The 71089-nt window shown below is 41.6% G+C and overlaps 2 protein-coding genes across 5 annotated transcripts; both read left to right on the forward strand.

The window, feature by feature from the left end:
- The first annotated feature begins 11364 nt into the window (after positions 1-11364).
- On the forward strand, positions 11365-35731 carry LOC104380037 (tropomodulin-3). 2 transcript variants are annotated; one of them, XM_086620098.1, is made up of 10 exons: positions 11365-11412; positions 17486-17672; positions 19102-19258; positions 26876-26998; positions 27589-27678; positions 28207-28337; positions 29537-29644; positions 31094-31237; positions 31584-31728; positions 33970-35731. In XM_086620098.1, the coding sequence occupies exons 2-10, from the start codon at positions 17547-17549 to the stop codon at positions 33999-34001; spliced, it is 1056 nt and encodes a 351-aa protein (XP_086476224.1). In that variant the 5' UTR covers positions 11365-11412; positions 17486-17546; the 3' UTR covers positions 34002-35731. The 2 variants fall into 2 exon arrangements, with proteins under 2 accessions (XP_086476224.1, XP_086476226.1); XM_086620100.1 differs by lacking the exon at positions 29537-29644.
- Positions 35732-38050: 2319 nt separating this feature from the next.
- LEO1 (LEO1 component of Paf1/RNA polymerase II complex) lies at positions 38051-50040 on the forward strand. 3 transcript variants are annotated; one of them, XM_086620419.1, is made up of 12 exons: positions 38051-38122; positions 39271-39996; positions 40239-40346; positions 41084-41178; positions 41851-41996; positions 43408-43492; positions 43886-43980; positions 44257-44391; positions 44991-45126; positions 45433-45619; positions 45892-45989; positions 49920-50040. In XM_086620419.1, the coding sequence occupies exons 1-12, from the start codon at positions 38065-38067 to the stop codon at positions 50022-50024; spliced, it is 1974 nt and encodes a 657-aa protein (XP_086476545.1). In that variant the 5' UTR covers positions 38051-38064; the 3' UTR covers positions 50025-50040. The 3 variants fall into 3 exon arrangements, with proteins under 3 accessions (XP_086476545.1, XP_086476546.1, XP_086476547.1); XM_086620420.1 differs by having other exon boundaries at positions 40242-40346; XM_086620421.1 differs by lacking the exons at positions 43408-43492; positions 43886-43980 and having other exon boundaries at positions 40242-40346.
- The last annotated feature ends 21049 nt before the right edge of the window (positions 50041-71089 follow it).

The following is a 71089-nucleotide window of genomic DNA, read 5'->3' on the forward strand; positions in this document are numbered from 1 at the left end:
AAAGTTATTATATAACTAATTTCTGATTGTTTCTAAAATAACATTAGTGGCATTATTCATAACCTTTCAAAACATTAATGTAAGTCCTGGGAAGGAAGTAGTTTTCTTTACAATGCCTGAGGAATTTATAACCTGTTTCTGGGTATCATCATATTTTTAGATCATAACCACCGGAATTGTTTCCATACAAAAATTATGACTAATTATACAATGACTATATGAGGACTTAAGCCAGTCTTACTAAAAAAAAAGGCAACCTTTAAATCACCCAATTCCTACCTACAGGAAGAGGATGGCAAACAAACCTAAATGTTACAGATATTAGTGAGATTGCACATGATTCTCCGACACTCCAGTGATGTATCAAATATAGGAAATGGAAAAGACTCTCCTGCAGGGAGAGACTCCACCTTGCTTTTAGAGGGCTAAAGTTTAAGTTATAAAATAATGAAGCAACCATCTTCTATTTCTGCTCATTGCAACTGGTAACTTTGTGGAACTGGAAGGTAGGTTTCTTCCACCTTTAGAACTTGACTGATTATTTAAAAATCCACGCAAGGTTAATTAGCTTTTCTAAAATAAAACATAATATAGTTATTGTCTGAAATTGAAGGCAGTGTGAAGTGCTAGTCTGAAAATCCTGGCATGCAGAATATTTTTATACAGACAAAATGGACTATGAAATGGCAGCTCCACCCACAATTTGTCATGTGTAAGCTTCAGAAACACCCTGCTGCTGAGCTGTACAAGCAGGAGTTGACTCACAGTCCCTGGGATAAGACTTAGTATCACGAATGACTATCAGTAACAATGGTGATCAGTGTTATAAGTAACAGTATAAGTGCCCATCTGACAGCAACTGAAAGAACACAGCCTTACTCTTTTCTATGGGGCACAAATGATATTTTAACCTCTTTCGATAACTACCAGACTCAGCAGGTTTGACCCTGCAATAGGTAGATGCTGATTTACCTTGGAACAAGAGGTTGTACCTCTCTTGGTGAGCACCACCCCGGAGCATACATGCTCCCAGTCTTGTGACCCAGCAGCCCGTGCCTCTGTGGTCCCCAGATGAACATGGATGAATCAGTTCCTATATCATGCACGTTACAGTAATAGCTGTGACGTTTACAAGATGGTGTCTTCATCCAGTTCAGTCTCCCAGATTGTGTGCTGCGTAAAGAACTGTAGTTATTGTCAACAGCACATCTACCGTGAATGCAAAGCAAAGCATACTTTGCGATATGAATTATCTGCGGCTTCGTAAAAAGCATCCTCAGAAAGCCAAAGGCTGGGTTCTGGTATCCTCATTGATCGATCGTGTTTACATGGAACCAACTGTTGTGGTGCCTTAAACACCATCAGCCACATGAGAGCCTCTCCACTGCACTGTCCTGTGAGAGGAAAGAAATGCCTTGTTTGAGATCCAATGGAAAGTCTGTGGCAAAACAAAGAATTGAATCATCTTCCAAGTATCAAGCATTGGACAGCTTTTCCTTTGGCTATGGGTGCCTTCTTCCATGGACAGTCTCATTCATTTAAGTGGATCTTTTAAATGAACCATATTCGCCAAGCGAAAACACAGCAGAGAGAGAACCAAAGGCTGGGTTAAGAGCACGTACTACTGATTATAGAACTACAATCATTAATAATGATCACTGTTAGGTAGCTTCTAAAAACCCTCTTTTTGCATCTTTCCTAAGCTGTTTTTTCTCCTTATGAAGTAGAGAAACATCATTAACTACCTACGTTTTTTGCATTTTAGCTGTAAACCAAAGCCAGAAACCATCCATGATGTGCATATCCTGATAGCTGAAACAATAAATAAGAGAAGGAATTGCACCTGGAAATAGATTTTTTATTTTTACAACAAAATAGATCAGACCAGCCCCGGAAAAGACAATACTAGTGTTTGTTTTTCACATGATGGAAACATCAATAGGAAAAAAAGACACTGGGTAATAATAACACAAGCATTGTTCCACCTGTGCTGCCAACAGATAGCAAACAGTGTGCTACCTTTTTGTCACTGCTCTTCTCAGATTTCCCTATTTTAGAATAGCAGCTGGACCTTCAGACTCAGCTGTTCCTTGAAATAATCCTGATAAAGAAGGACTTAAAAAAAAAGTTTACAGATTTCTGTGGCACCAAATAATGATGACCAAGCTCTACTATTAAACAGACATCACTGCTACAATTGTGCGTTATGGTCAGTAAAGAGAACGTGTGCCTTCACCCTGGTATTAACCTACCAGGTGCAAATACATGTGGCTACGGGATGCTACCTGCCGCCTCTCACTGCAAAACCCTGCATAGCTACCACAGGACCTCCGTCAAAAGGATACTCAATCACAGGAAGACGTCAAACTACGAGATTCAATAACTTAGGAATGCTACAAAAACACCCTGGAGCAGATTAATAACAGCAGAAACACATAAACATTGCTTGGCAGAAGTTGCAAAATACTGAAAATAATAGTAATTTGGGGAAGGAATAAAAATTATGCAACGAGAGAGCAAAGCGCATCATTTTGAACAAAATTATTTAGATTGTCAAGATGAGAGAGCACACTGACTAAGCTCAGACAAATCCAACCAAGCAAGATGAATGGGAGAAAAGATACATATGGCATTTAGGTTAGCAAAGTCACTAAAATAACTCACATAACCTTCTTCATTCTTTATACAGTGATAAAAATTTAAATATGTGTATTGTGGAAGCCAGTTAAGAGCTGCACAGCATACAGCACCACAGCGAAGATATCTATCTGTCTATTAGATAGCAAACGGGTGCAGAATAATACAGAAAAGATCGTAGTACCACTAGGATAATTCGGTGAGACACCTGCATACCTCCCTGAGTTTGAGTTCATTTTTCTAATAATTGTATCCCTTGCAGGGAGTGAGAGGATGCAATGCCTGCAGTATTAGGCCAGTTGGTCCCAGGTGTTTCTTTCCCATTACATGTTCCTATCTCCAGAAGCGGAGGGCAGAACAGAGGAAGTTCAAGGACAATTTCTCAGAATAATCAGTTGAAGAAAAGCTTTCTTATAATAAGAAAATGAAAGGCTGCACCTATTTCCTACAAATATGCAACTCAATAACTTACTGAAAACTTCCTCTACTAAATGTCAAAAGCATAGATCTACATAGTGTATCATTCATGGTATAAAAATACTATCACATCTTCCAATTAATTTTAAATTGATCTTTGACATTGATACATTCCTGAATTTGTTTCATCATTAATGATGTTAAAAAGGTTTTTTTCATAACTTTATGTTACTCCTAAGCTCAGGGTGGTCACAGGAATCTAACCAGTTTTCATTTATGTTTTGGTGTTACAGTTCTCAGATTTCTCTACATGTTTGTCACAGATCAGCTGTGCACCTTCACTCTGGCAAAAGAAATATCCTCAAAGCTTCCATCAAAACAAAACCCCTATAATTAGCGGGGTGCCACCCTGATAAATTTGTCATCAGAAGACGACAAAATAGAGCGTGTGTGATATCTAACGCCAACGTGCAGGTTTTGAGGACGCATTTTGCTCATCAAGAGCTTGGACGTGTTACTAAATGTTACTAAATCCGCATCCTCTTCCTGAACCTGTCACTGGTACGTTTATTCTGACCTGCTCCATGGCAGCGGAGCGTAACCACCCTCCATCACTCCTGCTGGTTCTGACGTACAAAAGGCACGAGAGCTCTACGGAGAGACAGCTCACCGTCAGTTACAAAAATACCTTCTTTTCATATTTTATTAAATCGCTTCATCGATTTTTTTGTCATTTAACGCCTGACATGAAGGATGTGAGCACATCGAAATAAATACATACGCACCACCTCGTAAAACGCGCTCCTAAAGCAGAACAAGGCAGCCCGGGGGCCGGCGCTCCGCGCCGCACACCGCGGCAGCCGCGGACGTCTCGGGGCCGCCCGGGCGAGCCCCGCCGGTTCCCACACGCCGAGGACGGTTTCCAGCGGCTTTCCAGCGGCTTTCCAGCCCGGCCGCCGGGGTGGGGTCGGAGCCAGCCGGCGCCCCGCGCTCCGCGCCGAGGATGCTCGGCCGCCGCCGCCTCCCCGCCGCGCCCCGCACCGCATCCCTCCGCACCGCATCCCTCCGCACCGCAGTGCGCGGAGCCCCGCGGAGCCGCCGCCCGCCCGGGATCGGGCGGGCGATGCCCCAGCGCTCCGCCCGGCCCCGATCCCGGCCCCTTCCCCTGTCCGCCGCCTTACCCCGCCGTGGGGCCGGCCCTCGCCGCCTGCGCGCCCCTCCGCGCCCGAGCCCAGCGCTGCCCGTCGCCTGCGCGCCCCTCCGCGCCCCGAGCCCGGCGCCGCCGGCGGCAGGTGGGTGCCCGGCGCAGCGGCTGCGCACCGCGGCCCCGGCCCTGCCGGGCACGCTGGGACTCGTAGTCCGGCAGCCGTCAGCAGCCGCCGCGGGGTCCGCGGGCAGCGGCAGCACCAGCACCACCAGCACTGCCAGCCGCCGCCAGCCCCTCTTAACCCCCGCAGAATCACCATTGGCTGCACCAGCACCAGCTCCGCCAGCAGCATCCCTCTCTGGGATCCCACTCCTCCCAGCTCCACCTGGGCAGGTCAACCCCATGGCCCTCCTATCCTGCCTCACCCCTTTCCATTCCTTTCTGCCCCATGGCTGCAGGTGAAGAACATATTGTATAGAATATATAGTGCGATTTGAATGTACCCCATGTAATCAAATATGTCCATAATTTTATTTATCAGATTGTCTTCGCTGGGTACTGTGTTTTAGCTGAACTGAGGCTCTTGGTTCTGAGCACTAAGTGATGAGTCACTAGCAGTAGAAAAGCTATTCCCATGATTAAAATGTCTTGAAGTTTCACGACGTGTTGGCAAGAAAACAGGACATTGCCTTGTTAAGAAGCAGATGCTGCACCAGAGACGAATTTTCCTATGGAAAAAAAAAGTACGACTAGGAAATACAATGCCTTTGGCTTCACTCCATACCCTGCCAAACACCTCCAGCAACTGTAGCAAGACTTACAGCAGAAAACTCAGACTAATATCGGGGACTGGAGGGTTACCTTGGGCATTTTGCCAACTGCTGCTCAGGAAAACACCTGTATCCACAATAACGCGCAGAGTGCACAAAGATGCTCTGAAGCTGCAATTATCTGTTTGGAGCCTCCTTGCCTCAAACTTTTTATGAAATGGGATATTCAGCCCTAAGTTAACAAAGCTTTTGCCAAACATCCAAAATGTTATCAGGTCAAGAGAAACAGAAAAGAAACAGATCCATTTATTTCCCTGTCTTGCCCTCTCTCTCTCTGCCTGGAAGCATTCAGGGAAAACGGGGTTTGCATCCGTGGTTCTGCTCTTTCAGTACCAGCAGCGTCAAGGAAGTTGAATGGAATTGCTTTAAAATCTGCAGTGCTGTAACTTGGTGGCTCAGATGAAGATGAATCTGTTGGTTTGGTGATGGGGTTGAAGCTTCACTGCAAACAGGGCTCATTCAGATATGAGCCAGAGAAATGGCTTTAATTCTTAATATGGATTAAACCTTCTTCTGGGGTTTAATCTTGGTCTGTAGGATCAGGGGTTGAACGAGTTACTCATAATTACACAAATACTGGGAAAGTGAAATGTACGCTATCAACAGAGGGAAAGTTTACTTTGGGCTGTTTGTTTTTTGATAAACTGCTTCAAGTTTTTCACTCAGATTTTCCTGTCACACCTTAAAATATATTTGTAAAGTTGAAACTCTTTCTCAGTTGATATGAATGGGAAGAACCCCTCCCATGCTGACTTTTCCATTTGCAGTTGCCTTGTATCTGCTGACAAATTCATTTCATATTAGTTTCTGCTAGAAATGTAACAATCTAAGACCTCTGCAAGGAATGTAGAGTTTGGCTGGAGTTAAGGTTCGTCTCTTCTTTGGCTGTGGTTTCGTGTTTCTTTCTTCCTTTTACCTCATGCATAGAATTTGCAATCGAAAAATTAGAAACATGATCAGTCTTTGTCTAAGAAAAGATACAGGTCATCTGTATTCATGAGACATACAGACAAAAATATAAGCAGTAAATATATTAAATGCAGATGTACACAACAGTATACTTACATGTATAGGAATAACATTTTCCTTAAGCCCACAGCATACAAAGTAAACCTTGTCACACTTCGGTCTCGTGTACAGAGTGTGTGTTCTAAATAATTTGTCATTCTTCCCAAACCGCAAAATTAAAAGACAAAAGTATTCAATACAATTCACAAATCTGAGCTACAGCCCATGCATGGGATATGCTGTATCCCATTTATGGGCTATACTTGCTATAATACATTGACATCGAACGGCTGTGACCACCTGGACTGACGGCGACTCCAACGTGTGAGACTTCACAGCCCAGCATCCTGACAGCACATCTAAAAGCGCAGGGTAAGGCTCCAAACTAGCCCTTTTGCCCTGGTAGGAATCTTTGCATAACATTTTGCCTATCTAGACTTTTTATGCATTTATGTGTTTGACTTGTTGAAAAAGCACCATGGCAGAGTCAACACCCTGGGGATACAACATATATGGGAACAACTACTATAGAAAAAATTTTGCTCCACTCTGGGAGGCACCTTCAAGAACCAGCGGTCCTGTGGATCCTGAAACAACGTACTCCCTGGCTCTGCCTTCCCTCTGACCAGTGAGAGTTTGGTTGGGAGCTGCTGCCTGGTGAATGCAGTGTAAAGGTTGGGCGTTTTTCCAACACTGCCTAAACTGAGCTTACCGCCAGCGGGCTGCACCAGTAAATTGTTAACTGGGGCACCCAAAAGCAAGTTTTATTTCACTGAACTATTTGTAGACAAAATGTGGTCAGTTGTTTTAAATTGCTTGCTATATTTTTTAATAAAAAAGCAGAGGAGCTGTTGTGATCTTTTCATCTGTTTTCCTTATAACACAGCTTGTAAGACTTTGCTTAATTAATTCCTGCTTGAGCTGGAGCTTGTCTTTTAGACAAACATCTGGTCTTGATTACTGTGTTGTGCATGTTTTGATCTCTTCCCTTAAAGACCAGCTGTTGATCAAATTCAGTGACCTGTGTATAAAAACCCTTGGTTCAATGCCAGATCAGCAAACCTCGGACCCAGGGTAGAGGTGAAATTTGACTCTCATTCACTTGTAAAATTACTGACTTGTGGTGACACTTCTGAAATGTCTTTGAAAGAGAACCAATGTAGATAGTCAGCCCCACTTCATAAGAGTCTGGTGGCTCGGGCCTTAAAATACTGGCCTGCAGTATGTGAAGTGGTCAAACAGCAACTATATTGAAGCTGGGGTTTTTTAATTGCATTGGCTTGGCAGATAATAGCATTTTCTTTGACTGTTTTATAAGGCAGAATACAGTAATACATTACATTACACTAACTTCAAGTCATTGGCTATTTCACTCAAACTTGATTTCTATGAATCCTTCTGCATCCATAGTACACTAAATACATAGTACACCTCATCCGTACCAACTAATTTGCAGCAGTAGATCTCAAATTGAATCACCATTTCCATTTTGCAGGTGTGGAAAGTGAGACACGGAGTAGCTGGTTATTTTAAGTCTGGGGTCCCTTCGGTGGGCAATGCCACCACGTACGGGAACACGAGTCTCATGCTTTGCGACTTGAGAAAGCTGAGAGGTGGAAGGAATTGCTGCAGGACATAGGACAACCACTGCTGACCCTGGGACCAGACCCTGTAAGCTCACCATCCTCTACACCCTGCTTACAGAGCTATGCAGCACCGCTCTGCTCCAGGCAGTGGGTCCAAAAGTGTGCCTTGAGTTGGCTCACATTTCCCTGGTGCCACCCCTGAGTACAGGCAACATGGCTTCTGCTCCATCCACTGACATACAGTTGCTCCTCCACCCACCCCAGCTGTGCTGTCTGTGCTAATATCAGAAGGAGGAGGCTTTGGAGGTGCTGACCAGCTCTTCACTTCTTTTAAACTCTTCCATTTAAAGCAGTTTGCTCCTTAGAAGGGAGCAGGAGCTAATACACTGTCTTCCTCTCTTTACAGGGTCTGCTAATGGTGAAGAACTTTGTGCTCCACCTCGACCTGCAGGACAGCTTGTTCAGTGTTGGATTTCCTTCTTTACCTAAAGAGCCTGAGGCCCATGGTCAGACGACGGCCCTCTGCAGCTGAGCAAGATGCACAGGGTACACTTTTGTCAGCACATATTTCTTTTATACAGCCAGCGCACAGTAAATTGAATCATTTTGGGTATGTCTAAACTGTCTTAATGGTGCACTCGAGAAACAAAACCCCGTGCAGCATGGTCCCAGGTGCTGGGCAGAGAGCACGTTAGACAGCGTGTGGGCTCCTGCAGATAGCATTTAGGATGCTGCGAGTCTGACGGCCGGTGCTTGAGCTTGTCTCCAGACATGCCTCGGCAGGCTGGCCATGGGCTGGCCGCAAGGCAGCCATCTGCAAGAAGAGGGAAAAATTCCAAAACGCATACAGGTAGCTACACCTGTGGCCTCCCACCAAAGGCTGTGTAACCAGCCTGCTCATCGGAACCTGCCCGTCTTAACCCTTCCTGTCAGGACGTAAAACTCTCAAAGTATTAGGGTTGTGTCTCAAGAGAACCAGGACTGAACCATGTCCTTCTCTGCTGCCACTGCAAGGAATATGATTTCCTTACTCACAATTTGTTTCAACCTGAGTCTGGCCACTCTCATAAAAAAATTATATAGGATAGAGGGTCCAGGTATCACTTTTTATTACCATCTAGTTTACTGACAATATCCTTCCTGTCTATATCCTGTGTGAATTCCCCAGCCAGGAAGATATTTCTTTCTCAGGACATATACATTGAACCAATGTTCTTCACTTGTACCACATCAGTATTGTAGAAAGTAAATATATTGTGATTTAATCAGTTTAGGATTAGGTTTGAGGCTTTGAACTTTCTTTTCCTGCCATGCGCAGCTCAGCTCAGTGAACAGCAGTGAGGATGCTTCGTGCTGTATCCACTCTTGATTTGCACGTGCATCGTTTCAGCACTAGTGGAAATTCCACTGCTGTCCAGGTCTTCTGTGTCCTTTCAGGTTTCGTATTTGCAACACTTCCCTCACCCATGTACGACTGTCCTAAATTATATCACAGCCTTTGAAAAACAAATCCCTCTACTAATCCTTCTGAGAACATTATGTTTGCCCTCTGATACATGCATTGGTCTGTCAGCTTGGAAAATGCCAGCCTTCTAATGACTGAAGGATTATGAATCTATTGCTGAGGGTTAGCAGAAGTGCTCTTGTGGTTATAAAAGTGTCTCTTCATTCACTCACAGGCTCGGCGCCAGAAGGGCTCAGGGGGCTTTATGGGTCTCTTGCCTCCAGCGCCGAACAAGTGAGAATCTCACACTGGTCGAAAGCCCAGCTCCATCACCCGCTGGCTGCTCCCAGCCTCCTCCTTCACATGCACTGGGAGTTTCTTTCTTTGAAGCGAAGCACTCTAAGACGGTTCAGCGCAACACATTGAACTGCTCCATTTTAAGTTTGCACCATTTTGATTTTAATAAATTTCTCAGATGAATTTCTTCTTCTATTAGAGTTAATGAGAGCCTCACTAATGACTTCAGCACAGCCAGGACTTTGCAAAATATCTTTAATTAATGTATTAGTCATAAGTTACTAGAATTTTACAGATTTTAAATAAACTCCATATTACATAAGATGGATTATGTATGTTGCCTTACACTCTATATAGCTCACAGAAGTGAAATCTTGGCGCTACTGAAGCCGACAGCAGAACTTACACTGATGCCAGTGGGGCCAACGTTTCACCTCATTTCTTTTCCCAAATCTGCCAAGAGTTTCCAGTGACTCTGAACAAATCAGTGTCTCAGTATTACCTACTGTGTAAGCCTCGGAATAATTTTTCCCTAGATCACAGTGGTATTGTAGGGCCCTCGATATCTGGAAAATGCTTTGAGGTTCAAACTCCTATAGCTGTACTAAGGATTACTGGTCATTATTTTACTGCTACAAATGCCTTATCCTCAAAGTGGGAATGGCAATGTCTACTAGGAAGGTTACTTAACTGTTTCTAGCGTGAAACTGTACTTCCACTATTTTATGTTGCCAAAACTTAGCCATTTAAATTAAATGGCACATGCCAGACAACTGCCTTAATTTTAATTTGGGGTTTTTTTTGTATTATTTTGAGGTGTGGAAAGTCTAAGGGTTCCCAAAATCAAGATAAGAACAAAGTAAACCTATGGTAAAAAAACTCAAACTTCTGAAGACTGCTATTTTGAGCAGCTCCAGCTTTCAGGTACTCTGAAATTTGGTAAAGCACAGTCTACATCAGGCAAGATATTTTACTGTTTTCAAGACAATTTGTCCAGATTGTTTCCACATTATAAAGCTTTTTTTTAAAAAAAAAAAAAGTAGATAACTAATGCTTACTAGCACACGGTGTTCACTAGCGCATGACATTTGGTAGCTCAAGCATCCAAAGATTCATGCTAATTACACACGCACCAGCACTGAATAGGGTATGTTGGTGTTTGGACTCCTGCCTTGTGCCAACAGGAGGGAGCGTGGAGGACGCCCTTGGCCGAGAGCTTTGCAGGAGAAGCCACCATTTCCCTGTGATTGTGCCTCTGGTTGGGTCAGGGAGGGACGGGGCATTGAACCTAAGCACCAGCGACTCATCTCCCCGGCGCCCTGCCCGACAGCCGGGAGGAGGAAGCTGCATGTTTTAAATACAGATAAAACAAAACGTAGGCAGAGGTGAAGGCAAGGAGCCTGCGGAAAGAGCGGAGACGCTACCAGAGGGACCTGCAAGGACGCAGAGAGCTGCAAAAGCCCACAGGAGTTTCAGGGACACGCCGGTTCAGCAGCACCGCACTGGCAGCAGACACATCTGGGGGCAGCTGGCACACACGCAGCTCAGCGCAACTCCCTCCTTTCCTGCACCCAGCCGCCCCCCGCGGGGACCCACCCGCCTCCCCGCCCCAACTCCCCCCGCGGCTCCCGAGAGGCGGCCGGTTAATGTGCGCGAACGCCCGCTCTCCCGGGGCCAGACGCCGTTCGGGGCTGCCGGGGGCAGGACCGCCAGGCCGGGAGCGCACCGCGGAGGCCGCCCGTGGCGGGCACGCTGCAGAGCAGGGCCCGGAGGAAAGCGAAGGGGCGCGGACTTGGCGACACGCTTCGCCCCCTCCGCGGCCCGCGTTCGGGTTCGCGTTCCCCGGGGCCCGACAGCAGCATGAGACGGCGGCAGCAGCCCCCGCGCCGCCCCGCCGGCGCAGGCGCGGTGCCCGGCGCGGTGCCCGCGGCCGGACTACAGCTCCCGTCGTGCGCGGGGGCGGCGCGCAGGCGCGAGGGCGGGTGCGGCTCTGGCTCTGGCTCTGCCGGTGGCGGCGGAGGGAGCTGAGTTGTTGCTGCCGCCCGGGTGAGTGGGGAGCGGTCGCGGCCGCTCTCCGGCCGCAGCGCCTGGCCGCTGCCGGGCACTCCTCGCAGGGGTGCCGAGGAGGGTGCGGGGGGTGGGCGGTGGCGGGCGCAGCCCCCCGCCCGCTGCCACAGCGCGGCGGGAGGGGCCGTGGCGGCGGCGGGAGGAGGAAGAAGGGGCTGGGTCGGCGCCCGCCCGCCCCGGACCCCAGCGGCTCACCGGGGGGCCCCCCAAAGCTCGGCTGGTTTCCCGGAGCGGGAAGGTCAGGGCTTGGCTAGCGCGGAGCCGAAGGGCGCAGGGCGGGGTTTTCGCGTTCGCACGGGGGAAAGGGGCTCTGGAGCAGCGGCGGTTTCCTCCCGCCGGCGCCCGGAGGGGCTGTGCGGGCTCGGGGGCTGGGAGCGGCCGGGCGGGCGTCTGCGAGGCGCCTTCAGGGAGTCGGTATCGGTCGACTGCTTAGCCAGCACCCAGCCTTGCTGTGAAATCCGAAAGCTGTAGCTTTAAAAACTTTGCCTGCAGATCTGGTTAGCATAATTCTTTCAACTTTCTGTATACGTTTTCTGCAACTCGCAAAGCGCGCAGGTTAACGACGCTTAATCACGGAAGAGCGCTTTTCCGGTGCGGCCGCGGCTGGCGGAGCGTTTGCGCTCCGTCGCGCTGGCACCAGGCCTCGGCGGCTGGGAGCGCCCGGCGGGGCTGAGCCCGGCGCGGAGCCGGCCCCGAGCGCGCCGTGCGGGCGCGGGGAGCAGCCGAGGCCCGCGAGGCTGCCGCGCGTGTCTGCGCGCCCGCTGCTCGGTGTTTCCCGGGAATTTTGCACATGAGCTCCCAGTATAAGCCTCTGGAAGCTGCCTGCCGGCTTCGTCCCAGGTAGGCGCAAGTTTTGTTGAAAATAAGTGCTGTTCTAGCGAGGTTGCTGTACGCTTTAAATATGCTATAATATATTGAATGTATACTCAAGACTGGTGTTTTGTTGCTGTGTTAGGTCTAGAGAGCTTGAAAGACAGCCTGTGATTAGGGGAGAACCTGAAATGGGTTAGGACTCAGAAGTTTCCCCCGAGTAATGTAATGTGGATGAAGTGAGTTTCTGCTGCTGTCCGGTTGTAGGATTGTAAGTTACACCGCTTTTCTGCCATGGATACAAATATCTGAATGTTTCTATAAACATTCAGATAGCTTCCACCTGATGTTTCTTTCTGACTGAAACATCGGCAGGCAGTTCCTCCAGGAGGAGATACTGTGTATCAGTGTCCATCCACGGTACATCTCTGCTGAAGAAAATCCAGATATTGTCTGAAAAAAAAATGGTGTCAAAACAGCCCTTGTCCTGGCCAGTCAGCAGCTCCTGATGCAGCGCTGCTGCCTTGTGTGTTGAGAGAGGAAATGGGCAGCTGGAGTGGTGATTTCTGCCAGAGGAAATTCTCAGGGCGGGAGGTACCTGCGGTATCTGGGATTTTTAACTTATCCCAGTCTTGTATTTGTTTGGGACCATAACACTTGCCCCGCAGCTAGTTTGATGAGCACACTTGGAGGAAGTGTCATGGAGATGGGTGTGCTGAAATGCTGTCTCCCGTGCTGCCGAGGTTGCACTTCCGTGCCCCGTGCAGCTTGCCAAATGCTGGCAACCTGGCTCTGTCGCCTCTGCTATTGCCTGGGCTGGATGCGTATGTCCGTACAGCCCTGCAGCATGAGTGACTGGTTTTCAGGAACAGGCACACAGGAGTAAGTTTTTATGGGACAATGCCAACTTGGCAGCTTAGCCATCGCTCAAAGCACCCTGCCTGCAAGGTAGCGGTGTCCTACTTGTGTGTAGTTATATACAGGACATATAAAAGAGCAAAGTGGGCTTTGTCTGGTTCCAGGTGCCCTCCGATACAGAGGAGCAGGCAGGAACTGGAAATATAGGTGTCTTCTGATTTCCATCATCATGGAAGACTCTCTTCATGGTCCGTGTAGTTACTCTGCAGTAGCTGTCTGTCCCACTCTGCTCCCCAGGTCACTGTATGGACAAATGTGAAGTTGAGGAAGCTTCACTCGTCATTTATAAAACTAAGTAAATTGTTTCTTTGAACAGAATGAAGCCTTAGGCTTGAAAATAGCCAAGAATAGCTATTCCTTACTGCCTGGAAAACACAACTTACCCTGACAAAAAGGGTAGGCAAAGAGGAGCTGCCACCTGCTGGTCCGTTGAAGCTTTGGGCTGGGGAATGTCTGCTGGTTCCCTGGCAGGAGAACCTGGTTCGTGTACCCTTCCCCAGGCTGGAGATTCAGAAGGCTCAGGTGGGCTCTTGAGAGCTTTCTTGCTCAGAAAAGCAGCATTGGGCTGTTTAGCAGAGCTGCTGTAAAGCATTACAAAAACATCCCAGGGGTACCTGCTGGGATTATGGTAATGTTTATATTTGCTCATTTTTGTCCTACATTTGGTAAATAAAAATAGCTCTTTAAAGTGCAGCACAGTCTTCATAAACAGCTCTGTAAAATCTCGCACACTGGAAAATAAAGTTGTTGCCATCGTAGGAGTTCCCTGGGGAAACGCTCAGATTAGGCTTCTCCACGCAGCTGGGCTGGTCTGAGGCCCTGACTGGTGCAGGAATGCCGACAGCCCTGCGGACCCCCCTGCTCTGGGTCGGGTTCACCCAGAGGCTGGGTGGAAGGAGGCTCTGAAAGAACAAATAAGATTAAAGTGAACTCTGTGAACGTGCTGGCCAAAACCGGCTTGGTTTGTTTTTCATGATGTCACTTCTATTTTAAAATCTGAGTTACAGGAACCATTTACAGTGGACTTTAACAAGACTGTAGTCTCCTCTGGGCAAGATATTTCTGAAGACTTACTCCTTTCAAGGTTCCGATAAATTATGTTCTTAAGTATAATAGAAATTTCTGAGGGGGTGAATTTTTGGAAGAAAATTGGAAGCTAGCTACTTCTAGAATATTTTGTTTTTTAAAAGGACACTTGCAGAGAAGAGAAAGCAAAAATATTTTAACTTGTAGATAAGAGATGTATGGAAGTTGTTTGATGGTCTTTCAGGGGATGATTCAGGTAATTATAAAATGGCCCAAAGTAAAGTTACTGCTATCTTCTCATTTCTGTAGTTATTCATTAATTTCTCAGGTGAAGGAATCATGGCAAGATTTTTGTCTCTTTGATGTCCAGCAGAATATCTTCATTTCTGATTTTTCAACTTCTCTTCTGCTTAACAAACAGATAATTGAAATTTGATTGGAAGTGATGGCTTTGTTTCCATTTCCCTAAGTGCTTCTTATATGACTACAAAGTGCTAGCGTGAAGAACGAACTTTATCTTATATTTATGTCTGAAAAAAGAATAGTAGCCCTTTTGACTTTTAACATATGTAATGTTTTCATGGTAAAGCGAAGGATACTTAGAAGAAAACCAGCTCTGCTCATCAAAAAAGTGCAAAGTATTTGCAAAGCCAAAATTGATGGTTACAGTTTTGCAGTAAGATGTGCCACAAATATTCACAGCCTAAATAACTGCTCCTTCTAAAAACTTGTAATTTGTTACGCATGTAACTTTCTCTGCGCTGCACTGCTGCAGCGAGTGATGGAAAGCAAATAGAGTACCAAATGTGTTTCGTGGGAGGTGAAGGGGCTTGTTTGATTAGATTAGGGCTTCAGCTGACCTTTATGCCCTTTTTAGGCAATGAGAATTCCTGACACCATGTTTTGAAACCTGATTTTTAGAACGTTATGTAAGAATGTCGTACATGCTGTGATTTCTGTTGTAGGGAGTGTTTCTGAAAGTTGTTACCAAGCAATCTGTGTACTACAGACATCTAAGCAGTGCTACCATCATAACTTTTTAAAGATGTTTCAGGTTGAGTATGCTGTCATATTTCAAAAAATACTTTTGATTGACGAATATTTGGAAATATGTCCAAAACTCTTTAAATTTAAATGTGCCAGACCACATTTCTCTTCCTCTTGCTGAAGACTCAGTTATTGAAATACTGGTGGTTTTTTTTTCTCTGCTGCTTTATTTTTCACTTTTGTGTGTGTGCATATGAACACTATAGCTCAGGTTTTGAAATGGCTACTTTGATCATATTACAGAAACAAGTGACAATAAGGGCTATGACCCGAACATTTAATGTATTATAAAGGATGAGTAATTTTCCAATGTAAAACATACTAATGCAGGAAATGAAAGGTAATTAATTCTGGGTGACAGCACTTCACAGCGATTCATGGAGAGGAAATATAGCCTACATGAATGTAATGTGTGGTTATGCAGTCTGTCAGAGAGACTCTTCCGTAGCATGCTAACTATTCTGCTCTTTATAATTACACGTTGAAACTACATCTTTTAATATTTGAATGCAAATGGACATGCAGAAATGTGGTAAATAGCATGTTGAGGTAGGATTCAGACAGTGCAGCCTGGTCACAAACAATGCTGTGTAATCAGCTGCAGGAAATGTTTTTCTCTTGTGACAGTGTGTAATGACTTAGTAAGGAAGGGCGAAACATCAAGGCTCTAGGAATGGGAAGTTTGCATGCAGATTGTGTGGCATCTGCTGCAGCTATCAGCTAATCGTCCTGCAGCTGTTATGCACCTGGAGAAACAAATACCACGAAACTATGGAAACTGTAGGAGGTGGCACTGAGACCATAGAGACACTCCTTTAGTTACTTTTGGAACATGGCATTGAAAAATGTAGGTGTGCTACCCTCTGTGTTTTCTGCAGCCATTAAAATAAGATGGTCTCAGCTCTGTGGCCTCTTGCAAAAGGTCCAAGCTCTTCCAACATGATAGTTTTTAGTTCAGGGGAAGCCAGACACCGTTCTTTTTATGTAATTTACCATAAAATTGAGAATTCCCTCCCCCTGGGTTTTGTTATATTTGAGACAACTTTACCTAAGTGGCAGTTCAGCTTTGGAATTCTGTCCTATTGATGTAAGCTGTGGTTTACAAGTCAGCTCTAGTGTTATATCAGTAATATTTTTTAAAAGCAAACATCTTGAAAATAGCTGTAAATATATTCCTCATCCAGGTGTAGATGTTGGTATGAACTGCAGATTTACCCTTCTTGCAAAGACAATCGTTAAAAGCAAATTTGCTTTACAGGCAAACTTGACTGAGTGGTGTGGATGAACCTTTATGTGCTTTTGTCTGTTCAGTGTCTAGGAATTAAAATATCACTGTATGTAACTGTGACAGCCGGGGAGACCTTTCCTGATGTAAACAGCTGAGGAGAAAGATCCTGTAAAGAGGATTCTATAGTATAATATGTATATACGGCCCTTCTTTTCCTTCTGCTTAAGAGGCAATAACTTTGAATTGATCTGGTTTTGAAGTACAGTGTAAGTGCAGGTTTGAAGTAGTGCTGTTAGTATATGTGGTGTGAGCATCTGAAGTGGAATGTGGGCTACTGGAGAATGGATAACGTTTGCTGTATGTCTGATCCGTGTTCAGTATTCCTGTAGAGCCAAGAAAGGGGTTAGGGAGGCTAATGAGCCTGAATGTATGGATGGAACCGAATGTTAGTTCAATGGTAGTGCTATAATTAACTTGGAGGCAAACTTCCTTTGTTCCCTCTGTAGGCACTGCTCAGGCATATGAGTCAGTAATAACCAATTAGCTTGTTTGTAGTGAAGTTCTCCTTTACTGCCTTTGAAAAATAGCAGCAGCAACAATAACTGTGAAGCATCTCAACTCTTCTTTTGACTGCAGTATCTGTAAAAACTGATGGCGTTAAGCTGGACTCATAAATACTAGGTATAGTTGGTATCTCCTCCCTCTCGCCCTGCAGCCTGCCTTGCTCTGTGGGAGTTATGGCCTTGGAGTTCTCATGGAGAAAACTGGATACTGGCATTCGTCTGAAAATGTATATTGCTTAGTTACTGATGGAAAAGGGCATGGCAGGATGGGATTCTTGTCAGTGAAGCAGCAAGGTGTAGACAGCTTCCAAGCGCTCTTTGTCTGTTGTAGAAGAACATAGATATGAATACTGGATGAAAAGGCTTTCCTTTCAGAGATGTTTTTGGAGGTTGAAGATGCTTTGTAGTTGGGATATTTACCTTAACTATAGTTATTTCTTTTTAAAACTTTTTTTAATAGATCTGATTAAGAAAAAGACTTGAGTTTTAAAGTGTTTGAGCAAATTGCTACAGCCCAAGTCATGACACTCCCATTTCGAAAGGAATTGGACAAGTACAAAGATCTCGATGAGGATGAAATTCTTGGCAAACTTTCTGAAGAAGAACTGAAACAACTGGAGACTGTTTTGGATGATCTTGACCCTGAGGTAGGTATTAACCAAGAGAAGTTTTATTTTTTTCATTTGTTCAGAAACTAGTCTGAAATAAATTGAGAGTTTTTTTTTTTTACTTGAATGATATACTTTTGGACAGAGGTTTTTCCTAGTCTGCTAATGATCTTATTTACAGATATATGTGTGTATATAATGTTTCAACTGTTTATTTCCTGTTTGCAACATAAATGCAACTGCAGTGGAGGAAAACGGAAGAAAAGATTATCAGGAGGAGCTTTCTGGGATTTATTTACAAATAAAAACTGCTCTTAGTCATGTTCTTGAAAAGAAAGTTTATTTAGAAAGGCCTGTTTAACTTTCCTGTTTCCAATGTTGTCTGGTAAACAGTCCTTTTGCATTGATTTTTATTTTGTTACTTCTACCATTGGAGTAGCTTCTTCTACCTCTTCTAAAGATTCCTGGTCCTGTATCTGGTAGCCCATTCCTGTCCTCGTGCTGACTTTGCAAAGAGAAGACAAATAACTACTCAGCTCCTGAATGATTATGTCAGCATTGGATATTGAATAAGGAATATTTTAGCTTTTTGTTAGAAAGAGCTGAGTTATGTCCTCTGCTGATACTGACGCTAATGTCAGAGTCGAGACTTGTGTTTTCACCTCCTGATTCTCTGTTTTTGCTTTAGTAGTACCAGGATTAAGTTTAATCTTTATGTTCAGGGATCACTTAAGAATATTATGATCACCTATTTTGTTGCACTGCAAGATATTAACAGATATTCCAATTGGCTTTGGCTTTATAGACATTTTAACAGAGGAGAACTGGCAAAGAGATTGGTTGTCTTTTATGACAGTCCAAATTCCTGTACATTCTGTTCTTTCCATACTAACATCCTCCATTTTTTCGCTTGGTGTTTGTTGTTTTTTTTTTTCCTTAGCTGAAATATACTGACCGTAGCAAAAAAAAGACGCCACCTTGATTCAGGTCGAAAGTAGAAACTCTGTTAAGTGCCAGACAATAGTATAGACAGTTGTCTTAAAGACTTAGAAACACCTGGATGTAAGTGTTGGAGGGAGCAGTCTCTTGCTGAATGTCTAAACTGTAAATAGCTGAGTTTTATTTACTGCTACTCATTTAAACAGTGTTAATTCTAGAAAAGAAATGCAAAATAGCTAGCAAGGCTAGTGCTGGGAGCTATTATACTTAAAGAATTGCCTCAGTCCTATTGAGAGCGCAGTGTGCTCTATTTTTAATTATATTCTTGGTATCTAAATAATAGATTACCCTGTTTGCTCTCCTGCCCCCCAAAAAACGAAGTTGGGAAGGGATCAAAGATTGCCTAAAAAAAGGATGGTGTATCATGTTTGAACCTACAGGACAGGGAGAAGGAAGAGGGAAATGAAACTAAACAGGTGTTCAGTCAGACTTTCTAAGCTGTACTTGTTTGCTCCATTTTGTTTTGCAGAATGCACTTCTGCCTGCAGGCTTCCGACAGAAAGACCAGACTGCTAAAAAGGCTTCGGGTCCCTTCGACAGGGAACGGCTCCTTGCGTACTTGGAGAAGCAGGCTCTTGAGCACAAAGACAGGGAAGACTACGTGCCTTTTACAAGAGAAAAGAAAGGTAACACCACCCTTTCCGGTGTAGGTGGTTATGAAATCTCTGAAGTGGACTAGCCAGAACTACTGTGAGCCAAAGTTTATTGAAGCACTGGCGGCTCTAATGCTTTTTAACTTGTGGTGTTTCCAAATTAATGCTACTGTGCAGAGGCAGGATGCTTCCTGTTCAAACATTTTGTAGGGCTGGTGTGTGGTTTGCCTGTAGCACAGGAAGGAAATAAGACTCAAAGATTTTATCAAAGACTGTAAAGTTCTGATGGAGATGGTATCCTCAAAGTAAGAGCTACCTCTGATTTATGTCAATAATAACAAGTGTTGTCGTTGTGCCTGTGGCTTGTGCTCTGTGGTGCTGAGTACAGACAGTAACATTGGTAATACTATGTTGAGTTTGAAAAATAGCAGTAGAATGATGTTGTGGTAGATATTCAGTAATGTTCAAAGATGTTGTAGGCTGACAATGCCAGGCAAGTGATGTATGCAATCATGTTGTCTTTCTAGTATCCTTACTGGGAGGTTTAATAAGATTGCATTGTTTTTATTAAATAATTATATAGTTAAGGTCACAAGAAGCTTTGAAATCTGGCAGTGATTTGTGGTCTAAAAATCATGGAAACGTTGACCCAATGAGTGGACACATTATTAAAGCCTGGGATTTTATATCTTTTTTTTTTTTTTTTTTTTGATCTAGTCATCTTGTTGACTTGATGGGAAGCATTTTCCTTTTCAGGAGAGAATCAAAAAAGAATATGCATCTTAATTATTGTAAGAATAGAATAGAATTTTTTCCCTACAAAACAAGTGTTCTCAAATTTGTTGTGCCTTACTAAGCACTGTTGGCAGGGACAGAAGCTCCCAGTCCTGTGCTGGGCACAAATGCATAGGAGAAAGCTTTTAGCTGTCGCCACAGTGTTTAAGTACTGCTTGTGAATTCTAGCTTGTCCGAACATTCGCCAGCAGCAGGGCAGATCTGCTGCAGTAAGAGCTCAGTAACTTGTTTTATAAATTGTATTCCAACTACCCAAGACGAACAGGCTCCTTTCTTCTTTAGGGTTTGAAACCTTTCAATTCAATTTAATTCTCTGGTGGGAATCATTGCTTATTTCAGACGAGTCTTCATTCATCTACTGAGTTTGTATATATGATTATGATTGTGGTGTATATTCAGTGAAAATTTTGTTGGGGGTGTTTGCATTTTCTCTGCCTGTACCGGATAGCTGTTACTGGACAATGTTGGTCTCTCTTTTTCTTTTCCTGGAAGCAATAGAGAGATCTTGACTTTATAATGTGCTGTGCTGTATATGATGTACTGCTTCCTTAATGCACCGTGTTTTGCCTTATTTGTGTAGTTTAACACCACTTTCGTGGAGAGATGTAGCTGTGACACTCCTTTGCTGACAGAACAGGAGTTCGCTGACTGAATCTGTAGGAGTAACAGAGTTAAGGATAACGCAATGTATTGAATGTAGCAGGCACTCAAAGGCACCTATAGCAGCAGTACTAGTGCTTCATTCAGATAGGTGGTTCTTTAAAGTCAGCTTATGTATACGTGCACATGGGAAGACTATTTGAGTAGATAAAATCTGTGAGAATCGTGTAGAAAAACAGAAGGGTCCAGCTGTAACGCAGATCTTGGTTAAGAAAGGTCAAATGTCATTTCCTTTCTGTAATGAAGTATTACTAAATAGCAGTCTGTCTGGATGTTGCAATATGTCATACCAATTTAGTTAGTAAAATTTCCTGTATCTCTTAAAAGAAAAAAGTTCCTATTTAATATTTTTTTACCATTTATTTTAGTACCATAGAAGAAGAGAAAATAATATGAAAACCAAAATGTAGCTTACTTTGCTCAAAACTAAAAATGTTGACACAAATGTTCAGTATGGAAATTTATGCTCCATTAAATGAATGGGAGGAGGCAAGAAGGCTAAGTTCATTTTGTAGTAGGTGAGGGATAACCTTTTCTTTTTCCCTCATGAAAATGTTATGATTCAGCTTTGACTTGCTGCCATGTTTGTGGCCGTTTTGCACATGAAATGGCAAACCTATGTAACTTATTCTTTTAAATCAAGAAATCATGTTTTTTATCTAGGTCTAAAACTTGGAAAGAGAGTGGAGCAAAACTTAAAACTCGTGTAGGATGTTTTTTATCTAGAGAGAGCTCTTATCCTAATATGTTTTTCTTTACTATTAAAAAAAACCCAACAAACCAAAACAAACAACTAAGCTGGTTTATAATGTTTCTCTTTGGCTAGATAAAGGTATTATGGAGAAATGCTAACAAATTATGGAATAAGGGCAGGTGAAAATCTTGCTTGATTATTCTGTTAATTCAGAAGAAAACTGACAATCCTAACCTTCAGATCTAGAGGTTTTGTGGGGAGAGAGATGGATTGGAGCTGCAGCTATTTTCTTAGTGCCATTTTTGTGAGTCAGGCTTTGCTAAAATATTTCTGTTTGTCAAGCTGGACTCATTGCTCTAACTTGGTCTAATTATTCATTTCATGGAGTAAGAAGGAGAAAGTCTATCCTTCTCTTTCTCTTTTCCTGTTTTAGTAGAATTGATGTCCTGCATTGCAATTTGACCTGCAGTTTATCAAAGAAGCCTACCCTGGGGTAATTTTAAACGTCCTGACTTGATACCAATTCTGGTAACCTTGTTTCCCTGCTACAGTGTAAAGGAAAATCCTCTGTTCAAGTTGTCCTAAGTACCTCATTTTAGGGTAACATGTTATTAAAGCAATGTTGCATCTCCTTCACTGATAGATGACAGGATTTTGCCCAATCTTTGGAACCTTTTTTAACTGTGTGCTATAAAATGTGGAAGACCTGAAATCATGTAAAGTGTCCTGGTGTAGTGAGATGAACAGCACTAAAGAAATGTGAAGCTTAACAATCCCTAAATCGTGTATTATTGCATTCTTCCAATGCTTGATTCTGTTTCTAAAAGCATCCTTGAAAACATACTTTGTTTTTAAACACAATTTAATGACTTAAAGTCACATTCTGTTCCAATTAAGTGTTGAACCATACAGTAAACCATTGTTCAAGAGATTCGTGACAGCAATGTAGTAATAATTTCAACAAAACCAGCTTTGTCTCAATCTGTGTATGTAAGTATGTCGTAAGGATTTTACAAGGCATATTGGTGAAGAGAAGGATCTCTCATCGAAACAGTGAAGCAAGGCTTCCGCGCTGGAGTCTGTTGCCCTTGAGTATGTTCCACACATCTAAGTCTGACCAATGCTCCTCACTTCTCTTGGAACAGCAAAAGAGGATAATTATTGCCCCTGAGATAAAAACGTGTCTAACATCAGTAATGTTCTTTGTGCTGTATAGTGCAAGGCATTAGCAAAATATTATGTAAACTAAGCTTTGCATTTCTAGCCTTTGCAGTCTCCTAATCGTGACTTTCTCTTCCAACTCTCCTCTGCATTCCTGCTGGGGTATGTTTGTTCTGTGTAGATTTGCAATTCATGTAACTTCTGGTTTAATGTGGGTTTTGGTTGGTTTTTTTCCCTGCTCTATCACCCAGAAAATATTGTTAGGCTGAAACTGTAGTCACCTGGCTAGAGCTCTTTTGGTGCTGTCCTGCTCAGTTGTTGCTGCAGATCACCATTTGCTTCTGGTGCAGCAGGATTTGGGATGCTGTGTGCTGTTTCCCTTTCAATCACTGGTCTGTAGAGGAATTGTGTTACATGTTATAAAATCAAGCTGATATCCTGTAGGAGCTTTGGAGAAACAACTTGTCGAATTGACATTGTCCATACAAGACCACTGGAACAAAATAACGTGATATTCTAGCCTTAACGTAAAACAGTTTTCTGACTCACTGCTCTGTGCTCTGTACTCAGATAACGAATAACAGTACTGTCTCTACAGTAAGACACTGAGAAAGTCACTTGTAAGTGGAATTTTTAAAAATTAGTATTAAAGTGAATTTGTGAACCCAAGTCTGTCACATGGTAAGAATTGGTGATTGATGAATTGTGGATTATATAAACTTCTGAACTGATGAAGCTTTAAGGAACATAAGATGTATGGAATATATCAGATGTTGCTCGCTCTTCTTCATGAAGTCATTGATGAGGCAAGCTTGTATTCGGTTGTCCTCAGGTGACACCTGATTCTGTTTCTGCAAACAGAGTACTCCAAAGTGGATTTTAGACTTTCTTCTGATCTGCAAGTCATGGCCACTTGCTGCCGGCTAGCATCGGGGTAGGACTGCGAGAAGTGTGAGAATAGTACCAGCAATATGCAGTGCATGAACAGACCTGACTTCTGCAAGACTTTCAGTCCCACCTTAGATCCTGTAGGTCTGTGTATGGAATGTCTGGGGCACTTCAGCAGGCATCATCCAATGCTTCTGCCTTTTGAGCAATGCGATTGTGAGGAACTTGGAACTGAAAGTTCATTCTGTGGCAAAGAAAGCCTGTGAATTAATCCTAGCATGTGCCTCATTTAACATGTTAGCTAAAGGCATAGAAGACCTGAATATATAATTAATACAGAAATTATGTCAATGTCTCTGAAATTTCCCTCTTCATGTTGTATTGCTTAATCTTTGCAGTATCCTTGTTGGCTGAAAAGGAGGATGTCATGTTCCTTCATATGATCAAATCTCTGTTATTTGGAAACGTTCCACTTGAGGGTTGAGAAAGCTATTCATCTCATGGACTGCACAGATGTGTACTTTTTTTTTTCCTGTTTTAAAGCTTACATTAGTAAGGGGGAAGGGAATGGCCGAACTATCTTGGCAGCAGGCCTTGAGTTACATCATTGTCCCCAGGGACACAGAGGTCTTACCCTTTCTGAAGTAAGTTTGTTACTAGAAGTAGGGAGTGGGGAAGGACCTGCTTGTGTATGTGCATTGAAAACTCTGAACTCTGGGCTAGGATGAGATGAAGACAGTGAATGAGAGATTATATACACAAGGGTGTGACCTGTTTTATAACAAAAAATGCTCCTGACCCAGTTCATATGACTGGAGTTGGCTGCAATGAACATTTCTGGAGGGGAGCAGCTTTTAACATTTTTGCTTTAATAAAAACTGAATATACTTCTCTTTAGGTTATCTTGAGAGTCAGGCACGTATGGATGAACTTAGTCTTACTCTTAGAAAGAAATGTTCAGAATCAGAAGTTTCTAACCTATGAATTTAAGAATTACTAAAATTAACATTAGGAGAAGTAGTTCTTTTTTCCCTTAGTACTGTGTGATGAACCAGACAGGAGGCTGATCTAGGTTGAAATACGTTTTTACAAAGTTGCTTTTGAGATCAGTTTTCTTCTCCTGCTCACTGCCTGCTGCACCGATGCTGTAAATAGGCTGACATGAATGAAGGCTCAGGTGCCCAAATTGCACTTTCCTTCTCTTCTCCTTCCTTGTACTCCGAAATCCTCACTTACTAGTCTGTATTACTGAGAGAAAACAACACAAACATAGCTAATGAGAGGCTTTGAATCATGCATATGCTGTTCAGAGTGTTTCATGGGTTAATGAAAACCTTGTCAAACATTCTCATCTCTCTTCTGAAAATTACAATGTAAGTTGAAAATTATTCTCTCCCCAGTAGGTGATGCTGGTAAAATAAAATGAGGGTAGAAATGTACTGTATCAATTATATCAAAAGAATCTTAAACATTTACTACCTATGCCTTCAATTTATGAAGTTTTTCTTTTAATCCCAAATAACCATAGTTTATTTGTCCATCAGACAAATAGTTTTATTATTAGTTTATCTGTCCATCAGACCTGAGGTATGGGTGGCAATGCATGTCAGCTGCTTTCAGCTACTGCTTGCAGTCAGTACAGTTATGTAAGAAGATTAATTTTCTGCTTCTAAATATGGCTAATGACCATTTATACAGCTTTCCAAAGAGATAGCAACCCTGGAACAAAAATACTGTGTTGCTAGCAACAGATCTTGGTCATCAGACTGTGTCATCAGAGAAAAACCTGATACGCTTCTTGGTAATCTGTGCTAGTGGTAATGCATTAAGTTCCTTTAAAAAGAAAATGAACCACAAACTATCGTAATCTAGCACGGGAATTTGGCGAGAGAGAAAAGGTGGATGGATTTTGTTCTGCCTGTGTTTGGGATGCAGGAGCTGGCTTCAGGCATTGCTTCCCACAAGTGGCGAAACCAAAATCCTACTTTGCTAGAATTTCCCAGAAATAAAACTGAAACATCGCTGTAAAGCTTCTTGTCACTAGGAGGTACTCAAAAATGCTAAACTTAGTCTTAGTCCAAACATGTAACAAGATACACTTATTTACAGTACGAGGAAAAAAATCTTAGGCTTCTGGCTTCTGCTCAGCTGCTCCGATTCTGGTGCATTCCGGTGAGTTGTCATTGTGTAACTGGGATAAGTTAGTATGATTCATGTGTAGAAATGTTTTTTAGCTATGAATATGGAAGAGGGTGGGTTCCTGAATTAGCACTGTGTCTTCATAGGAAGATTATCGACACTGCTTCCTACCCTGGGAAATAACTAAAGGAAGTTGGAACCCCTTTCCCACCACTCTGTCTGCTGATAGCTCAGGCAACTTGGAAAGCTTGAAAAGCTTTGAGTAACTGTTAAGATTAGATTCACAGTTTTCTAGTTTTGAATTACTCCTATCGAATGCACCGGTTTTGTTCTCTTATACAGTACTAGAGCTTTTAGTTACCACGTTTATTTGTCCTGAACCTAAGCATCCCTTAACTCTCCTGGGTTCTTACCCAGTGGTAGGCTTCTTTGTTCTGAAAGGCCATTTCTAAATCATTCAAATCTGAACTATATTCAGAATAACTGTTGGAATAGCTTTCTCATATTCTGATTTCTTACCCTAACTTTTCAACTGAAGACATATGCAGGAATTGCTAACGACACAGACCTCTGTTTATAATGCATGTCTCCTAAAAGAACTTTCTCCGTTACCTGTCTGTAAAGACTAAAAAGGTGGTGCAGAATGTGATATTACTGCTACTCCTTTTCCCATTGAATCTTCTGTGACCTTTTTAGGTATTATTTTAGAAAACAGTGTAATTGGCAGAGAAAACTGAAATCTTGTTTTGTGCTGTTCACAAACCATGGTCTCTTCAAGCAGCTCCGGCATCTTTTTTATTTCAAAATTGAGTTAACATCTGAAATCAGAAATATCACGTAGGCTGTAAAATTGCAGTGAATACTCAGGTCTGTGATTTCATACAATTCTGATATTCTGTTTCTCTGACACAGATTATAGTTCTGCCCAGGCCCCTCTCTCGTTTGAGAGGACACTGGTCATTGTTCTCCAGCAATACTAAATTTTCCTTACAGACACTTCTTCAAAGCTGTTTAAAATGTATAATGGAGGGTTATATTTTACTTTCCAATCCTTAGGAGAAACAAATAAGATTAGAGTCATGATACAGACTCCTGAAAATTTGGAATAAATAATGCTATATTACTGCTTATACTCTTTCCTCATCTCTGACTTTCAAGAACAAACAGAGGAAACCTCATTCCTTTATGTTGTCCTTGGTGCGCTTCTCAGGATTTACTAAATGTGATATGTATTCTTTAAGTACAGAAAAGTTTAAAGATAAGTAGCTATACAATAAAAAATAACATCAGACTTCTTGTTTTCTTCACTCCAGGAAAAATATTTATCCCCAAGCAAAAGCCTGTACAGTCTTACACAGAAGAAAAATTCTGTCTTGATCCAGAACTGGAGGAAGCCTTGACCAGTGCCACAGACACAGAATTAGGTGACCTCGCAGGTTAGTTTTTTTGAAGTCTGAATGGGCTGGTGCGTATTTAGAAAAGAAAGATGTGTATTTGTTACCTGGAATGTGACTATAGGAAGTTGTTGTTGTGATAGGAATTAAATCATGTTATATGCCATTTTGCTTGTAGTGTATCAACTTTGTTGATTTGTGATAGTTTATAGGAAGGTAGATTATTTTGGCCTGCAAAAGATATCTGATTTTCAAACCCAAAACTTTTAAGTTTGTTCCTCAGACTGGCTGGTTTTTGTTGTGTATGCTCCTGCTTTTTCGTGTGTATTAAGAATGTGTTGCTATGTGCCTGTATTACTAAAGCTTCACTCAAGAATTTTGTGACTGAACTGCACTTTTAACTTTGATGCTTGAACCCGGCGAGGTCAAACCTTTCCAAGATGTGAAAGCCAACTAAAGAGTCTTAATTATTTTTTTTCTACTTTTCTTTAAATTATTAAGAGATTGAATGCCTTATCGTACTGAACACTGGGTGTTTTACAAACATCAGTTGTTATTATTTAAAGGAACTCTGCCTCTGAGCTGAATGAGGAACAGTAAAATTGTTCTTTTGCTTTTTCTTCCTTTTACAGCTATACTGGGAATGTCCAACCTCATAACAAATAATCAGTTCTGCGATGTAGTAGGAAGCAGTAACGGGGTTGACAAAGACAGCTTCTCAAGTAAGTGTGTATGCAAGTGCTAGATAAATGAGTTCTTCGTACTGCACACAGTTACTGTAGCGTTAACTGTTTTCTGTTGCACTAGCATTCCTTAGAAACTATTTGGTTCTGAGTTGGAAATACGCATGTCTATAACATTGCTAATTGAGTTCTGGCAAGAGTGGAATTAAAATATATTACACTAAAATTTATTCTGCAGTTAATTCACTTTTGGGGGATAAAAGTAGGCATAAAGATGCATTTGTGTGTGGTGGTTTTTAGGTTTCATGTTTGTGTTTGTAATTCAGCTCCTATGTGCTGAATTTTTTTCTGAAGAAAGCTGGTGTGCAAGAAAAGCAGAAAGGCTGTGAGGACCTTTGGAAAAAAAATTGAACTTTATGAAAATATGGTCAGAAGAGGATGGTATGCTTTTTGCGTGGGGGAGAGATGTAAAGACTCACGAAATGATCTTTAAATACACTAAATATTTACTATGTGTATCATTTATTCACAGGAAATGTAAGTGACCTGTTTGATTTTACTTTTCAGATATAGTAAAAGGTGAAAAAATGTTGCCTGTTTTCGATGAACCACCAAATCCCACAAATGTGGAGGAGACCCTGCAAAGAATTAAAGACAATGATTCTCGTCTTGCTGAAGTCAATCTAAATAACATTAAGGTGATTACCTGAAGTCTGCCGTAAATATGCTGCTTTTACTCAGTAGAAGACGCTTTAAGCTGCAAAACTCTGTAAGAGAGCATAATAGGTTTATTTTAAGGACAGCAGCCTTTCTGCTAAATGTTGCAGTGGGTGTAATCTCAGAAACCTGGAGCTAAACCAATAAGCCATCTTGGTTTCTTTTGCCAAATGTGTATTTAAAAAGTCTTAGATTTTTCTTACTGCCAGCCCAGATTTCTTTTGTTGCCAAGTTGGCAACAGTTCCAGCAGTTCACCATCATGGAGTTTACTTCTTTGGATCCTTTGTCCTTGATGAAGCAATGTGCTCTCTGTTGCTGCTATTGCAAACAAATGATGTTTGTACCTGACACCCTTCTGATTCTCGTACAAAAAAGCTGTCGACAATTAGGGCAGCTTCTGCTCGCAATGTAACAGTTGTGTTTTTAAACATGACTGAAACTTCTGTATATTTGTGTGAAAGGGAACAGAACTATAGTGGCCCTGACTCGCAGCGCAGACAGCAGTGACAGGCTGCTAGCTGCAGCCTTGCTAGCAACTCAGGCTGTTTGTTGCCCTTGCTAAAGGAAGAAAATAAAATACATGGTTTAAGAATGTTGTACCATAAAGAAATGCTAGCCAATTAAATGCCTAAAAAGGCAACAGAACAAAATTTCTGATATAAGAAACTGAGAAATTTGCTACCCTAATTAATTATCTAAAATTATTCCTTTTAAGCTTGGTTACTACTACACAGTAAAAATTATTGAACTATAAACTGGCAAATTCTGGAATTATTCTTAATACAACACAGAATTACATGCTAATGGTTTCACCAGTCTAAAGCTCTATATCTTTTTGTATTGTGAGAGGTTAATTTGATGTTGATCGTTAACAGAACGTTCAGGTCATGTAAATTTTGCTCAGTAATAGTTCCAAGTCAGCTAAATGTTTGAGGTTTTTTTAAGGCTTCTCTTGTGGCAATGGCATCAATGTAGTTAAGAGGACATGATTTTATAGAATTGGTGACTCTAAATCTCACATATAGCCTTGCTACACATGTAGACCTTTGCGTGAGACTGCTGGAGACCAGTGATAGTTAATATTATAGTACGTTTTGCTGCAAAGATAATGGAACAAGTTGGGGCGGAGGGGATAAATTTGTGTATCTCTAGAGAGTGAAATGCTATTTTTAATTCAAGAACATACCAATTCCAACGCTGAAAGAATTTGCAAAAGCCTTAGAAACCAACACACATGTGAAGAATTTTAGCCTTGCAGCCACCCGAAGCAATGATCCTGTTGCTGTCGTAAGTATTCTCGCTAACGTGCTTAACTGGGGTGCAAGGGAAGTTAGGATGGAAAGACAATGGCAAGAGACTGAATTGAATCCTGTTTAAATATTTAGGCATGAAAATGATTAAATTTCATTACACTGTAAAGAACGTTTTCTGTAACAAAGCATTGTTGTATCAAAGTTGGTAAATGATTACAGGTTGACTAATACACAGCAATGCATCAGATGCATGAGATGATTGAGAATTCTTTTTTCCAATCCTTTTCCCCTGATTTTTCATTTTACTAACCTCCTTCCTGTTTTTCTGTCTTTCCTAATTTTTTAGTTCCTAATGCTCATTCCACCAGCCAATAGTATATTCAGAATTAGCTTTAAAAGAATCACATTTGAGGACTGAAAAAGCTCATGATCTTTTTCAGCTAACTGGACTTTTAGTTGCAAGTTGTGAAATACCTGTTTCTCTGATCTCCCTGCTACCAAAGATTGGCTAAAAGCATTGGCATATAAAGCATAATATTAGTCAAGGCATCTAGTTTGACACAATCGAAACGGAAGTATTTATCATCTGGTCCTGTTTTTCCTACGTTGAATCAAAAGCCGTACCTTATTTATTTGCAAGTAAAGAGATAAGAAAACAGCACTGTTTTGTCAGGACAATCCTTCGTATTTGTTTTAATTTTGAATTAGAAGGAAAACTAGTTTGAAAGACTCCATTAAATGGACAAACGAACATTTGAAAGTTTTGTTTTGGGTCAATTAAAAAGTTCCTTTTCAGTAGAACTGAAACATTTGTAATAAAAATCTATAAAGGCTTGTTTTCTCAAGTGTGGTTTTGTTGGGTTTTTTTGCATTGTGACATGATACAAAAAAATTTAAAGGTTATGATTTTTATGACAGTAAACCTCAGCTGTTACCTATTCTTGTTTTCTTATTATCTCAGATATAAGATCAGGTATGTGCCATTTCCATAAAAGTGCTTTTAGCTACGTGCTTAGAGCTTTTAATTTTTTCTCTTCCTACCAAATGTGTGGACACAAGCATTTTGAAAGTCAGATCTCCTGTTTACAAATTAACCACATCTAATTCTCCTTTCAGTTGACTAACGCCCTTTCTTTGGCCTTTACTTAGCAGCTTGCATTACTCATTGCATGCCGCGAAGGCTTACAAAAGGGAATGGCTCCAATATGCTAATTTCAGACAATTTATATTCTGTGTAGCTTTTTAGTTTGTAACAAGAGAAAAACAGGCCTTTTCTTGACTGAGTACTATGAAAAAAGGGAATGTAGATAATGCTGAAGACTCACTTCAGTCTCGATTAATAAGTGAAAACTTGCGAAGTTGCACCATGCGTCGGTGAACTTGTTGCTCCTATTGAACTAGTTAGTGGAAATGGTTAGCACTGTGTCCTGTGATGTACTGTAGCAAAATTCAGAAGTTTAATCATGCTTTCTTGCATTCAAAGGCTCTTGCAGATATGCTGAGAGTAAACACAAAATTAAAAAGTTTAAACATAGAATCAAACTTCATCACTGGAGTTGGAATTTTGGCGCTGGTCGATGCACTGAAAGACAATGAAACGTTGACAGAAATCAAAATTGACAATCAGGTAAATGAGATGGTGGTAATATCATAATTAAAATCAATTTATCCTAGTTGACTGAATATTTTTAGAAGGCAGCTTGTCATAAACTTCCACAATATTTTACTTTTAAATACCTTAACCTCATGAATAATTGTCCTTAAGATTCTCAGAAGCATCCGGTTGAAGTTGAGTCCTGGTCACTTCTGTGCTTGCTTGTGCTTTAAAGTGCACAAACGTATTTTATGACCTTCTGCCTTTTAGATTAATCAAAACAAAGTGTTTACTGAGCAATACGATGAAAGTATTCTGATCTCTTTTAGAGTGAATACACACAAGCTCTGTTGTCTTTGTGTACCTCTTATTTTAACAGAGGCAGCAGCTGGGCACAGTTGCAGAAGTAGAAATTGCCAAGATGCTTGAAGAAAACACTCAGATCCTCAAATTTGGATACCATTTCACACAACAAGGACCTCGAGCCAGAGCAGCTGCAGCTATCACAAAAAATAATGATTTAGGTAAGACCTGTCAGTAGAGAGTGACTATTAATTGAATGTATGTGTGGCACAGGTTTTAAAGGTGTCTGGTTCTTCTGCTTTTCTGTCGACATAACAAAGATAGCAAAATATGAGTAGATGAGTTTCAGATTTCTTCTGTGCTTTACTCCTACTCTTCTGTTGCTGCTTGATGTTCTCCTTTTATTTTGCTGCATGGTGTTCAGGTGTATGAGTTGAGGATTTTTTTAGGATGGTCTGGAACAAGAACATTCAAATTCCACGAGTTGTGGCAAAGGGAGGGAAAATAAAAGTTTTGATTGTTCGGTTTTATTCAGATAAGCTTCATTGTTTATTTAAAAGCAGTACTTGGAATTAATAGTGCAGGATGCCCTCTTCAGTGCCAGTGCACCCGATCTCATTTGGATTGCTTGGGTAAGGAAACTGAACGTGCTGTCATGTGCAGAGGCTGGGACTGGGACATCTCTTCCCTTACGGTTGTGTTCATGCGCAGGTATCTTTCCTGCGTCTCTTAAAAGTAGCTGGTAGCAGTGGCTTCTTTATTTAGTAATCTTATTGCATCTTATTAGTAAGGTTTTTTTAGAGCTCATCTGTTAGAATCCTAACCAGCAGAAAATTGACTAATAATATAGCACGTGAATAGAAATCATTTGTATAATAATGTCAAGTACTTGAAGCTCTCAATTACAAAGATAATACGGTCCATCTACTTAAATATAACTACGTTTTAAAACTCTATTTAATTCATTTTTTTGGCTTTAGATGCTTTGTGGTAAGGATTACATATGTCATAGTGTGAAAACATGCCAGGCAGTTTATTAGTAGTAGTTCAGGAATACATTAGAGAGAATGACATAGGGAATTGGAATTTGGTTTAAAGATCTGCTTCCCCTCTGAGTAAAGTTTAAAGTGGAGGAGAACAGCTCTGAAAGAGACGGAGGAAGAGTAACAGAATAGAGCATAGAAAGAGAAGAAAGGCACTCAGACACTGCATAACTGTTTCTCAGAATAGATTGTAAATGAGTTATTTTTTTGTCATAATGCTTCAAGTGTCTCTCTACTTTCTTTTAAGGTTTTTCTTTTCACTAGTTCTCATTTTAGTGTTTGACTGTTGGTAATCTGTGTTTCTATTGATATCTTGCCTTTTTTTTCTTTGCTTTCCTAGTCTGGAGTATGCGAGTAAAAGTTTCTGCAAATACCTTTTCATCTCTCCAGCCCTGAAGCTACAGAGACAGGTCACTCTGAACACCCAGTTGGGTGTTGAGCGCTGAAAACTGAGATGTTGAAAGTCTCTCGTTTCTGTCTTTGTATGTTTCTTCTAAAAAAATAGTCTACATCATCTTTCTCCCTCATTTACATTGTGTTGTACTACTTCCCTTTTCTTTGTCTGAAACTGTGTACATGTTGCTTTTACTGCATGATTGGAGAAGTCTAAGGTTGGAAACTCTTCCGTCTGTTCTTGTGATGTGATGAAAGCAGGTGTGCATAACTTCTGTCACTGATGAAAACAACTTGGATTCAGATGGAGATAAGTCTATGGGTTTCTCTCAAAGTGAACAATACATTGGCTTTGTAAAGAATAAAATTCTAGTGTGAATCTATTCTGATTATTTCTTTAGACTGTTTCTGAAACGTTTCTTGAGACAGGAAGAGGGAGAGAAAACAAAACAGCTTTCCCTCTGTTATTTTGATCTGAAGGTATAGAAGATCAACTCAAATTATGTACACAAATATCTGTAAAATTACGTAACTTCCAATTAGTCGATTTGAGAACAGAATCTTCTTGTATACATGTGCTTGCTCCACTTTTTTAAACAAAGTGGAGATGCCCTATATAATCTCTAAGACCTTTAGCCTCATTTGTTGTGTCTGAATAGAAAAGGAAAACACAGTTTGATAGGGGAAAAAGAAAATATCTATTTAAAAATACTGCAAATATTGAGCAAAACTCCAGTCATTCAGTCAATCTTGCATATTCTTAAGTCTAAACAGCATGTAAGCTTCAGTGATTTTATTCACAAATGCTTGATGCTGTTCATGAGTAACACAATAAGAACTGCTAAAGCATAAGCTTAAAATCATGGATAATGCTGTGTTAATGACCTTAACCTGTACTATGAGAAACTTTATGCGGCAAAGTAAGGAACCACTAGTATGGTTCCCTTAACTGCTTGATGTACTAGACATACAAAAAATAGTTACAATGATAAAATAGTAAAACTTTTTTTTTCTCTTTTGTTACAGTTCGCAAGAGGAGAGTTGAAGGAGACAACTAGTACATCTTGTTGTCAAACTGGGTGGAGATTTCAAGGGTCGTCAAGGCATGCTCATCACCGTGGGCTTTGGCCATCTTGGACTACATTTACCTGGGTTAGAAGGGAAAAGACTGGAAACCCCATTCCTTTTAAAGCAAAGCTATAGTAATAATCTGCTGGTATGCATCACGTTTTTCAGATTGAGACACACAGTAACTGCACCAGTCTCTGTACCATAGTTTTTGATTATTTTTTTAAGAACTTTTTTTGTATTTCAAGACTCCGTCTGTGCTTTCTACTAAAAATGTAATTGCCAATCAATGGTATAATTGTCTGTAGTCAAAGAATGGGACATTCAAGGTCATTGGGCAGATGATGACCCAACTGAAATGTCAGAAAATCTAGGGGTGCTTATTTACATGGAGGGGTGTGTATATTCTTGAAAACAATTCATTAGTGATAAGGGATTCTTCACACAGCAGTTGGACTTATTGTGTAAAGCTGTTCACCCTTGTTCATATGCACTGAAGAGAAATCTTTCACAGCTATCTTATTTGTAATTCTTTTTTTGGTTTTGATTCATTCTTGATACTGTGATTAAGTTTAAAGACATCCCTTTAAACCAAAAATGAATTGGTTAAAGACTTCTCCCAAGAGATATGAGGGACTAATAAAAAAGTGGAAGCCTTGCAAAATGACAGTTTTTCTATTACACCTAAATCTTTAAAGTCTTTTTCAAAATGTCCCATAACTGTATCTCACTCTGTATCTAAACTGGATATGTTTTTAGACTGACTTCATTTGTTCATCAGAATTATTTAGTTTATATTCTTTGTTTAAAAATCCTTATCTACATTCATAAGTATCAATTTCTCTAGAAGTAGTGGACATGCATTTGATAAATTCTGCATAATTCTGTACAGGAGAAGCAGCCTTAACTGTAAAACCACTGTCCTAAGTTGCTGGCAAATGGGAAAAAATCCTTTTTTTCAAGCTGTTGCATTAAGGTCTTAATACTTCATATAAATCTATAATTTTTTAATGAAGTTAACACTTGTAAGAAAGGATTTTTTTCTGTTCTACTTGTGTATTCATGTTGAAACATTACAGAAGAGAAGCAGAAATTAACCAATATGCAGTGTCAAATCTGTATGGCGTAGTAATTATTAAAGTACTTAAAGTTCTATATCTAATAAGACAACAAGAATCACTTCAACTTCTGTACATAATCACAGTAGATTTCTTTGAAATAATATGAAAATCTAGAGGCTTTTTGATCTATGTCTCTTTGGACTCTACTGTACTAGTTTGCTCAACGTTGTCATGAGATCATAAACTCACAAAAATGTTCTAAAGGACTGCTTGGCTATATTTATAGCAACAGAGAATTCAACTGACAACTGTTTTCATCAAAGGATCATAATATCGTGAGAATTTCATGTATAGAAAACATATTGGACTGAGATTTTTGCATCAGATTGTATATACTATAAAAATTTAACAGAGCAACTCTCTGACACTGTGCCCATGTTGTAATTTGCTGCAAATCTTGTTTTGGATTTTTAAAGACAGACTTTATTCTGGAGGTGACTTTGAATTTTACTGCAACTGTACAGAGAATTTTAAACTATAGTGCCTTCAACGAGGATGTATATAACTGGTTTATACTTGTGGAAGAACATTTTTTTTTTCCTATTTCAAAAAAGGCCTTTTATTATAATTTACAAATAAATGTGTGCTCTGAAAAGCAAGTTGGAATTAATTCTGTTAAAACCAAAGACTATACATACTATAACTTCGAAACAACTAGAACTGATCTGACTAGTAACAAAAAGGGCTTCTTTTGGTTTTAGCTTTTCTAAATTTTCAAGAACTTTTTAGATTTTTAAATTTAAGTTTTATATAGTATGCATAAAGTCCCAAGTTAAGTGTCTTTTTTACAGACAGTGCTTTATAAACATGGCCAAAGCATGTCATGTGCTGAGTTGCCTAAAGCTGTATTTTACTTTTTATTTGCTAGGCACCATAATCATTTTGTGTCAAAAACCAGACTGTTATGTCTTCCTTCATTTGTTGAAGGGCTGCATGTTCATGGAATCTGTTCACATTCTGTGATTCTATGATGATTCAATTTATCATTATCTAACAAGATTAGGCAGTTTTCTCCTACTTAGAGATGAAGGAGAAAAAGGAAGGGCTGGATTATGGAAATGATAGCCCAAATCCCTTCCTTACTTTATTAAATCAAGTTTAGCTGCTCAATGATTTATATTCCAGTCAAAGGCAGGGGCTTTTACGCTGCAACTCTCAGGTGTCCTGTCCCAGATAATAGTAGTCAACCTTAATAATTGGTTTAACTGTAGACAGCATCTAAGTGCTTGGCTGCTTGTTGGCGCTTTCAGGACAGGTATCCGACAGGCTGGGCATGGAAAACTAGGGTTTTTTCAGCTAGAAGGATTTGGCCCTCCAAATTGTTGCAAGACAGACATTTGGCATGGTGCATGGAACAGTTACAATCACTTTTGTGCCTACAATGTGTAGGAATTATTCCTTTTTGGAATAAATGAAGGAATTCAGTCTGTAACCAGGCATCATAAATGGTCTCAACAAGCCAAGTGAGCGCTCTGATGTAACGCTACCCTGTGTAGTGAGATCTTGTGTATGACTTTGTTATTTTTTAGTGCAAAAGTGGTATTACTTTGATAACCAGCTACCATAAACACAAGGTCTTTTTTCCAAAAGAGATAATGCTTTTTCTTCTTGATTAATTGTCAGGCTTAATGCAGAAGTCAAATGACCACATATGTTGATTCCAAGCTAAGCATGGAAACCTAGCCTATATTCCAAAGCAATTATCTATTTATCATTGTATTTTAAAAAAATAGCCTCATTCTCTCTACAGCTTGAGTAATACTGTTTGTAAGCTACAAACAAGCAAGTGTTCAATTTAAATTTCCATTGAGGAAACATGAATTGAGTATTTTAGCATATCAGCACTATATGCTGTCAGATTGTAAACCAGTAAAAGTTTTGGATGATTAAAGTACTGTATTCTTGTTGTGGTTTTGGGGTTTTGTTTGGTTTGTGTTTGGTTTTTTTTTTTAAATAGTACACTGACTTACTTAAAAGTTGACCCATGTGCTTATGTGAAGCTATTACTTTTTCTACTCCAGTAGGAAAGTGAATGAGCAAATGTCACTTCTGGAAGTATAGGGCTACTGCTGCAGAAGGGTATGTGTAAGAGCCCCTACAAAAAGTGACAGCATATTGTCATGCCTGTTCGATCCGCGCAAGCACGTATGGAAGAAATGGGGTGGGATGTCAGGCTGCTTTGTGCAGCGTTATTTCAGCCACGTTTGGCCGTGGGAAGGTGTAGAGGTGAAGACAAATTACAATCCTTTCCTCAGGCATGGTGGGTAAGTCTTCTACCGGTCTCAGTTGAGTGTGTGGTGTCTCACCTGCAGAAACGCGGGTGGGTTGAGCTCATCACCCCTTCAGCATCAACGCCAAAGCACCAGCAGCCAGGTCTGATACTGGTGTGGCTTATACGCATGGAACCGATGGAGAACTTGTATTTAAACCCGATGGTGGCAGAGCAGGGGGACCTGTACTCCACGAGTGCCAGGAATAGGGAGTTAAAGAGAGAGTATCTGTGGAGTAACACTGTTTGTGGCTCGGCAGCTGGCGGGAGAGCACACCCGTAAATCTTATTTTTTGTTTTGCTCTTGGCCTGTGCCCACTGACTCTGTTCGTGGCGTTTGCAGCTGACGGCCCCTTCCAGGCTGCCGCAGGGCGCGGGCAGGCCGCGCACGCGCGGCTGCGACCAAACCCTTCGCTGTTTTCGTGCGGCGCCGCTCTGCGTTAACACACGGTTCCTCCGGGCAGCCGCAGGCACCGCCCGGCCGGCTGTCGCGAGCACACGTTCATCGGGGCGCGGCCCCTTTAAGAGGAGGTGCTTCCTCCTGCTCCTTCTCCGGCGGGGCCGTGCGGCGCGCCGTGTTGCGTCACTGCGCGGCGCCGGCGGTGTGGCAGCGAGCGCGCGGCCGTTGCGCGGCGGCGGCGGCGGCGGGGCCGTGCTCGCGCCATGGCCGACATGGAGGACCTCTTCGGCAGCGACGCTGACTCGGAGGCCGAGCAGAAAGGTGCGCGGGCGCGGTGCTTCCCCCGCCGTCCCGGCGCCGGCCGCGGGGAGGGAGCGGCCCGGGGGATGGATGGATGGAGCGAGCGGCGGGCGGTGCCGCCCCGCGGGCCGGGGTAACGCGCGGCTCCCGGCGGCGCTGCCCGGTGCCCCGGGCCCGCTTTGCGCCCCGGCTTCTCTGGCGGGAAAGCCGAGAACGGCGCGTTCGCGCGGCCGTGCGCCGCTTGCGGCCGCCTCCGCGGTGCGGAGCGCCCGGCCCTGCCGCGGTGCCTGCGCGCCCCGTTACGCGCTCTGACACGAAGCGGCCGGTCAGAGCCGGCGCTCCGTGAGCAAGCAGCCTGTAGGGACTGTGTTCCGTCGCCGCGTCCGTGGAAAAGTCGCGGTGGGAAGCAAAAGCAAAGCGTAGTTGCGAGCTCGGTGGCGCCCAGCCGCACGCTTGCTGGGAGCCGTGCGGGTCTGAGGCGGTGAGCGCGGGGCGAGCCCTGCCCGCCCCCCGCTGGGGGAGTTCTGGCTGTCGTCGGCATCTAGAGGATAACGATGGAGCACCTCCCGGTTTATGTCGTTGGCTTGTTTTCTAAATGCTTGTCTCAGTTTCCCCAAGTTATTTTTCAAGGCGGATGTTCCTTATTTTCCTGCTCGAAGCGGCGTTCCCCAGCCGCAGCGTTCGCGAGTGGCTCCGTTGTGACCAACGTGTCGGGGAACACGAGGCAGCTGAGGTGCATTAAGGACGTGATGGCAGGCTGAGATTTGTGGCATCTCATAAACCGTGCATATCTGTTACTTGTTTTAAGACCTCTCTGTTTCAGATTTTATTTTCTTTACTTTTACGTAGTTGCTTATTCTTTCTACAACTTTAGAGTCCTAGATAATAGCCTGTGGTTTGAAACTTTATGTGGCATCCCGTCGTTTTTCATTGTGTCTTTCATTGGCTGTGCCTTTATTAATAGACATTTTATTTTATTGTTCTAGATAACTCTTATAGTTCTTTCATACAGTTCTTTATCAGTTCTCTCTGGGGTTTGGACTTTGTTTATTTGGTGTGGGTTTTTTTTTTTGTGTAGATTTTTTTTTTTTTTAAAGCAATGCCTGTCATCTTATGTGCATCTGTGTAGGGACATTTTAACTCTTGAAAGGGTGATGTTTGTTTTGCAGATTCCGATTCTGGGTCTGAATCTGATTCCGATCAGGAAAATGCTGGCTCTGGTAGTAATGCTTCTGGAAGTGACAGTGACCAGGACGATGACAGGGAGGCAATAAAACCTAGTAATAAGGAGTTGTTTGGAGATGATAGTGAGGATGAAGGTGCATCCCATCACACAGGGAGTGACAACCACTCTGAAAGATCCTACAACCGTTCTGAAGCTTCAGGACATTCTGAGCATGAAGATAATGATCAGTCAGACATGGACCAGCACAGCATTTCAGAAGCCGCTCATGACGATGAGGAGGATGATCATGGGCATGGGTCAGACGAAGGCAGTCATCACTCAGAGGGAGATGGGTCTGAAAAAGCACATTCAGAGGATGAGAAGTGGGGCAAGGATGACAAAAGTGATCAGTCAGACGATGAGGAGAGACAGCAGAACTCTGATGAGGAGGAGAGACAGCAGAACTCCGACGATGAGGAGAAGGTGCAGAACTCTGATGAAGATGAAAGGCCACAGATGTCCGATGATGAGGAGAGACTCCAGAACTCAGATGAGGAGAAAATGCAGAACTCTGATGATGAGGAGAGGCCGCAGGTCTCGGATGAGGAGAAGATGCAGAACTCAGATGATGATGAAAGGGCCCAGCATTCTGACGAGGAGAAGATGCAGAACTCTGATGACGACGAAAGGGCCCAGCACTCTGATGAGGAGGACCAAGAGCGTAAATCTGGTAGGACTGAATGTGGTGGTAACGATTTGCTTTGATCTCTCTTTATTGTTTCATTTATCTTGGCCTGAAAAGATTCAGATTTCAGTGTAAAGGCATTAATCACATAGCTTTCAACTGTAGTCATCTTTGTAATGTTTTTTTATGCAGCACTTTTAAATTCCTCTTCATCTCAATCAACTTACTGATACTGAAAATACGTGGTACAAAATTTTTAATTTGCTGAGAATAATTGTGCTCCTTAGTAGAGTCTGCAAGGGGCAGTGATAGCGAAGATGAAGTTCTGCGAATGAAGCGAAAGAAACCCATTGCATCAGATTCGGAAGTGGACAGTGATACAGAAGGACAGAAAGGTGAATGGCGGCATTGTTTTGTGGGGTTTTGGTTCACTTAATCCTCATCTTAAGCGTGTCATTCATCTGCTACAGAACTTGACAAAATTGGTAGCGCTTGCTATACGGTGCCATGGAAATAACAAAACAGCACAGCAGGAATTCTGTGTGGGGAGGTACAGCGTATTTCTGCTCGTTGTCTCTAGTTAGCTCTGTCAGTTTTTCTGATTCCTCCATGAGGGACAGAGCTTTTCTTTTGGGAATCTTTTTTCACATGTTTTTGCTGAAAGATGTTAAGAAACAGTGCCTCTAATCAGAGCAGCCCAGAGAACCCCTACTGGTTTTCGTGATGTTTAGGTGGCTGAGAAAGAGGTGTTGATTCTTCTGAGAAGTAAAACCTCCAAAATGCATAATGAAGCTGCTATTTACATATATTTAAGTTGTTTACTTGAATGAAGGATGATTTTACACTCTTTGTTTCTTCTGTTGCCATTTTTCAACTAGATTCTCTTGTTCGATAAAGCCTTTGCAGGAAAACATGCCTTGAATTTTCAGGTTAAAAGTACAGAGGAAGACTTTTTCAGGATAAGAGAATAATGTGTACTTCATAAACATTTGCAATTTTTAATGTTTGTAGGTGATTTTAAGTGGAAATAAAAGTGAAGGATGTGGTAATCTTTTTTCTATGAGTGTGCTTGCATGTAAGGGTGTGTGTGTGTATGTATGTGTATTTTAAAATAGTAATTTTTCTGCTCAAGAGCATGCAGATGTCATGGATCTGTTTGGAGGTGCAGATGACATTTCCTCAGGGAGTGATGGAGAAGACAAGCCACCAACTCCAGGACAGCCCATTGTGAGTGGACTTGACTTTTGAAATAATTAGCATGCCATTCCACTCTGAAATGTGGAACATTGATTGAGTTTGATGATAGTTTAGTGAAAAAAAGACTCACGACATTAATAATTCTTTTAGCTATGGTAAAATTATTGTAACTCTTACTTAAAGTTTTATACGTAGCAATATCAGATGGATTCATTTATCTACCTTACCCCATCCCTGCTCCCCTTTTTGTACTGGAAAGAAATATACTGAGTAGTTTTGATTGTCGTCAAGTAAAATACAAAGTCGTAGCTGTCTTCGGTACCTCAGTACAACTATTTGACAAATATTTTCATTTTGGGTCTTGATGATAATACATAAAAATATTTTTTTATCTGGGAAGAGTTGTCCCCCGTTTACTCCCCAGTTGTGGCTGAAAACTGTATGTCAGCTCCTTTGCTGTTTCCTTTCTGTCTTTGGCCTCTTGAGTTTGCGCTGGTATTTGGAATCACGTTAAGTGGCATGTGAAAACGCTGACCTGGATTGCTTTCACTGGAACTGTGCAAGTTCTTTTACTGAAAGCTTCCTGATCCTCTCTGCATATGGATGACTTTTTTTCCAAGCAAAATGTAAGTGCTTATTAGAGCAACAGTAGCCAGATGGACTTTTTCCACTTACACTCCTGTTGTCCTTTTTTTTAATTAGGATGAGAATGGACTGAGTCAAGAACAGCAGGAAGAAGAACCTATTCCAGAGACTAGAATAGAGGTCGAAATACCAAAAGTAAACACAGACTTGGGTAATGATTTGTATTTTGTGAAGCTGCCCAACTTCCTTAGTGTGGAGCCCAGGTAATTGCACATTAAATACGTGATTGATGAGTTTTTTTAGTGTTTCTCAATATTGTTTTTGTTTCAGTAATATGATTAAATACGTTGGCCGTATTTAAAACGTTTGACATTAGGATGCACGCTTTTGATTGTCATCAGTCAATAGTAATATCTATTACTGTTATCTAATCAAGTGCTGAGAAATTTTCTTATGAGCTTGAGTTTCAGCTTGATTGATTAACTTTTTGTCTTTAAAAAAAAACCCCAAAATATGATTTAATTGAAAGCATATGCTATCAATTGAATTTTAAGCAGGTTTCGGCTCTTGGGTCTGAAAGCCAAATGCACAGGATCTTTAGGCACTTTTGAGTGATAAAAACATAATTTTGAATTTTAGAATAAGCCTTTTTTATTTCTGTGTGCTAAATGTACTATTTAACTATGAAGAGGCTGGTTGCTCATTTTCCTATTTACTTAACCCAAACTAAAGAAATTTTCTGGAATTCATAAGCATAAACAAAATAATTTATTGGAGTTGTTTGTGATGTTAGGTTTGGCCTTTCAGCACTTCTAGCAAATTGCTGTTAAATCTGTCTCTTTGAGTGTTTGTTAAGCAACTTTATTGTGTTGTTTAATAGGTGTCTTGTTAGCTGGCAGTGTAGCATTGTTTCTGTTATATATTAGTTAAATCATTCTTCTTGGCTTTCTTGCTATAGACCGTTTCAAGAGAGAACTGTTAAGAATCTGTTTACTGGCTGTAATCAGTGAGTGAAGTCCCGGGGATTTTGGGGGTCAGACAGGACTGAAAATAGAGTAGTAGAGTCTGTTTATCACTTCTGTTCCATGTAGCAGCCTAGAAACTATTAGGAAGGAGGCTAGAGAATGGCCTTCCCCCACTCATTCCCTCTCTAGTCGTCAGGTTTTGAAGGAAGAGAGGAAAAACAGTCTCATCGTTCTTTCCCTTTGGTTGTTTTTGAGATTCAAATTAAAAAAAATGACTAAGATTGGGCTCTTAGAAAATCCTTAATTCACCACATTTATAAGATGAAAATTTTTCTTTTTTTTTTTTTTCCTCTGTATAATACTGTATATATTTTGTTCTAGACTTAACCCTGACCTCATCAATCCTGGTGCTAAGGAAACAGTATTTTCTGAGGCAGATTTGATTTCTTTAGCTAGAGCCATTTGAAGGGTCTGAGTGTTAAAGTGGCTGTAACTGATGGTAGGGAAGATACTGGGTGGGCCTCCCGTGGGGTTGAATCAATGCAGTAAATCACATTAGTGCAGAAATGGCTGTCTCGCAGCTGCAGTGCCTGCTGTTGTGTGCAGTGTGTCGTTCAAACCTTTTGAGCACCTGTTGTTTTGCAGAACTCTAGGATAATCAGAATTAATTTTTAAAAGAATAAAGACTGTATTATATAATTTATTGCAGACCTTTTGATCCCCAGTATTATGAAGATGAATTTGAAGATGAGGAGATGCTTGATGAAGAGGGTAGAACTAGGTTAAAACTCAAGGTATAATGTTAATTTTCCTTTGCTCTTTTATGCTCATCTAGCCACGTTTCTTCAAAGCCTATTTCAGGTATTTCAGAACAGTGTTTGGAGTTATGGTTCAGGTTATGGAAGTGTAGACCAGTTCAGCACTGAGTAAAGTTGATCCATTTTAGTAATAAATTTTTAAAAAGTTTGGCAGCTGCGTTTCACCTATAAGCGATACCTTTCACCTTCATTTCTTTGCATCATACAGAAAATTGTCTGGCCTTTCTAACTGTAATTCTTGACCTATATCGAGTGTATTTTAACACAGCTAAATATACTTATTTACTTACTGTGAGTTAGAAATACTTCTATTTCTATTTTACGTACTATGAGTTAGAAAAAGTGTTTTGTTTTTTTTTTTTCCTGCAGGTAGAAAACACAATACGATGGCGGATGCGACGAGATGAGGAAGGGAATGAGATCAGAGAGAGTAACGCCCGGATAGTCAAATGGTCAGATGGAAGGTTAGTTTGGACTTTTTGCTATTGAAGGAATACAGCCGTTCTTACAGTGAAGTGCCATGGCATGCAAAATTGGAAGGTCAACAAACTTTGATGTCAGTTCTGCATGGCAGAAATCATTGTAGTCGCAGTGCTTTGAAAATTTTATGCTCTGCTTAGTTTGAATTGAAATATAGTTTTTGGCTAAATATAAAAAGGAAACATGAAGGCTTTCTCCATTTATAAATGAGGCGAAAACCAGACTGTAGTCAAGTAACAGATACATGAATCTCTTTTAAGCATGTCTCTCCACTTGGGCAATGAGGTCTTTGACGTGTACAAGGCACCGCTACAGGGAGACCACAACCATTTGTTTATCAGACAAGGGACAGGTCTACAAGGACAGGCTGTTTTCAAGACCAAGTTAACCTTCAGGTAAACATGCTATTCTATATCAAATGTTGATGCTACTTTTGCATTTAAGTGTTGTAGCAAGTACATAGAAATTCGAGATACTGGTTCATAAACCTTCAAAGCTTAACTGTTTAATAAGAATGTGCTATTTTCCAAAGTCAGTGTTTTGATAAGATTTTTCCTAAATTGGGTGTCCCAGTTTGAAACGTTAATATGCCAGCCACTGCAATATGTAGGCTACATGTATTTTTTAATATATATTTTAATTTGCATTTTTAAGTGCAAGTCCTCGTCTGAGTGAGAAACAATATAAATATTCCCTGAAATTAACCTTTCTTCTGATGCACAATTGCTGTGAAGATGATTATTATGTCTTGGGACATGGATGTGAAATGTAAAGATGATTATTTAGGCTGGTAACAGTCTGCAGATGGTTTGCTGAGAGAGGAATTGATGTCTCCAGTAGCTGTTACAATGCACATAAATAAATAAATGGATGATGCTTTTACTTCCGTGCATATGAATCTTTGAAATCTTAAGTATGCTGGCCTTACTGTTGTCCTTTAGAAATAACTATATTCCTTTGAGAAGTATTTAACACACAGCAATTTTTTTAACAGGCCACACTCTACAGACAGTGCCACACACAGGAAGATGACTCTGTCTCTAGCAGATAGATGTTCAAAGACTCAGAAAATTCGTATTTTGCCAATGGCAGGTCGTGATCCAGAGTCTCAGCGCACAGAGATGATTAAGGTATTGTGGCATGGAGCTCTCTTATCTGCTGATTTAGTCTAAAAAAAATCACAACTGTAATATAGCTGAACATTTGTGAACGTTTTATGGCTTTGTGAAAAACAGCGTATTTTGGAGTCATAGACGAGTTGTTAGCCATCAGTGCAGTTTGCTTAACCTTACAGATTACAAAAAAATCAGAATATGTGCAATCTTTACACTGCTGTGAAATTATTTCAAAAGCTTCATTAGAACACAAGATGCTCTTGATTTTGTTTTTTTCTTTTTTTTCTTCAATCTTTATATATTATTTCTTTCTTTGGACAGAAAGAAGAGGAGAGATTAAGGGCTTCCATTCGTAGAGAATCTCAGCAGCGAAGAATGCGGGAGAAGCAGCATCAGCGTGGTCTGAGTGCAAATTATTTAGAACCTGATCGTTACGATGAAGAGGATGAGGGAGATGATGCAATTAGTCTAGCAGCTATCAAAAACAGATACAAAGGTGGCATCAGAGGTAATAATAAACCTTAACAGCACGTACATAGGGCCTGTGTGATTCAGATGGGTTAATTTCACAGGAGAGTAGTGGTAAGATTGTGTTTTGCCAGTTCATTTGATACAGGAGGAGACTTGAATTCACTTTGTATAAATTTATTTTGTTTGCTCTGGTGTTAAATTCTGCCATCGTTTTGTGGGACTAAATGTAAGAGAATTATTTTTAATATTCTCTCTTCCTCACCGATTTCAGATAAAAGTAAATTCTTGTATTTTCATTTTTCTCTGTAGAGGAACGTGCTAGAATCTACTCTTCTGACAGTGATGAGGGCTCAGATGAAGATAAAACACAAAGACTACTCAAGGCAAAGAAACTTACTAGTGATGAGGTAAGAAAAGGATTTTGTTCTTCAAGCTACTCGTTTTCAGTCAGGAACATTTCCTGCTCTAAATCTTGTTTTTAAAGCTGAGATTTTTGTAGTTTCATGTAAGCTGTGATGAATGTATAATTTGACTCGGCATGCTTTCCATGGTAATTAATCACCAATTTCTTATACACTGCATTAGTTCATAGACCTGAGTGATTCCCAGAGGAGGTCACTATTGTTATTGCTGATTGGAAGATGGAAAGATTTATGCAGAGTTATGTAAAATGACTTTACCAAAATTATGCAAGGAGTAAGAAGACTTAATATCAGAATCCTAGTGCAGTGTTATATCCTAAGCTGCATGGTCGTCTCCTGTTTATTATGGAAATAGCAGAAACATTTTCACATAGTTTTCTGTTCTTTTTAAGTAGAACAGATAAACTGAGTTAAAAAGAGTTAATGTGTGTTGCTAAGTAGACATTATCCATCACCCACGTATCATCCTAAGCATTAGGCCATGATCAAGTTAACTATTAGCTGCAGCAGCAGTGCTGTTTCCTCTTCTAAAATTGTGTTTTATTTGTTCGTGGTGTATCACTGCTGGGTGTAAGCAAATGAGTCTTTGTGTGTATCACATCTTGAGGTTTAGTTCATTTCAAGTAACGTCACTTCTGACACAGCACTGCAGTGTAACGCTTTTCAAAATTGATGGATACCATTTTTCTGAGATTAAAACTTAAGTATTTTTTCTACCAGTGATAGAAGTGAAACCAGGAAATATATGGACTCTGTCTTGTATCAGCTATACCTGTGTAGTCTATTTTCCTGACCCTTGCTCCTCGTTGTAAAACGCTTCTGTGGCAAAGAGCCGTAGGACACTTACAATGTACCTTAGGGAGCTGAAAGAGGAGGGCATTTTGGAATTTAAGACAAATGGCACTTGACACTGGCTCCCTGGCTTCCCACTGCCTTGTTCAAGAGGGAATTGGGGTGGGTCAGGTGTTTGGCCTACTTGCTTTTAGTAGCCCATTAGTTTGCTTTCTTTTAGACACCATCAGTTCGGTATTACCGTACTCCTGCCTTTGATGAGTATAGTGCAGCCCCGAGTTGCAGCCGTGCTTGCATTCCTCTCAAGCCAAGTGTGGCTTAGGAATGACAGTTCGGACACACTTGAGCTCTACTGATAGTCACCTTCACTTATGTGGCAGAATAATAAATACAGACTAATTTAGCAATAAGAACCTATGAAGCGATCTTGTAGGTCATGAGAGATGTTTTTACACTGGCATGCTAGTTTGATAAATCTTCCTGTCCACTTTTACTGTAAATTATATTTTATTTTAAAGCTTATGTATAGAATATCATGTAGAAGTTTAAAAAAAGGAAGTTTGAGTAGGTCAGTGTAAGTTTATGGAATATTTTTTTAAGCTTTATATCACTATTTCCTTTAAGAGATATTTAAAATGCTTAAATTATTTTAGCTATTGCCTTAGATTTCTTTTAGTTGATTTCTTACAATTTTATCTAGTGTACTACTATCATAGTTGCTGAAGTGACTAGAACCTTATTCTTGAATTTTAGATGCTTCCATAATAAAAGATCCTTTTGCTCTTAAAAGAGTAATTTTGCAGCGTAGCTTGCTGTGTGTCCTTGCAGTGAATGAATGTGTGTCAGACTGCTGTAATCACAGCTGCTGAAATTCCAAAGTTGTGTTTAAATGACCGACATAGGGCATAGTTTTCAGTGTGACACATACCTCTGTAATGGAAGAAAGCTTAATTTTTGAAGGAGCAAGTTTGCTCTCATTTGCATTTCTATACTGTGATTCCTGTAAACTTGTGGGGAGACATGTCTGATGTCCCAGCCTGTTGGATGTTTGTTGCAGTCTAAAAGTGTATTCTTGCTGCTGTGACAGTGTTCCTCTTACACTGTCAGCCGGGTGTTTGCACCAATAGGCATTGTAATATGAAGCAGAAGTAAAAATTAGGTTTTCTTTTAAAGACAGATTCTGGCTTTTTAGTATACATTGAGAAAAATTTAAGATTTCAGAAAGCATGACTAATCCGGGAGACAGCCACAGTGAGGCATGTAGACAAAACTGTGATTCTGTGAGCTCTGTTAGTGTGTTAGTGGAAATTGAATTGTGTATTTATAAGACGCTACTAGCTGCTAGTTGGTGATACAGCAATGTCAGGACTTTGCAATTCCGGTCTCTCAGAAGAAAAGTTCTAGTCAACAGCATTTCTCTGCTCCTTGAGGAACAGTTGCCTCCATTTTAAAATGACATGACTTAAAGGTAATATTCCCATCAGGGCCACGAAGGGGTGCTACACCATTACGAAAAAAGCCCAGTGATGCATAGCTACTTCCATCGTCACCATGTAGGAAGTACGGTATTTGTAATATGTAGCCACACACGTGAAACACTGACTTCCTTGTACATAGGCTTGCTTTTATGTGCTGTCAGTCAACAACACAACACATATCTTTGTCCTGATAACAATTTGTTACCGTTACTGAAAACGTCAATCTATTATTGCTGCACTTTATCACCACATGGCAAGTAGTTTTACTGTTACTGTAGTTAATGAGGATATTCTGCTAAACAGGAAGGTGAATCATTTAACAACAGCCTAGCTAGCTTACAAGAGAATGCTTGTTCTGAGGAAGGAGCTATCATTGAGATTCCCACCCCTAGTAATTTCTGTCTTCTATACTTAAAATTCCTTCCTAACTCAGATTCTCACTCTACTAACTTAATATGTTAGTATAGAATAAAATGCTTCAAATAAAAAATTAGTCATTAAAGTTCTGAAACTGTAATAATCCATCAAAGTTCTAAAACTCAATCTTTACTGCTTCTTAAAATCCAAGCAATAAGTGTTGCTTTAAAAAAAAAAAAAAAGCAAGCAAGCCCCAAAAAAACCCAAAACCAACAAAAGGGAAAAGGGATGAGGTCACTTAGACCTGAGGATATTTTTAAAGATACTCTTCTTTTTAAACAATAATTGAATTACCACTCATTCTTCATGTCAAAATTGATGAGTTTTGCATTAACAGCTAGTGATTTGTAGTTTTATTAAACATTTTCATATACTTCTGATTTAAAATATTATTTAGAATGATAATTTAAACCAAACTGGTGTAAATGTGTATGGAATAAAAATCAACCTGTTGACTCTATATTTAGGTGCTAAAAATGGAGCATCCAGCCTATAAAAGTTACTATGTTATTGCTTGCAGACTGGTAATTAACTCAAGGATTTGAGTTCTTTGGACCAGCTCTTTGAAGCCTCCTAAACTATTACATTTCTTGGGCTGTAAATGGTGGTGTTGATTCTCAGTACTAGTGGTTTCTCATTGGTCTTTTTCCTTTAGGTCATAGAGTGGTTTAAGTGTTGGGTTTTTTTACATGAACAAACAAACAAAATGCCTGCCCACTTACTGAATTTCTTCTTTGCTTCAGTAGCCCTAACTTAGGGCGTACAGGTGTCAATAGTCTGAAACTTAGCAAAGCTACACAGGCTGCCTGAAGGGAAAGCTTCCGCATGTTGAGAAATTCACTCCAAGTTCTAGGAATTGCCCGTGCTCGTAAGACGTGCTGAGAATGATATTGCACATGCCATAAATCCAGATTATGACATAAAGTACTTCCATGTCATAGTTCAGTTTGAAGCAGATAAGGTTGCATGTCCATTGAGGTAAATGGAGCTGTAACTGTGTTATGGACCCTCTCAGGTTGGGGTGTGAGACTGGTAGCAATGTTGACTGAACTTAAAGTAGTGATGCATAAGCTTAAGTCCTGCATCACAGTGGCACAAAGTGAAAAAAACAAGAACTAATAATTCTGCTTTTTTTTACAAGAAAGACTTTGAGGTCTTTTTGTTGTTCTGAGTTTTTTTATTTTAGCTTGAAGTATGGTGGTTTATTTTTGTCCTTTTTTGCCTTTAGGAAGGTGAACCTTCCGGAAAGAGAAAAGCAGAGGATGATGACAAAGCAAGTAAGAAGCATAAGAAATACGTGATCAGCGATGAAGAGGAAGAAGATGACGATTAATATTAAGGAAGCACAACAGTTGATTATTTTTTTTTTAAAAAATATATATATATATATATATTGTACAGTTCTCTTACAGCAAAGATGTAAGTAGCCATAATGGGGTTATTTTGATAAAGAAAAATTCCATTGAAGTCTGCGTTTCTGGTGTGAATAAAATTTTTTGACTTCCTTTTACTTTTCAAGATGTTTCTCTTATTGTAGCAACTGTTGCACCAGGGATTACAACAGTACCCTTTTTTATCTTACGCAGAGCATTTCAGTTTTGAGAATCGTAGTAAGTGGTTATCCAAGTGAGTTAATCAGTGATTTTTTTACTGAGTTCATTAGGAGAAACCATTCTTATCCTTATAGAATACTTAAACGATAAGTTTGCCTGACAAGAGTGTGGCTATTTATCTTACTGTTTGTATGGAAGGGTTGGAAGAACATGTGAGTGGTACAGTACAATTCTGTTTTTTTCCTAGATATTCCTTATTTCCGGTTGACTGTGGACAGTATGTTACTATGCCAGTATATTTTGATGACTGTAAATATTTCTTATCATGTTTGAGTAAACTGTGACGTTCCTGCAGTTAGAGTCATTAACTGATCACATAAGACACTTATTTTTCATGCATTGAAGTCCAGAATGAAAATTTGCGTCTTGCCTGAGTATTGTTAATAATAATAATAATTGGCATATGCTAGTGATGTAAATGTCAGAGTAAATACACTTATTTAAACAAAATAAGAAATTTCTACAAGCAGAGATGAAAGTCTCCTTTAAAAGGTGAAATGAACCACAGTGCAAAAATATATCCTAATAATAGTGTCTCATAATCTCATATAATCCTTATGGTGCTATTTCCTATTGTTCCTGGTTGGTTTTATAAATAGATTTGTTTAGCTGGGAAGTCACCAGAGGAGAATGTTCTTGCCAGAATCATTGCTGCTTTTACGCTATTTCTAAACACCTTATTTGATGATGCAATACCAGTTATAAAGTGGGGGAAGGCAAGAAGAAATACCTCAACTTTTCCACGCTTTCTTTCCAAGATGAAATATCCCGTATGTAGTACCTCTCGTTGGTGAGAGAGCTTTCAGGTGGTATCTGTGTTGCTTTTTTAACTGACTTCTGGCACAGTCCTATGGAGTTTGTATGCAGCTTGAAAAAGGTAACAGAAAGAAAACACAAATAGCTTAATGCTTCTTTAAACAAAACCATCGACTGATTCTGTGAAAAGTTTATTATGTGGATTTGTGTTACGTAAGATGAAATAAAGTAGCTGGTAGTTATGTAAGAGGGACTGTTACCCATCTCCCTCCTGCCCAGCCAAATTCTGCTTTTTTATAAAACAGTAGAAGAGTGCAGTGCCTCATAGTCAGCATTTTGCTCTCGTGACATTCCCTGGTTCTTTGAGATACAACTTTCAACCTGGACATCTTGCTTTTGTCATCTTTAATTAGGCTAGTAGTTTGTCAAAATACTCTACCTCTGTTTCTTCTTCCCACCTGGAAGGTACGGGAAGCCTTCTAGCTGCAGCAGGACGGAGCTCTGCGTGTGTTAATGTATTCTGCTGAGCAGCTGACTGCAGTGTAGACATTTGCAAGTATGAAAACAAAGTGAAAAATTGCAGCTCTGAAGTCTGAGTGCCTGGGAAACTGTTCTTTTTTTCTATAATTAAATTGTTATCTAAGAGTTCCTGTGCCTCTTTAATGTGCAGATAAAACCTTTCTCCATCTGCTGGAATTTTGACCCTGTAATCCTCTTAGTTTAGACCTCTGCTGGGCGACTGGTTCCTTACATGAGGTTACCCACTTTCCATCTGTAACCTTCTCAGGAAGAAGCCAGCTGTTCAGAAAGGGGCTCACTCTGCGTGGATGTAACATGCTGTACTTTCTCGTAAAAGCCTCCCAGATACCACTTCAACAGCCAGTTTGGCGTATGGAAGCACACCACCATTTCACTGATGTGTTTGCTTTTATGTCAGTTTAATTAAAGCGTTGTCTATTTTTATTTTTACTACATTCCTAAGGGTGAAAATGTTTTAATGACTTTCATAGGTTTGATGCTGACTAAGCCTTTACTAAGTCGTCCACTTTAGCTTCCAAAAATGAGGCTTTTTGTGGATTACAAAGATGAAAAGTAGTAGCTTTTTTTTTACACTGTCATCTTTTGTAAATTGCTCTTTTAAAGTCTTATTTAAATGTGGAATTTTAGAAAGTGGTTTCTCAGCTTAAATTGGTTTAACAGTCATCTTGTAATTAAAGTCACTTGAATGAACTTAGCCTTATCCACAGTATTTTTTTAGTTGCGAATCTAATGTATAGTTTTATTTAACTCAGACAGTTTTTGCAATCCCTTTTCCCAGCCTCCAAGTATGAGAGAATTACTTGGAATTGTTTCATTTTTACCCAAATGAAAAATATTAAGCCAAAGAAAAGAGGATGTGGATTTGAACCGTGTTTACTCTTGTACTGACTGGTCAGGATACTTCTTCCAGAAAGGGCATGATGTGAACAACTTCCAACAAAGAAAAATGTCTTTGAAGAGCTGATATTAAACTGTGTGAGTACTAGATTTCCTGGGTAGTGACAGGATTTAGGATAAATTCTCTTGAAACAGTCACTGAAAGCTGTTCTTAGCTATATAGTTTGTTGTTTCAAGTATATCCTTCAACTGTATCCTGGTTTCCAGTTGTTGATCTGGAGTTTTCTTTCTAGTACCTGGTAGTGTTTTCCACCAGCCGTTTTTTGCCATCCCAGCCGTGCAGCTCGGCATGGATTTCGTGTTGCAGCACACCTCCTGGGTCGGGGAGTGCCCACTAAAAGGAGCAGCTGCTCATGCAGTCTGTAGCCCTTCCTAGCAGCAGGTTTGGCGATAACTAGCCCAGTTCAGTCAGTCAACTTGCTAAACTGTCAGGGAATTTATTTTTCTGCTGCGTTTCTTGGGTTTTCTGCCAGACATGCCTGCAGAGCTGCCTTATTGGCCATGTCAGCATCAGCCCAAAAAGTTGGTGTGATCATGACTTAGGGCACATCAGGGAAGGGTGATCTCTTTGGCGGAGGCAAACATTGACTTGGCTTTCTTTGGAAAACTTACCCTGACCATACAGAAAGAAATGAATAGAAGAGTTTTCTACTGGTGTAGCCGTCTGAACTGGCACGTTGAAAAGTCAGCTGTGCCTTGAGGTGGTGCGAGGGGAAGCAGGGGTGGAGCAGGACAGATCCTGTATATGGCAGCAAGTTTTAGCTCAGCTCTGATACGAAGCTGCAGCCGGAGGAATGTGTTAAACATGAGATGGTGACTTTCCTATGAAGTCATGGGTATTTATTTCTCAGCCAGTAGTCACAGGGGTCCTGGGTGTCAGCCCATTCTAGTGGAGTGCTTTTGTTTAACAGCACTAGGCTGCTGATGAGGCTCTGGGTGTTGTTGAATGTGTGGAGATTGTTACATGAGAATGGTTGAGAAGATGATTCGTTTCTGATAGATGTTCTTTTAATTTTGGCTGTAAGGGGTGTAGTGTCTTACACTTGTGAAACTTAGGTAGGCTATTCTAATGCTCAGGAACTTGCTTATGGCTTGACTTGGAAGCACTTCGTGGAGAGCAATGTGACTAATACCTACTGTTGCCTAGTGATGCCCTTTGACTTGAGCTGGGTTTTTTTTAATACTTGTCTGGACATGAAAGACTTGCAGAAAAGCTGCAAACTGGTATTGATTACCAGCTTGTATCTTTAATTACTTTAAAACTCCTGGGCATTCTGAGTAATTATATAAGCTAAGTAGTTGAGAAAATAACATAAAATTAAGTAAATCTATGCTGAAATGATTCTGTGACACAAGCATTTTTATTTAAAGAAAATAAAGATTCTTTGACAAGACTTAGTTTCTTGATGGTTTTGGTGGTTATTTTTAAAGGGCATTTTCATGCTTTAAAAGCCTATGAATCTTAGTTTACTAGTCTGATATTTGGATGAAATCAGTTATTAAAGTGGAAGCGTAACTTCAGAGAGTGACTTTTGATTTGGTCTGTTGTTTTCTTTTTCCATTAAGGCTTAGTCTTGAGGGAATGAGAGGTAGTAGAGCCAGTGTACCAACAAATGTAAGTTCATGTCTCTGGGTTATGTTGAAATTTTCTGGGAAGCAGTAGCATTCGTGTAGTTATTGCTAGTCATGGAATCATGTCCATGTTGTATTCTTTATTTATTGTAACTTAAATAAAATCTTATAAAACAGTGGAAGTATTAACTAACATATCTCCTTTTTTTTTATATCCTATGACTGAGTCAGATTATATCTCATTTTATATCGTTTCATGCTTTTCCTGTTCTTTGCACGATACCTCACTTCAGAATATAACCGTGGAAGTGAGGTGCTAATCTTAGCTCTGAGGGTTTTTTTCATTGAGTGTGAAGATATATGATAAACATTCTGTATAGGACAGGTTCTTACACTAAGACGAATTATTGATGTTATGATAAATCCATTTTTGGAAAACTTACATGGATACTGAAGGAGCACTCTCATTTGCAATATGTAAAGGAAATAAACATTAAGGCTTTGGTAACAGCAGTACCAGCCCTTCTGTTTAGGTGTTTAATACTCTTGTATTTAGTGTTCATGTGCGTGGTTGGGGGGAGTGTAATTTTGAGCTCTAGAATCCTACTATAGCTGCTGGTCCAGCAGGTTGATTCTGATCATGTTTACTGCTTGCAGCTTTGAGACTTGTTTACTGCTATAGAATAAGGTAACTGTATTTAAACTGCATGAGCTTGCTATCTCCTGGTCTTAGTTTTTAACTTAAAATAAACTGCTACTTGGACTATGTGATAGTTGTGAAAGGAGGAGTATATCCCAGAGAAGATAAGGAAGGGTCAAGCCAAAGTGTTGTGACTAAAACATGGGTTGTTTGGTTTCTTTTTTTTTTTCTTTTCTTGTTTTTTCCCCTCTCAAAAGTAACCGGAAAAAGCTCAAATGCCAAAATCACAGTTGTGGAATTTAAAATTGACCCTGGGCAAATTCATACCTGATAGGGGGTTTCTCCTTTCTTGCAAGCAAGTTAATCTGCATTGATTTAAGGGAAACTTAATTTAGACTCTGGAAGATATTTTTCTTCAAGTAAAGATAGATATTTCACATTTTTCTTAGAAGATACCTCATTTTATATAACATTAACACAACTTGAGTTATTACCCCTTTTTCATACCCACCTTGCTACACTGTGTATGTCAGATCAGTAATTTGTCTGTCAGATTGAATTTTATATATTGTTTCTCTCAGTACAGGTTTTTCTGGTAATTAGGAAAGGAAATGAGAATATTCTTCCTTTGGAAAAAAAATGCAAAATACCTACTGTCATTTTGAGAAGCATTGGTGATATTTACAGCTTCATGTCTGATGATGAAACAAGAGGCTTAAATAACAAGGACAAAAATAGTGGAGTGTTGGCTTACTGACTGCAAATGTTTGTTACTCTTCCCAACAGTTCTGTGATGCCTTTAGATGTAGACGGTGTTTGTCTTTTCTTCTTGGAACTTATGCCAGTGCTATATTGAACATATAGACAGTCTTAGCCTAATGTGAAAAGCTCATGGGTTCATAGAACTGCAAATTTTGGCCCAAATCAGTCTTCTGAAAATGAGTGGGACACGTTCTTACGGGACTAACTACGTTTAGATCAACCTAGTGAGAGGACATAGGATATAGATAAAACTCTTGTACTACCTACAGTAAAGACATTTAATCCCATAACAACCTCCTGTATTTTAAAAAGAGTTAAGCTGATGAAGGCTAAACTTGCAAATTATAGTTTCAGGAAAGTGTGTAAGTTTTGTAACAGTCCAGCTATGTGTAAATGTACCCGAGATGCACATTGCAGTGGTCTATATGTAGCTATGAATAGAAATCAATTTAGAGGGGAACAACCTTCAAGTCAGCAAGTTGACTTAACAGGCCTGTGGTTTTTAAGGAGGTTGACAGTTTCAGAAGTGTTTGGGCTTACGGTGAAGGATAGCCAACCCAAGCCGAAGTACTGTGGAGATAAAATGGTCAGCTTCTAGAATAAACACACAGGATCCTTAACCCAGTGAACTGTAGGCACTCGGTCTCAGATGTGAAAGCTATCTTCAGGAAAAAATCTTGTCTGTTCATCTAATGTGGATGTATAAAGCCTGTTACAGTCCCTCGTGAGTATTTGTGGTAGGTTTGTAGGAGATTCAAGAAATGTGTTGTACAGTGAAAACACCAGCTCATCCTTGACCTGTCGCTGTATGACTAGGCATTGCTGTAAGAACAAAAGATTTGTTTGTTTCAGGTAAGAGGGGGATCAGATTCCCTGAGAAATTAGGTTTTCTTAAGTAGGATGTGCAAGTAAAAAACACTTCGGAAGAAAAAGACAAGCATCTTCAGTGGAAAATAACAGGAATTTGTTAGTAGCTGTTCTCTTCTCGAATGTTAGCAAGACAAATTGGTCTTCATTTCAGCACACAGTGAAGTGTGCAGTTACAGGATGTGCCTGGTCACTGTCAGTATTGATTTCAGGCCTGTACTGAAACTTTTCCAAGAATTCACAGGATGAGCCAGCAAGCGGCAATACAGCTGCCATATGGGCAGGTTTTGAATAGGATCCATCAGAGCCCAGAGCGAGGAATGCAGCATTGGAACAGGTAGCAAGTTCTGGTGCCCAGTTGGTTTCTGTGAGCTTGTTTAACCTTCAGTTTAGGAAAGAGAGGTCCAGCACTCTTAAGACACTGCTGTCCACTGAGTGAAAGTATTCCAATATGTGATTAAATCTTCAGATAAACTCAAGAGCACTTTCTTCTCTTGCAGTCATGTTTTGTTATGGATAGTGGACTATATGTAGAGAACATATTGATTGTTATCTGGACAGCCAGCTGGCTTGTAAATAAAAATGTTTGATGGGTGTTAAAATATCCCTGTGAGTTTAAATATACTTAATTGCAATGGGATGGAAAAATGACGGGGCAGAGGAATGAACATTCAAGAATAGCAGGAGGTGTCCTGTATTGGCTGAATGAGATCCAGAGTTCTCTGCAGCTCTAACTGCCCCTGTTCTTATCACAAGTAACATCTGCACATCTCTTCAGGTTATTTATGGTGCTTGTCTGGTTGATTTTAAGGTTTGTGTCTGCTGTAACCATTTAGATAATACTTTCCCAGTATCTCCACTGGCAGGTGGCTGGTTTTCTGCTTTTGGAACAGTGTAGTAGAAAGCTCCTTCAGAGGGGTCCCTTCCTGCCCATCAGGTGATGTCAGTGGTTTGATGCTGCAAAGAGTCTGCTCAGTCCACTGAGCTGTATTTTCCCGTGATCTAAGTGGACTGTGTTTTCTTCAAGCAGTTCATTGACAGCTGCCTCGGGTGGAGGCTTTTCTGGTGTGAACTGAACGATACTGCTGTTTTCACAGTAGTGGCAGCGCACAAAGTATTAAGAGCAAAGACTTGGAAGTCTCATATTTAAGCTATTGTTACGGACCTTGTCAACAATGAGCTCTGGGAAGCTCTTCAGAACTGTTAATTGCTGTAATTGCAGGTACAGTTAGGCATGTAGCTGTGCTGGGTTGTAAGACAATTGCGTTAGCACATCATTTTAGATTGACTATGAATTAATTCTAGATAATATCAGCATAGACTTTGTCTGCTTAAACAACTGGCATTTTGGTAGTATCTTTAAATACTTTCTCTCTTCTGAAGAAAACCTTGTTTAGAAAAGTTGATGACTAGAGAATATCGATGGGCATTTCTTTGCTAGGAAAGAGATGCTGTGCTCTGTTGATGTGTTCCCTTTGTTGATAGTACTTATAGCTGTGGGAGAACCTTCCTGTATCAGTAAGTGAGTCAAAATGTGTATGAGAAGTAGATAAGGGGGAATTGGTGTTTTATTAATATCAATCCCAGGTTTTCTCATATATATTCATATATATGAATGTATCTTTCTCATGTAATTCTAATGTCTTTGGACATGGTCAAAAACTTTATCTACAGATGAAAAGGCTTTCTGAACATGATTACAAAGTGACCACACAAAATGAGAACATTTCACTAATCTGTGGATATGTTACCCTTTTACAAATCCCGTTTGATCTCTCAGGACTAAATCGGATTATTCTGGCTCTCAGACTTTCTCAAACACTGAATCTGGAGTAGCTGCTGGCATGTAGCAGGCAGCACCATGTATGTGGTTGTCTGTCTTAAGATTTAGTCCTTCCATAGCAAGACATTACTAGATACTGGGGAAAACAAAATTTGTGAATGCTGCACTGCCAGTTTGAACACTTGAGTCTCTCTGTAATTTGGCACTTTACTGAGTAGACTTTGGGGCTGTGGTTTTCCTTAATTACTACTTCTGTTCCCGTATTTTTAAATTTTAGGACAACTTTCCCTTCAGTTAGCCAGCAAAGTTTTTGAGGCAGGATTATCTGAGCTTTTTCAAGTCATTTTAATTGTCCTTAATACATGTGACAATGACATTTGCTAAAGGCAGTTCTGGCTTTACCTCAGGTGAATTATATAAATTTGTAATGCATTGTGATTGCAATATGTTCATTAGAAATTCTTTCACCTCTGCATAAGTCACATAGCTGGGTACAGCAGTGTTTTTAAATCTGATTTCTGTCTCTGAACTTGTTTGCAAGGAAGCCACACCACATAACTAAGAAAAGCTGGCCAGTTGTCAATAGGCTTACGTCAGGTATGCAGAAGAGCTAAAACTACTGTTTAGAATTGAGGCTGCAAATTGGAGGTGGTTGAGAGTGCTGACCTGGATGCTTGGGACAGTTCATCGTTTTGTACGTGGTACTGGATGTGACAGTAGTTTGCATCTGAAATACACTTGGATGCATAGAAAGAACAATTCCCAGGTAAGCTGGAAGGAAGCTTTTTTAAGGGAAGAAATTATTCTGAGGCATGTTTCATAGATTCCTTTTGAGCCCATCTTTATCCCCTTTCTTTTTGCCTTCCTTTTGCAACATCTTATTAAACCTTTTCAGATCTTCCTAGGTCAAACGGGTTTTTGTTGTTATACAACATCATCCCAGATGTGCTAGCAGATCACTGCTATTGCCGGGGAGCTGGAAATGGAAGCTCAAACTTTTTGACACAGTTGGAAAACAAGGTGTCACATTTGAGTTGGGTATCACTGGGAGTAAAGACAGATGCACTGCCTGCTGCGGGGCTGAACTCTGAGCAAACACGTGTTTTTTTCAGCAGACTGTGATTGTAAAATCTAAAAAGACTATACAGCTTTCAAAAGTTATTAAAGGTTTTAGGTAAATTGGCTTTTTGAAGGCCTTTGATCTTGAAGGGGTCCGGCTTTTAGATGTTTCTTAAATCAGGTTGTATAGGTGTTTTAAAAACCTGAAAAGCTTTAAAATGAGAGGAAGTCTGAAATAGATGGAACAGATGGAAAAAAGAAATCAGTTGATCTGGAAGCAGAGAAATGGCAGAACTCGGGGCAGGTGTTTAATCTAGCAGAGAGGCTTTTGCGGGAAGCAGCTGCGGCTGTGAGAAGCAGCAGTGCTTGCAGGCACCCTGCCTGTCCACGGGCAGCCACCTCCCCGGGGCAGAGCCGTGCAGGACCACGCAAGGATGGGTGTGCGGAGACGGGGGAGCGAAGGCACGAGCCACAGCCCTTTGGAGCCTGTATTGTACCTGGGCCTTGTATGCAGGGGGTTGTTGCAGCTGAACGTTATTTCTCGCTCTTTGGAAAATGTGGTAACTAATGAAGTGTGGGCTCACAAAAAAACCAAGCATGCCGTGTCTTTCTCTAAACACACACTAATTACTCAGAAGTACACGTTACCTGCCAGAACGATGTGTTTTTTCAGGACATGGTTCCAGATGGTTCTTTCTAAACCATATAAATATATGTATTTTAAAACTGCTAACAAAAGAATACTGTAAAATAAACTGAAAACTTGCATTAAAAAACATTTAGAACACATACCAATGCAATTTAGGCTGAAAAATTGTTTGGATTCAACAAGAAAAGTATGTGATGCTTCACATCGATACACATGAACGGATTCTATGCCTTTGCATCCCACCAATTTGACTACACTGTGCATCAACACGTGTGCCATGTGCTGGAAGCAGGAAAATGTCTCCTGAGATGCTACAGAGTAGCAAATGTCTAAAGCCAAAATCCTGCAGCACAGAATACTGAGTGGCTTTGGTTCTTGGGTTGCTCAGCAGGAAACACCAGTGGCCTTAGGTTCATAGAAAAATAAGTTTGGACATGGATCTCCATGCTCTGAGGCAGGATAAACTTGATGTAAGCCTTCCTGACAGATTTTAACCTGTAAACTCCCAGTGATGATCGTACTGCTTAGCTGTCTCCAGTTTTCCAAAGGTTTTCCAAGTCTCAGCTCACCTTTTGCTACATCCGAAGTCAGTGCATGTTCTACTCTTAGTAGACGAGGACAAGCTGCAATTTTCGTAGCTGCTTTTTGAGCTTTTTTTTCCTAAATGTGGTGGTGTCTCTCATTCAGTTGTGGACCACCAGGCCCTTGCCAGCTCCCCTTTGCTTCGACTTCTGGATCATTCCTGCTTCTGGGGGAAAAAAAAAAAAAAAAAAATCTTAAGGCCTTACAACTGAAAGGTCTGTATGTGGGGTGTTCGTTCTGTGAAGATGAGGCAAGGCTGCATGTTACATGAGGTCATTTGGAGGTGGCAGGTGAAATCTTTTTGTGCTTTGCTGTGACCCTTGATAATGCATTGGCAGAGCTTTGTGAAAAGCTTAGATTGCTGCTTTGGGCCAGCAGTAACTAGTCCATGTCGCCATTCATCAGTTTTAGGGCTTCAGAAGGGAACAGGGCAGATTAGGAGAGAGCAGCACACGAGATTCTTGTCTTTGGGCAGCTTTTTGGTTCTTGTGACCTGTTTCCATAGCAGGAAAATACGCAGCTTTGGTTAAACCTGTTATGTGTGACTTTGTTGTTGTGCTCCAAAATGGTTCCTGTGTTTAACAGCAGTGTCGAGCAGTGTGAAATCTGCCATTGCCAGATAGCGAGTGGGTGTTGTGCCAGTGTGTGCGTGCAGATAGGAACCGCTCCGGCAGCTGAAGGGCAGCTGGCAGCTTTCCTGCCTCGTCATGCACGCTGGCACGCTCCGCGCTGCCCGGTGAACTGATTCATTGCACCAAAATAGTTGCTGGTCCGAGGTGTTCGTGTGAACCCACTGGCATCTCAGCATCATCAAGGGTAGAGAATGAGATTGCCTTCTGCATGCAGCTGGTAGTTGGGAGTTTGTGTATTATTAATACAAAATAGAGGGGAATTTGTATTTTGATCCGAAGATCCCAGCGTATGCTGGGATTCCCTGGTCCAAAGCCATGCACCTTTGGGAAATCAAGTTAAGCAGTGATTTCTTTGCTGCCAGATCTACCGAGGTGATCCCGCAGGTGTGATTGCATGGAGTCTGGCGCAAGTATGGGGGCTTGCGTACCACGCATGCTCTTCCACCAGCAAAAGAAGTCTCGTAATCTCAGTGCTGATCAAATTGTGGTCTGTTCAATAGCAACACCTCATGGCAGTTTTTCTTTCTTTTTCTGAAAATCTGCCAGCTGTGTACAAGAAGAGTGGTTCACAGCTGCTGTTTGGAGAAAGGTGGCAGCAAGGGAGGATTTCAGATTTTGTACAAGTGAGGGATGTCCTTGGGGGATGTTGGTAGTAAAAACTCGATAATTTCCCCCCCAGCAAATCCTAGGCACTATTTTCAGAAGTGGATGGATGTCTCATGTAAATTCCATTTCTGTGTTGGATATGGGAAGCTTATTTTGCCACACCAGCTCTTTGAGGGGCTGCAGGGCGGTACCGGGGCAGCTGTGCAGACTGTGCTCTGGCTGGGACGCTTTCTGTGCCTCACTGCTGTGTTCCTCTCCTCTGCTTTGGATCCTCTAACTTCTCTACCAAAGTCAATACTGTTGTCTTCTTTCTGCTTGCAGTGAATTCCAAATCAAAGTGTGTATTTAGCAATGGTTTTAATCTCTTTAAAAAGAAATATTGTCATGTTTGTTTTTGTTTTCAAGAGCAGCTGAACACCTTTCTCTCCGACCTCCTTCCACTTCCCCAGCTCTCTGTTGAGGCCGCCGAGGTGCAGAATTGCTCTATCCACAACTGCTTTTAACTGATAATAGTTAATCACAGCCTTTTCCAAAACAGTCTGCAATGTATTTTCTTTCTCTTGCTCTTCTGCCGGCTGCTCTGTTCTCTTTCATTTTGATTTATAGCTCTACACGTTGGGTTCATTAATGGAAAAACCTTGAAGGGACAGATTGTGTATGCTCAGACAGCTACTTCAGGAAGAGTATGCGTTTATCTGCTTAGATTTCCATGTATGCACCGCGTTATGGCTTAGCAGAGCAAGTGGGGTTTGCATTTAATTTAGTAAATGTCTTTCCCAACCTGTCACAGTGCTGCTTTTTTTTGCTAGAGCATATGCTCAGATGGAGGCTGTTGATTCAGCAAAAATAATGTGAGCCAGTAGAGCTGATCAAATGCTCCCGAAATAGTTTATCACATAAATTATTCAGTGACTGTTGCTGTTTCTTATCACATAATGTGTTTGACCACCTGGAGGCTGGTGTGCTGCTGTGCTGAGGGGGCTGGTCTGCTTCACCCACATTTGGTGCAGGTACAAAGGTTTCCCATGCTCCTCACAAGCAGTACCAGTGCGGGGGTGAGAGCCTGGAAGGTCTGGTGAAGGCCTGAAGTCCTTTTAAAATAATTCCCAGTTGGAGACCTCCAGTTATCAAAGCCATAGAGAGCCCCTGAGAGCTGCTAACTGTGCGTGCTGAAGATGTTACTGTTCAGTTTTGTCCACCCGTTGGACACCACCACAGTTGTGCCAGTAGAAGAGATGGTTGAACATGCACTGGGTGGTGACTTCAGGTGACCCAGCTGGCGGTGCCCGGAGCTGGGCTCGCGGAGCCCCGGGTGCAGGGGGTAACCTCCAGCAGTAGCCGGCGGGTCCACTGGTCATTCGGGGTGTGGGTGCCTGGCCGTGTTGCGGCGTAGGGTAGCACACAGCTCTGCCAGCAACAAACCAGTTTACTAAGTTCTCATGTGCTCCAGTAATTTGTTCTTGGCCTTTGCCACGGCAGCTGTAGAAATCAGGAAATTTAGGTTCAAAGGTGTGTGGCAGGTCTTTTTGTTTGGGTGAAGAGATTGTGCGTTTCACATTTTTCTACAGAAAGTTTGTTTGCTGTCTGATATGACACATTTATACTTGTGTCAGGGCTTGTGGGGTTTGATCTTTTTTTGTTTTCTCGGCCAGGTAAGTTATTCACTGAATGATAAGGTTAATTATATGAGTATAAACCTTCTAGGATACTGATAAATGGATTATATATCGAATACTGGGGGCACTATGTAAAACTGCACTTAAGAAAGATCTTTTGTTACCTTCCACCTGCTATTGTCCCTGTGACCTGCCCAACTTGACACAGTCTCCCCATGGGAGCAGCCTTTTCTCTTCCCCAGTGCTAGACTTGGCTTGCTGGAGATATGCAACATCAAAACAGCTTCTGATGCTGGTGGGTGGCTTGGGTGTTGATCTTGGCAAAGGTAGGCAGTAATGGGGATTGGTACATTGGGAGTGGCAGGGAGGCCCCAAGACTTTAGACATTTTTTCCAGAGAAATCTTTATTGAATTGCATTTGAAATAGTTGGCTTATACCTTCTCTAGTAGCTGGCTGCTGGGCAGAGCTTTTGCTGCATGAACATCTATGGTTAAAATCCTGGTTTCCCTTTCAGAAGTGAAAGAAGATCAGGCCTGCAAATCTATCTAGGATGATAACTTGCCTGTACATGGTCAATTTGCATTTCAGATATGGTTTCCTCACAAGCCAGGAGCTGGAAGGCAAGCTGCTCTCCACAGACCTCATGCCCATCCTTGCCTGTTGTGCACCACCTCGTCCCTCACACACTACAGCTTCTCCAAGCAGCCTTTGTAGGATTCTAACACAGCAGTTCTTGAGATGGTGAGTGGCCAAAGCAGCTGGTTAACCCCTGCTCCGCCAGCCCAGCACTGTTTCCTTGGAGTTGAGATGCCTCCTTGTTGGTGACTGGTAGAAACATTGGTTTCTGCGGTATTTTAGATACATCCACTCCTGCATCCATTTTGAAACAGTCAATAAGGAGATATGAGTCCCCTTAGATCCATGAAGAAAGGTTGTGGGGAGTAGAGAACATGAAGCCATGATCCTGGCTGTGCTCTGTGATGCTGTCGTTGTGCGGAGCTTTGGAAGCACCATCCACAGGATCACCTTCAATAATGCTGTTCTTTTCCATGGCCCCCTGTTTCATGTGGAAGAAGAGAGGCCAGGAGGCTTCCCTTGACGAGGTCTGGGATGCGCTGTGCTCTGAAGGCTCTGCTTCCCTGCCTGGCTTGGGAGAGCTCACGGGGGACTGGTTCAGCTGGGGACCTGCAAAGCAGCACTGCTGCCACCATCGCAATGGTTTGGTGGGAAGCTGTGGGGCGAAGGACAGGCCTATTCTGGCAGTGGGCTGGAATGGGTGTAGCTTCGTGGTGCGGGCACTTTGGTGGCAATGTTCCCCACTCCACCCTTGGAGTGGCTCTGGCCTCTGGAATCTCGGCTTCTGGAACTGAGCAAACCACACTGTGGTGACTGTGTGTGGGACTCCACACTGAGCAGGTCTGCATTTAAAGCAAGCAGAAAGCTGATTTTATCTTTCTTGCTTTTAACAGTATTAATTTCAAGACCTAGAGCTATTCTTCAGTGAAACTCTGTGAGAAGTTGTGTCGCTGACAGCCCAAGGGGCAGCGGGATGTGAGTGAGGAGGAGATGTCAGGTCCTCCTGCTGCCCGGGGAGGGGAACTCCACCTTGTTGCAGAACCAGGCAGGATTTTAATCTTCTTGGTGATCGATCATCCCTGATGACGCTGAGAAGCAGCAGTGCTGCTGGCCTTGCCAGCCTGTGTCTGGGGAATACACCTCCACCCTGAAACCAGGGAGCTGGAGACAAGGCACTGTATTATTGGCAAAAGTTCCTTCATGTATTTTACATTTTCTGCTGAGACGAATTGCCTGTAATGGCCAAATCAGAGTGATTCAGCTCCTTCATGGTTTTTGTTTGTTTTTTCCCTCCAGCCTTGCTACAGTTCTGCAGCGCTGCCCAGGGATGCAGATCAGAGGCTGTTTCGATGTCGCTTACTTTCATGGTTTATCACAATCCTCCTTGATCATTCCTCCTGCTAGTGGAGTGATGCTTAAATATCTGTGGCGTGGCAAGCATTCAAGTTAATTGTTAGGGTCAATTTGTTGTTGATAGCTGAGGAGACCATGCTGGACTACCTCAGCATTCTCAGGGCAGTGGCACCGACTGTGTTGGTCATGTTGAGAAAACCCCTCTAAAAGCCAGCTGTGGTACCAATCTGTCCTTGACAGTGGTGAACGGGGCTGGTAAGCTTAGATGGGCGCCATGGTGGTTCCCCGGGGCGGGAGCTGATGCCTTGCTTCCTCAGGTCAATGTTTCGGAGCTGTCGTTGAACTTCTCCTTTGCAATGCAGTCTTGTCCTGCCCTGCAGTGCCAGGTCTCCCTCTGCAGAGGCAGCAGCATGTGTGGAGCAAGGGCAGTAGTGGCAGCAGTGGTTGTCCCCTGGTGCCACTGGTTTCCCTCACAGCCTTTCTGTTAGGGTGGCTCTGCCAGTCCCAAGGGCTTTTCTTTGTCGTGGCAAAGGGTCTTATGTGGCATGAAAATAAGATTAAACTGCTACCTTCTCCATCATCAACTTCAGCAATAAACGCAGCATCCACCAAGGACTGTGAGTCCTGGCATTCGTTCTGCGAAAAGCGGTGACGCCGGGAGGCCGTACCAGATCGGTTACGCACGGGTAACCTCTCCCAGCAATAGTAAGGGGAAACTGGCTCGAACATGAGAAGGTCATGTTGTGTTGCTTCGCTGGTTTCCCAAGCTAAGGCCCACTGCGTGTCCCTGAAAGACCTAGGTAAAGCTATAATTAAGTCAGATAAATATTTATAGTAGATATGTTAGGATACAGTCCTCAAGGGGTCTGATTGCTCTCTCTGTGCTCCGAAATGCACCAAAGGGGAAATGATAGTGCTATAAATACAGCCATGTGTAGCTGGGTCAGTACCTCAGGGGTGTTCATGGCCCTTCTCTAGGGACCGGAGCTGCCGCAGTGAAAAAATGAACAGGGAACTGCAAAGCCAGTAGAGAGCGATCCCTTTGCAAAGGATACTTTGGTTGTGAGGCTTCAGTTATGCAACGCTTCATCAGCACGGTAGCAATCAGGTTTGAAGTCCTTGTATGTGCAAGTCATGGCAGCAACTACTGCAGCGTTTGGTCAGGCTGGTCAGACCATTTTATTACGGGTTTCTGTGGAGAAGCCTCGGCCACCAGCTCTTCGGTTCATTTGTGGTGTTTTTTTTGGATTTTTTTTCCCTTACATTACAGAATAGAACAGTGCAGAAGACTGATTCAGACAAAACCAATAAAATTATTATATTATTTTTCAACTGTCAGTTTTCCACACCAGTTTACGTAGACATCTTTTGAACTGTTTAATATCTATACACAGACAAAGTGCAACTTTCTGTAGTAAATGAGTTTGATTTGGTTTTGCTCTTTCCCTTCATAGGAGCAAAACTCAGTGTGCTGCTGAGTATATGTTTCCCTGGAAAAGGCTGCTCCAATTTCAGTAATAAAGTGGGTAGACTTTGCAAGAATTAAAAACAGCTTGTGCAGAAAGTAAAAGGATGTGACTTTCAGAAACCCACCATCCCTTCTGTGGGAAGAATTTTGAGGTTAATGTGCTGCTCCTTTGACTAAGAAGTTTGTGGTATGTGAAGGCCTTGCTGGGAAATGTTTAGTTTTTAATCTGGCTGGACGATGCCCCCGCAGAGGAAGGGCGGCTGGCTCCCTGGGTCGGGAACAGGGTGGGGGTGCCTCCTGCCCACGGCTACATGGGCCTTTCTGCTGGCATGTCGGGGAGCCCTCTCCAAGAGTCAGGAGGGAGTTGTGTGAAACAATGCATGCTTCATTTTCCAAGGGAGAAGCCAGTGTACAGGCAGGGACTCTTTATCCATCCTCTTTCCTGTCTGCTCGCTTGAGCCCATGTTATCTCCTTAATGTCATGCAGTCTGTACTTGTTAGACCTTAGCAACCTTGCCACTTTAATTCCTATTTCTCTTTGGTTAACCCTGAAGTTAAAGTTTCTGCAGTACAGCAGCCTTTCTAGCAGTGTAGCAGTTTTGGATAAGCATCTATTGTTTATCCTCCACATGCCACCAATTCTGAAATAAATCTGTCTAGCTGGTGCACGCACAGTGTTTTACTCTACGCAGACAGTACACGGGGTACATTTAGGGTCATGACTATATTTAGTACGTTGTTCTGAAACATCCGACAGCCAAAAGGTCTGGGTTACAGGGACCTTGGCTTCTGAGTATGAACAGCAAGTTGGAACTTTCTCCCATGTCATTGGTGTTTGGGCTACATAAACAGCAAAGAATTGGTTCTGCTTGAATTTATGTCATTGCTCCATTGTTGATTTTCAGTTTCTTTGTGACAACAGGAATTCTGGAAGAGAAGGAATAAAATCTCTTTCCTTTGCTGGATGTAGTAGCAACAATGTGAAAGAAGTAAGTGGACAAAGTGTGCTGTGAGCTGTGCTCTGGCCTGGGATTCCTGAGGTCTTCAACCAGTTGTCCCAGCATGTCTGAATACACATAGGCCTATGATTGTCAGAGTGATGGAGGAGTGCCCTGTAACAGGGACTCATCGACTTGCCCTCACCCAGAAAGAGAATTTAATGTCTCTACTGTACATCATGTCTGGCACAAGTTTTATCTAGTTTCATCATCCATCTTCACACCTAACCTCCTACACTCTTTTTCCTTTGACCTCTTTTTTGAATCATTCTCTTGTGGTTGTGTATTGTTGTGTTGAATGGGTGGCTGCAGCCGCTCCCCAGACACCTGCTGAGCTCTGTAAATTTTATCACAGATCAGTCAGCATCACGTGGTGGGACCAGATTATACTGAAACAAAATCCTCTTTATTTCTCTCTCTTTTTTTTTTTTTTTTTCCCCCAGGTGGATAGCTGAAAATAGCCTGTTCAAACAGACCTCCCACAGAAGCCTCTACGAGTCTGGCAGACATGAGAGATTGAATAAGTGCTTCATGATTTGGTTTTGACTTAATAGTTCATATCATTTGAAAAAAAAACCAAACACAACAACAACAAAAAGAAACAACCAAACAACAAAAAACCAAAATGCTACCCCTTCCTCACTGAAGAGCTGTCAGCTTTGTGCTTGACGACTGCATTTATCTAATCATGTACAAGAAGACTAATTTTCATGCGATTTCCTTCTAATGTCTAGTCATAAAGCAGCCTGGAGTCTGATCTCAGAAGACCTTACCCAGCACTGTCTGCTGGCTGCAACAAACTGATTTCTTGTGAATAATTACATCCCTGGGGAGCATCGATGGCTGGGTTGCTAATACCACATTTAGATAAAAAGGAGGAACTGTAGGTGATGTGGGAGAATTACTTTGAAGAATCTGCTGTCTCTCTAAAGCACTTTCTAACTGAGGGCAGATGTCTATCAAATCTTCCCCTTGCCAACTAAGTTTAGGGCTGAAATTGTTGCTACTGTAGAGCTTCAGGAGATCCAGCCCTTAATGAGCACACCAGCTTGTTGCTCCAGTCATCTTCTGGATCGGTGCAGGCTAAGGCTGTGATCAGACATGTCCCAAAGCACCCCAGACCTGGCATGCTCTCCCCACTCCTGGCTGCCTTTAACTGCAGGTCCCAGGGCAAGAGCTGGAGTCAACCTGTCTTGGCAGGCACAGCCTATTCCCATCCCTGCTCAGGGCAGCCCCATGCTCAAAGCCCATGGACACAGGGTGTAACAGGCTTCCCCGAGCATGTACTTGCACTTGCCCCTCGCATCAGGGGTGGAAACTTACTAGATGCATCTTGAGCCTTCAGTGGGAGCAGGGGTGCTTATCCCCCTCCACACACCAAACTGTCAAGTTCCTGAAGAGCCTAACACTCTTCTGCCCCAGCTAATGGGAGCTGCAGTGAGAGCTCAGCAATCATGGAAATCAAGCCTTCACTTGCACTCTTGGGTATGAAAGGAGATGGCTTATCCTGCCATAAATGTTTAAAAGCTCTGGTAGCTGCAGTGGAAGTGGTTTGTAATAGCAGGAATTCATTTGTTAATAGATTTCCCCTTGCTTGTCCTGTCTCTGATGCAGGAGACTTCCTGTGGGAGTTGCTTCTGTGCAGTGATGGAGCCCAAGCTGGGGCAGAGCAGCGCAGTGCTTTGGGGATCTTGGTAGTATCACAGTGCTGAAAATAAGCTTCCTAGTTCATTTTGGTATAGATGGGGTAATAGATGTTCCTATTTACTAGCTTGATTAGCAGCTTGTTTCCTTCTGGAGTATATGCTGTACATAAAGAATAGCAACTGTAATATTTTTAGGAGAATGAGATTAACGAAAATACGTAGGAAAGAGGTAATGACTACATAAAATGCTAACAGGCAATAGTCTTGCATTGTCAGGGAAAAGAAAAAAGTTTTACTCGGTTTTCCTGATTACCGAGGAAATTCTAAACTGTGTGTTTTGCTATTTCATATATCAAAAATACAAAGGCATGGCTCTGGAAGGCAGAGAGCTATTGGCATTCTTCATCCTCACCCAGGCCTCATACCATCAGCCTGGTGTGCAGTGGGAACATCCAGGACGTGTGCCCTCCTGCTTGGCACCGCATCTCAGTACGGGCTCCAACTCTGTCTGAAGGAGCCATCGGCTGCAGCTGCAGTGTCACCTTGAGCCATCCCTCAAGCTTCTGAGGACAGGTGGGGACACGTGTCCATATTTCAGGACTTCAGTTCCTGGTCCAACACCTTAGTGCAAACCTGTCTTTAGTGGCAGTTGACTGCTGAGCTGGGACCTGAGCTGACCACGATGCAGATCCAGGAGTGGCATTTTCCAGGAGGGACCAGGGAGGTGGCTAAGGAGGGCAACGCACCATTGCAGGGCTGCAGCCAGCTCTGCTGGAGCTCATCGGCCAGAGCCCTGAGTCAGGCTGCTCCCCCTCACTCTGGCTCCTGCTGCTGCACTTTCTGTTCTTGAATTGTCCCATAAATTGTTTCTCCTGCCTATTTTTGGTCTCTTTATCATCTGCCACAATCCCACTGCAGCCTGGTTGTTTGCTACAGGGGGTCCCCTCACCTAACCATCACCGCGTTCAGGGACATTATGGAAATCGTTTGCTCTGGCAGGAGGCAGAGTTTGCTGTTTGGTCTGTGGCAGTGGTGGCTTTGTGTGAGATGAATGACGGCTGGCCTTTCTGCTCCACCACGCAGCACGGGATTGACTAGAAGTTGTTTTATACTTCAGCTGTAAGACAAGACGCGCCATGTGTTCCTGGGTAACCGGAACATGCTGCGGGTGAGGGCAGTTCTGAGGCGAAAGGATAAAGTGACTTCAATGTAATACTCGCCTGCCTGAAGCGCATTGCCAGAGCCTGCGGGACTTTTATAAGAATCACGCTTAATGCTGAGAACTGAGCACTCTTCATCTTCAAAGCACCTTGCAAACATTAACTAATTAATCGGCACAACAGCCCAGGGAGGGAGGTGAGACCAGGGGGAGGATGTTAAAAGCAGAGCGTGTCCTCGGGGGAGAATTAAGTGGGTGAGATAGGTAACGTTTTATTGCACGACCAATTTTAGCACAATGGAAGAACTCGTAAGTGAAACGTAGGAGTTGGATGGATGCCTTTCTTGCATGTTACCCAGGCAGGGAGGTGAGTACCCCTGTTCCGGGAGGCCCAGCTGTGCCCGGAGTGCCGAACCATCGAGGACTGGGCAGTGCCACCTTCGCACGCTGTTACTCTGGGGCTGTTTGTGCACATCAGGGCTATGTTTTATGGTGCACACCTAGCAAAACCACAACGTAAACAGGTCTGTTTGTAAAATGAGGCTGTGACTTCCATTGAATTCTGTAGCTTTTCTGACTTAGTAGAACCTTCCACTTTCTTTAATGAGAAACAGCTGAAGTCT

The sequence above is a fragment of the Tauraco erythrolophus genome, chromosome 14, assembly GCF_009769465.1.
Source record: "Tauraco erythrolophus isolate bTauEry1 chromosome 14, bTauEry1.pri, whole genome shotgun sequence".
Classification (NCBI taxonomy): Eukaryota; Metazoa; Chordata; class Aves; order Musophagiformes; family Musophagidae; genus Tauraco; species Tauraco erythrolophus.

Excerpts from the sequence above, each read along its gene's own strand:
- LEO1 (XM_086620419.1), top strand. The coding sequence starts at position 38,065 with ATGGCCGACATGGAGGACCTCTTCGGCAGCGACGCTGACTCGGAGGCC. Across the intron at positions 39,997-40,238 it reads GGACCAAGAGCGTAAATCTG|TAGAGTCTGCAAGGGGCAGT; the intron begins GTAGGACTGAAT and ends TGTGCTCCTTAG. Across the intron at positions 40,347-41,083 it reads TGATACAGAAGGACAGAAAG|AGCATGCAGATGTCATGGAT; the intron begins GTGAATGGCGGC and ends TTTCTGCTCAAG.
- LOC104380037 (XM_086620098.1), top strand. The coding sequence starts at position 17,547 with ATGACACTCCCATTTCGAAAGGAATTGGACAAGTACAAAGATCTCGAT. Across the intron at positions 26,999-27,588 it reads AGAATTAGGTGACCTCGCAG|CTATACTGGGAATGTCCAAC; the intron begins GTTAGTTTTTTT and ends TTCCTTTTACAG. Across the intron at positions 27,679-28,206 it reads TGACAAAGACAGCTTCTCAA|ATATAGTAAAAGGTGAAAAA; the intron begins GTAAGTGTGTAT and ends TTTACTTTTCAG.